Genomic DNA, 72,089 nt, shown 5'->3' on the forward strand with positions numbered 1-72,089 from the left:
GTAACTAGAGTCCTTTCAAAACATATTTTATTTGTTTTTCTTTTGTGTAGCCGATTTATGTTTTTGTCTTCTTCTTATATTAAAAAACATTTCTTTAAAGAAGGTAACTAGAGTCTTTTCAAAAACATATTATATTTGTTTTCTCCATGTAGCCGATTTTATGTTTTTGTCTTTTTCCTACATTCCTTTTTTTTATGTTGTCTTGTATATAGTATAAGGTACAATTATTACATGACAAAATATCTTTTTCATAAAAGGTTATAAGAAGGTACAATTATTGCATGACAAAATATCTTTTTCATAAAAGGTTGTAAGAAGGTACAATTATTGGTTTTCAAAAAGGAGCTTTTTTAAACTATCGTATACTTTGATGATATAGTGTTTATGAATGAGTATGTAATATGCAATATGCAAGTTCCTGAAGGTTCTGTTACATATGACTCTAAAGAAGAAAGAAGTCTTCATCTTGAGGTAGCCGATCTCTTCATTTGAACTTTAGAAATGCATGGCTCATCAAGCTTTTTCTTCAAGGAGTATGATTGCACCATATTTGTACTTGAACAGGAAGTCTCTATCCTTATTGGGTGAGATATCCTTGCATCAAATACTCGTTAGATTTATGGCAAAACATATTCAGTCATAATATAACATTTTTCAAGAGGACATATTATCATATCATATAAAATCAAATGAGACAGTGTATCATATTATGTGACATCAAAACAGAGTTTCTCAACATTTTTGTGTGTAACACCATCACATCATATTTACACACATCACGAGGATATTTAGAAAGATGAAATCGCATTCACAAATATGATATATTCATTTTAAGCATGTTTTCATGATACAATTTAACATGAAAAGCATAATCAAATCGAAAATAACTTCATGCAAGTATGGATACAACTACATCAAACATGGCAATATAATCAATCATTCATACCACAACAATGTCAAACATGTACCTGCAGCAAACACACTTCAATATCCCGCTAACTACAACCATGACTAGCATGATCTCCGAACTACAAAAATAAGAGCAGTTTTATTCTCATACATTCAAATCATACTCAACATGATCTCCAAACTCCAACAAAACAATCATAGATATCTATAACTAAGTGATTGTGTGAGCAGAAAAGTGTTGCATCCAAGAAAGTAAATAACATGTGATGCGCTTGCATCACTTACTCACCATGGGTATTTACCAGATTTGCATGTTTTGCCTTTGCATTTTTCTTATTTCTTTTTGCATGTCATTTTTTAGCCGCATGCGATGCTTAGCATTAAGCTTCATGCAATTAGTTTAGCTACTCATCTACAAAGCATAAATATACAAAATAATACAATACATTTCTACGTTGTGCCCGTGGTGCAAATTCAGTGTACGTACAAACTAACTTTGAGAATCTATCATACAACCTAGTGATCTGACATAATTTGAATTCAAAGTAGGATTTCATTTTTGGATTCCATTTGAAATTCAAATTCGAACTTCATCCAATTTCAATTGAATCTCAAAGTGAATTCAAATTTGAATTTAAATTCAAAATTCATATTCGAATACTATGCCAAATCCGATATTCGGATTCAATTTTGAACTTAAACTTAAATATTAAAATTCAGGTTTGATGTTAACTAAAATTTAAACTTTAAAATCAAATTGGAATTTCAAATTCAAGTTCAAAGTTAAAATTTAATTAGAAATTTAGATTCAAAATAAAATTAAATACTTAAACCTGAAGTTGAATTAAACATGTAAATTAAAATTTGATTTCAAAGTAAAATTTAAAGTGAAAATCAATGATGAATTTTGAATTAGAATGTGAATTCAAAGTTGGATTTTTTAAATTCTAATTGAAATTGAAATTCAAACTTTATCCAATTTCAATTCAATGTCGAAGTTATTTCAAATTTAAATTTAAATTCAAAATTTATATTAAGATAAAATAAAGGCAGGCGTGTCAAGAATCAGGAAAAATAAAATTTTCACTGATCTAACACTAGGTTACAAAGAGCTGATCAAAACACCAAAGACTATTCAATATGAAAAACATAAAACTCTGAGCCTATTTTTTCTGTTAAGCTTTCAATATGAAGCAGATAGAGATGTTTTTTGAAATTCTGCCCAACAGAAGAAACATTCTAGAAAGAATAATGTTTCAAATGGCATAAGTTTTGTCTGAAAATAATGTCAGATCACTAAGATATTGCGCTGTGCCCGTGGTGCGAATGCAGCTCACACAGGGACTTTGTTTTCCCTAGATGCGCACTCATGCAAGCCAGAAGAACAAGGAGATACCCTTTGACGTTGGGCGGTCGTGCAGAGGTGGCAGAGATGTGGATGTCTGGTGTCGACGGTGGAGGTACATGGTGCAGCTTGCTAACAAGTGAAAACCGGGGCTCAGCTAGGTCCACGGGCGACAACAGCTCAAAGATGGCTTCCGGTGAGGGATTTACCTCCGATGATAGATACCCGAACAAGGTAGGAATGCGGGTGGTGATGGGAGACCCAAACGACGACGAAAAGTCATAGCACCGCTTCCAGTCAGCACTTAGATGAAAAGGGGAAAGCTGTGACAGACCAAAGAGGAGAGAAGAAGAAAGAAGGGGAAGAAGAAAAAAGAAGGTGAGGAAGGGATGGGGTCCGCCGGTGGAGGTCGGCAAAGACCCGATTCTGTCTGATCTCTAGTCGAGGAAAGGAAAAGGGGAGGAGAAAATGACTTTGGTGACTGCGTGCAAGGGGGGAGAAAGGAAATAGAGGAGGAGGCGGTGGTGGTCACGGTAGTGGCGCGACTCCGGTTGATTGGGGGGTAATCAGAGAGAGAGAGAGAGAGAGAGAGAGAGAGAGAGAGAGAGAGAGAGAGAGAGAGAGAGAGAGAGAGAGAGAATTTCGCACCCTAGATGGGCATTTTATATCGAAGAGAAGCGACGGATTAACGACAAAAATATTTCATCTCAAACGCCGCCGTAAATTAGCAACAGAGTAGTGATGAAAAAATTCTGTCGCTCATCCGTCACGAAGTTACGACGGAGTTTAAGACAGAATGTTTCTGTCGCTAATTAGCGACATATTTTGAGACAAAAATTTTTCGTTGTTAATTTCGTAACTAATTTCAATTTTAGGGACGACTAGTTTTCTCTAGCTAATCCGTCGCAAATTTGCGATGAGTTATTTTTGTCATAAATTTTCATCGCTAATTAACATTTTTCTTGTAGTGTGTGTAACCATGTTAAATGTAGACGTTTGACCACATTAGGGCACCTTTGTGTGCCAAAAAAGGGTCCCCAAGCATGACAATGCGTGAATCCTCACTATGCAAAAACTCAACAGGGCTAGGGGTGTTACGGGGTAGGTTATGCTCGACCTGACCTAATTTCTCAAACCAATTATACCCAACCCAATCCAATATTCGTGGATGTGTGGGTTTGGGTCAAGTCCAAAATATAGACTTGTAGTGAAAACGGGTCAGCTCTTGGGTATTGTAAATGAAGACCTGAACCTGAACACACCCGACCCAATTATGTACCCATGCCCAAATGGTTCTTCATTAAAATTGAACCTGACCCAATTATGTAACCAAACCCGTTTTGTACCTGAATCAATTATACACCCGAACCCAAACTAACTCATACCCGACTCGACTATATATCTGAATCGACCCGCAGCAGAACCCACTTCATTCCTGATCCATCTGAAAGTTTCTAATTGGTAAATATTATATATTCAATTAAACATATAAAGATGTAGATAAACTTAAAATTAATATTATTGCATTTTAGTAATCTAAACTTTAATTTATTTTTGCATGTACTTCCTATTGCCCTTTTGTTGTTAAAATTGTAATATTGAAATGAATCGTAGAATAATACTGGAGAACTCATTAAATTTGACACATTTTGAATATGATATATTATTATTATTTTTTTCAACTTAAAATGCTTGGTTGGCATGAATATATTCTTTCCATATTCAGATTTTGACATTGTTTATAATGGTTATTAAACTTCAATTTTGTTAGCATATAATTTTCTTAATAAACAGTTGATTCCATTAAATTTTCATATTTTTTTATTGGTGAGTAATTTGGTCTAGAGCACTGATCATGTCAAGACTGAACTGAAATCCCAACCCATTAAGACCTGAACCGTCAACACCAAAACCCATTAACCTATATGGGTCTACATTTTTCAGCCATATGTAGACCCAGACCCAAACCCTATATGAATCAAAACGGGTCTGCTAAAGACTGACCCGATGTACACTTGAACCCTTTAACCCATATGGGTCCACAATTTTTGGTTGTACCCGAAGCCGAATGAGATTGTGTCGGGTTTGGGTCTTACTTTTAAACCAGATTCAGAATTGGGTCTGATCTCCCTTGGGCAGGACAAGCGTGGAAACTCACGAGAATCCGAATGTATAATTGCACCCAAAATATTGAACATTAATAAAAAAGCACTAAAAAACCCTTGGAGTTTACTAAAGTTAAGTTTGCTGATAAATGTGGCATGAAATTATCATTTTACCCTCAACTTAAAAAAGATGAAAAGAGTTTTTAAGGGTTAACTAGTAAATTAACTCTCTTAACTCATCGGAGGTTAGTGATAACTTAGGTTAAATGGATGGAAGTTTGTTTATGATTAACGATGGAAAAATTTATGTATTTAAATTTTTTTCAAAACTTAGATGCATTTTTTTATTAATGCCCAAACATTAGGTGGGTTTTTGAAAATTTTCCCTGAATCCCTCGGATTCGGGTTTGATGTGGGATAACATCCGACCCGTTCACATGCCTAGATCCAGGGGTTCAGTCAGTCATATCTTTTGTTGGCAAAGCAACCATGAAAAGTCAAATTTATTGAGAAGAAGATACGCTCCCCCGTCCCCTCCTAAATCTAAGCGAGGTTATGGCCTATGGGTGATTACGATTTAGGACAACCCTTCACTCACCGCGGGTTGGGTTGGCTGAGCGTTCCTTTCTTTGCTCGCTCCCCTTATCCATAATATCCTTCACTCTCTGCCCACCTCCTGTGAGACTCTCTCTCTCTCTCTCTCTCTCTGGAATGAAGCGATCATGGCGTGCTTTCTACAACAATTCATGCGCCTTCCAGACACCCACTCCATTCAGTTCAGAACATATCACCACCACCACCACCACCATTCACACTGTAAGTGACTGCCACTCTACTTTTGGATGAGGCTTGCTTGGTTTTGCTTTGGGTGTAAGTTCAGGTTGAGGTTGGGTTTAGTTGTTTCAGTTCAGGGTTCATCTCCAGGGAAGCCAAGTCTTGCATTGGTGCTTTTTGTTGCTTTTGATGGGTAATTGGAGGATAGGTTGCTGTTTTTATGCCTAGATGGATGATGGGTTTCCTTTCTTTTATCATGTCCTTTTCTTCTTCTTCATATGGTTCAGAGTTTATAACCCAAATTTTGAATTTCGGCAATTCCTACCCACTGTGGTTTGTTTCTGTTTTTTTTAAAAATTATTTAGGGGCATTTCTTCTTATTTTCCCCCTCTGCTTTTCCATTTGAAAATTGCGGGTTTGGTAGCGGAATTAACACCGCAGGCATTGCGGTCTATTTGCATAAGTGAACCAAAATTGACGGTGTCGCTGCCCTCAAACATCAGTTCTGCATTAAAGGTTTCATGAGTGAAAATTAACTGTGAAAAAGCTATACTTTGATGTTCTTTGAGGCCCAAATATTACATGAATGAACCTAGTGCTGACTGTGTTTAGTTGTCCACGGTCCGCTACCTTAATTTGTGCTAAAGGACTTTGACCACTTTGGTGATTTTAAAAGCAACAAGTTATCCTAGCCAAAATACAAAGCAACAATAGTCATAATGGGATGTTAGACATCCCATTATCATTGGTTCTTTTGTTTAGTCCTTTTCTTTTGTGGCTGTGCAAATGATACAGCAAAAATGTTGAAGCTTAGAGTTGAGCACAGACTAAATGCATTGACCGCAGATACATGTACTCACATCATGTGGGTAAAAGTTGGCAGCCAAGGTAGTCCTTGATTCTCTGTAGATCCAAGGGTAGCTATGCTTAATAATTCATATCAGGGAGGCTATTATTTTTAACTATCCATACATATGGGACGCTCTTAAATTCTTCACAAAAGAAGGGTTATATGATACAGTGATATGCACATATCAATTCAGCTTGAATTATTGCCCATCATGGGTACTATGAAATTGGTCTCAGGCACACCCTTTTTAAAATTTAACGATTTGGAACTTAAAAATGTTCTATAACAGTTGGCATAGGAACTGATGCCACCGGCAACGTGAGTGAATTTCTTCCATAGGTGAGACCTTATAGTGATGCTTTTGTGTGATGAAAATTTTAGGTTCTTTATTCCATAGTGCTTACATATTTGTTGTAGTGTGACATGATGTGAAAGCATCATGTGAATTTCTGAAAACTAACTTGTTCAATTCATACAGCTTGTGGTTACTATTTCAGTTTATGTAAGATTGCTCTTTTAGTAATTGATTAAAAGAAAAGAAAAGATCAGGTTTACTATTTTGAAGTATTAAATTTTCATGTATGGTTTCTTGGATTCTATAATTAAAACCCACCATTTTAAAGCCAGTATAATCCACTGTCTATAGCTCAAAACCGGCACAAGCTTGTGTTTGAGGTGAATGTAACATGGTTTTAGGCATTCAAGTGTTCATACCTTGCAATTGTGAGAAAATGTAAAAGTGATTTCTCCTCCCTCTTTCATTGCATGTAGCAAAGAGTTACTCTTGAATTGGATATATGTTGCCTTTTAGATTGGATGTTCTTTCCCATTTTAAAGACCTTATAAAGATGCTTTTGTGTGATGAAAATTTTATGTTATTTATTCCATAGTTCGTACATATTTGTTGTAGTGTGACATGAGGTGAGAGCATTATGTGAATTTCTAAAAACTAACTTGTTCAATTGATACAGCTTGTGATTACTATTTCAGTTCATGTAAGATTGCTCTTTTAGTAGTTGATTGAAGAAAAAGAAAAGAAGACCAGGTTTACTATTTTGAGGCATTAAATTTTCATGTATGGTTTCTTGGATTCTACCATTAAACCCACCCATTTTAAAGCCAGTATAATCCACTGTCCATAGCACAAAACCATACAAGTATGTGTTTGAGGTGAATGTATGTGAAATGGTTTTAGGCCCTTAAGTGTTCATACTTTGCAATTGTGAGAAAATGTAAAGTGCTTTCCCCCTCCTATTTCATTGCATGGAGCAAAGAGTTACTCTTGAATTGGATGTATGTTGACCAAATAGTTTGTTAAGATGTACATGTATGTATATATATATATATGTATGTATGTATTGTCATACATATATATTTGTTTCATATATATATATATATTCATATATATATGTATATATATTATTTATAATAATGTAATAGGTAAATATCCTCTAGGGGTATTTTTGTCATTTTACTCATGTAATAGGGACTGTTCATTAGGTAATATATATATATATATATACATACATCTTAACATAGTTTTCCTTCCTTTCAAAATAGCCTAATGCTGTAAAACGACAATAAACGTTATAATGTGCTTAATGGCATTTTAATGTTTAAGTAGCATTAGTAATGCTTTGAGGTACTAAACTCTGCTTCAGCTTTTTAAATGCTTTAGCAAATCTGTGATGGCATTTTTCAAACTAAAAAGACCGTTTTGAAGGTATTTCAAGCACGTTAGTGTTTTTTTTCAATGGAGCTTTGGCATACCGTCTGTTCCTCTCTTCTTTCCTTTCCTCTGCCTGTTTGTTCTTTTTGAGACCCTGTATACTAAAGTCTGTTTATTCTCTCTGTCTCTTCATGCATTTATTTTGAAACCCGTGCCACTAAACTGCCACCCTCTCTCTCTCTCTGGAGCTTATGCCATTCCCAGTTTGCATTCTATTTCCTTGTTCATTATCAATTATGGTTCTATTATCCATTTTGTGGGTTTCAATATTTTCTCATTTTTAACATGTTAGTAATAGAGATAGAAATGATTCTTTAGAATTTGTTCCTTTATGCAACTGATACATTTCATCAACAGTTCATCACTGTGTGAAGTGAAAATTATTTCCTCTTTTTCTCGGTTTAGCTACCAGTAAGACTGTTTGACCTAGAATAATTTCTTTGACGTGCACATGTACATTAAAATTCAATTTCCAGAAACAGGTTTGGCTTTTTATTATCCCAACACATGAGTACTAGAAGAATAGTTATTTGACTATAATAAAAGGTTTATTTTATTGAAATGTTCACTTCCAGTGAAAAGTAGAGAGGCTGTCTGTTTCCGAGGACAGTGTGTGTCATCCTCCACAGCGGCTGTGGTTGATGTTGAGAAGCTGCAGATTCCATCTTTGGATGCTCACTCAACTTCATTACAGACCATTGGATCATTGTCATATATTGGAGCTGTTGGTTCTCCGGGGAAGGTTGGTAACATGAGCACCCTTTAGTAAAGACTGTAGGATATTTTTGTTTCTTTACAAACAAATAGGTCTTACCCAAAAGAAAATTGTTTTTGTTTGAAATGAATAAAAAAGTGAACTGAACCTGAAATTGATTGAATAAATTCCCCAAGATTTGTAACTCTCAAACATGAACGTGTGCATCACACTGCTTGGATATTTCTTAAAGAGGCCTTACAGTTGGACAAATTAAAGTTTTTTCTGTTGCTTCGGAAGATCAACAACAACAACAACAACAACTACGCCTTCATCCCAAAACAATTGGGGTTAGCGATATGAACCAAAAAAGAAATTCATTTTGGGTCTTCCACATGAATCCTTTTCCTCCAATCATTTTTATCCAATGCCATGTCCTCGGTGAGTTTCAAAGCATTCATATCCTTTCCTATCATCTCCATCCAAGTCTTCCTAGGCCTACCCTGACCTCTTTTAACTAATATATTTTCCCATTTCTCCAACCTTCTAACTGGAGCATCATTAGGCCTTCGCCGAATATGTCCAAACCACCGTAAACGATTCTCTCGCATCTTATTTTCAATGGGTGCAACACCTACCTTCTTACATATCTCCTCGTTCCGAATCTTATCTTTTATTGTATTTCCACACATCCATCTAAGCATCCGCATCTCAGCTACACTCATTTTTTGAATATGATGTCTCTTGGCAGCCCAACATTCCGTACCATATAGTAAAGCGGGTCTAATAGTCGTCCTATAAAACTTTCCCTTCAACCGCAATGGCATTTTACGATCGCACAGCACTCCAGTTGCACTTTTCCATTTCATCCACCCAACCTTTATCCTATGATTTACATCTCCATCAATTTCTCCATACTTTTGAATGATGGATCCCAAATATTTGAAATAATCATTCACCGGTATTTCTTGCTCACCAAGCTTCACTACACTCCCATCACTACTTCGTTGCTTACTAAACCGACATTCCATATATTCAGTCTTACTCTTACTCAACTTAAAACCTCTAGCTTCCAATGTCTGTCTCCATAATTCTAACTTAGCATTAACCCCAACTCTAGACTCATCAATCAAAACAATATCATCAGCAAACAACATACACCACAGAACATTTTCTTAAATTGATCTCGTAAGCTCATCCATCACTATCGCAAATAGGAAAGGGCTTAAAGCAGATTCTTGATGTAACCCAACCGTTATCGGAAAATTGGTTGTCACTCCTCCACAAGTGCAGACATTGGTTACTACTCCTTCATACATATCTTTAATTATACTAATGTACTTGAGAGAAACACCTTTCTTCATCATTGTCCACCAGAGAACGTCCCTAGGTACTCTATCGTATGCCTTCTCTAAATCAATAAAAACCATATGCAAATCTTTGTTCCTCTCTCTATATCTTTCAATAAGTTGTCTAAGAAGATGTATAGCTTCCATAGTTGATCTTCCAGGCATAAAACCAAATTGATTCTCCGATATCATGACAAATTGATTCGGAAGATCCAGGCTGTTATATTGAAAAGTTGCTTACACACATGCATTTATGACTTTGTAGAGCATGTTTATGCATGTATTTAATTCATATTAGCTTCTGTTTTGCAGATGGATTTTCAGGAAACCTTGACTGCTGAAACATTACTCAGGAGCGAAGAAGCAGTAATAGCAGCAGCTGCTGCTGAGGCTGTTGCTCTTGCTAAAGCTGCTGTGGAGGTTGCCAAAGATGCTGCCTCAATGGTTGGGAAATTTCCGTCTACAAAATCAAGTAAACCTGGACATGTTCTCTCAGACTTTGAAATTCTTAGGATCGAGATGGACAGGCTAACTGAACTGGCACAAGTTGGCAATGCAGATATTCCAGCTTCAGATGAAACAACATCTGAAAGGCAGGAAATGGCCCTGAATTTTTCTGATGATTTGCATAATTCAGACTTACAGGAAAAAATATTGCAAAAGTCCGACACACCTCTAAAGAATATTGCAGTGAGATCAGGACGGCAAACTGAAAGATTGGCTCGGAGAGCTAAGGCAGCAGAAAAGGCTGCTCCTAACATCATTTCTGTGAAGTCTGGGTCTCTGGGAAAGAAAAAGCGCTCTTCTTTACAAGATATTGATTATTCTGATCCACTGCGTTACTTGAGGGCCACTGCAAACTCTGCAAAACTTCTCACTACTACTGAGGAGCTGGAGTTGTCGGAAGGAATACAGGTAAAAGGTTTATTGATTATGTATTCAGAGAAGAGAAAAAGGAACAAATAATTTTTTTTTGTCCAATTATTTGTTGTTTTCTAAGTTCAAGATGTCAAATTGCTTCTCCTCATTCCACACTAAACCAGGATAATGATGATTGTTTATAGCTCAGTGTTGAAAAATAATTAGTCTTCTGGATCGTCCAGAAGACTATCATAAACTTTTGACTGGACATCCATTCTATATCAGTAATTGTCTGACTGTTATTGCCCTTTTTTGCACCACAGGATCTATTAAAATTGGAGAGGCTTAAGGAGGAGCTTGAAGAGCAGTATGGGCAGGAGCCCACGTTTGCTCAGTGGGCTGCTGCAGCTGGGCGTGATCAGAAGACTCTGAGGCATCGCCTAAATTATGGGATATTGTGTAAGGATAAAATGATTAAAAGCAATATACGGCTAGTGATATCAATTGCAAAAAATTATCAAGGAGTTGGGATGAATCTCCAGGATCTAGTTCAGGTACCTTATCATATTCTATCATGAATGGGGTCTTCTTGGAAATCTAGGTTGCAAAAAATGGTGTCATTTCATGCTTTCTATTTTGCAGGAAGGGTGTCGTGGGCTGGTACGTGGTGCAGAAAAATTTGATGCTTCCAAAGGTTTCAAGTTTTCAACCTATGCACACTGGTGGATTAAGCAGGCTGTTCGGAAATCTCTGTCCGTTCAGTCTCGAACTATTCGTTTGCCTGTAAGTCTATCCACTTCCCAGCACTTGTTTACCACCATCAATATTTTTGAAAATAATGTCCTATGTAGTCGAATATCAGATTATCATAGATAGGAACTTTTACAAATTAAATTCTGGTTATCCGTATTAGTATTTTAACCTAGACAAAAATTGATCAGTTTCATGCGTCTGAAAGAACAATGTCCTCAAGGTTCCGTTCTTCCTTATATAATTATATAACAAACCCAGTTTCATGTGTTTTATTAGCTTGTATTAGATTTTAGGTGATGGATTATTTACTCCATGGGAAGCTGTATTGTTCTAAATCAAGTACTTAATTTATTTTTTCTTCCTTTCTTGTGTCTCATTCTTTTTGGTTATGCAGAATTGTTGCTCAGTCATATGTATTGCAACAAAAGGAATCTTTACACTTGTTCTTGTGCATAGTTGGTCTACATTTTCTGCTGGAGTTACAATCAATGTACCTCATTGCTGCTGTACATGAACACTAATTTAGAACCTTGTCTTTATCTTCATTGTTGCCAGGTTTGGCTAGGTACGCGGGTGATCCAATCATCTGCTAATAAGTAGGGTCCTCTAAAGGACTGCTATCATTGCCCCTCATCTTAGCATTGATGATTTCTGCAATATCTACTATATTATCATATGATCAACCTAATCTAACAATTATTTATGAAGTCAATTTCATTTGAGATAACACATGGCCTCTTGGGGATTAAGCAACCTCAATACCTAAAAAATACCTTAGAAAACTATGGTTAGACATATCCAAAATTTCTTCTAGAATATGTTTAATGTTGTCAATACCCTTCTTATCACTTCTCGTGATAATAATATCATCAACATATAATAATAAGATGATTATACCTGGTCATGCATTCTTAACAAAGAGAGTAGTGTCGAAACAACAACAACAACAACAACAACAACAACAACAACAACAACAACAACAACAACGCCTTCATCCCAAAACAATTGGGGTCCTACCAGGCTTTAAGAGAGTAGTGTCGGTATAACAAAAAACAAATCCAACATCAATCATTACAGTACTAAAACGATCCTACCAGGCTTTAAGTGTTTGTTTAAGATCATAAAAGGTTTTCTGAGTTTAAGAACTTTTTCTTTTTCTATATTAAACCTGAACAGAGGATTCATGTAAACTTCTTCATTAAGGTCACCATTAAGAAATGCATTTTTTTTACATCTAATTGATATATGGGCCACTGTTTAATAGAAGCTATGGCAATCAGGGTCTTAACACTAGTCATCCTAGCCACTGGAGCAAAAGTTTCTTCATAATTAATCCCATATTCTTGTGAGTACCCTTTTGCAACCAACTTCGCCTTATATCTTTCTAGAGATTTATCATTCTTAGTTTTCACTTCAAAGTTTAAATACCCATCTTCAACCTAAAGGTAAAGAAGCAACTTCCCATATGTTGGCTGGCTCTACGAAGGGCATCTAACTCTATTGTTGTAGCATTTATCCATTAAGGGTGGTCCTTAGTTTTAGTATAATGTAATGGTTCATAGTAGGCATGGATGGCCATTAAGCAAGCCTTATAGTTTTGGGGGAAAGGATTCATAGGATACAAACCTATTAGGTGGTTTGGAAGTTCGTTGGGATTTTCTAAGATTAGGTTCTTCTATTAGTATTAGATTCTTCTATAGGTTGATCATCTATAGTTTAATCTTGTAAATATTTTTCTAATACACAAGGTTGATCCTCACTTTCATGCCAGGTATAAACACGAAGTTCATGAGAAGTTTTATCATTAAGAAAAGAATCATTATAGGTACACCGTTTGGGACATCATTATTAAGACATTCATCATTATCAAAATTCTCATCATAATCATTCGAGCTAGATATCTCATCACCTCTCTTGGGTAAGAGATCAAATAAAAAAGAGTAGTCTACTTCCTCAGGTTTATCTTTATCAAATCCGTTTTCTTCTTCTAGAAAAGTCACATTTCAGCTATGTAACATGGACTCTTCTAACAAGTGGATGTGGGTGTGACACTTGGAGACAACTTCGTTTGTGTCAGGTGAAGTCAACCACACTGCGGTCCATTTATGTCCAAAAGTAGATTCAGTTAACCCTAACCAAGTTCAGTTTTATATATGTTATATATATAAATACATAAATGCACACATACACGTGTATATATATATATATATATATCCGCACCAGTTGTGGTGTTATTTTTTATTGATAAGGAATAGCAATTGTACATTGTTAAATTGATTTATTGCATGAATTTATGCATGATGAGTTGATGATATGATAATTGTTTTTATTTCATTAGTGTTAACTTAAAGTTGTTAAAAATTATATATATATATATCCTCCCCACACCTCTGCACCCATGTTCTTAAAGTACCACACCGCACCTATGTGACATAGCATTTTAGGAAATATACAATTTATCATTTCTCAAATCATAGCATCTATATCCTTTTTGGTTTTAACCATAATCGATAAATACACATTCAATAGCTTTTGGAGAAAGTTTGTCATTTCCTTGGAAAAGAACAAAAAACTTACATCCAAAATTCTTAATCTTTTGAAACTGGAGGTTATATTGGATAATTTTTTGAAAGGTGAAATATTTTTCAAGGAAGAAGAAGGGTTTCTATTTATTAAATAAACATCAATAAGCGCAACTTTGGCCAAAAAATTCATAGAACCATTTTTTGAAATGAGTAGGATTCTAGTTTCAATAATTTACCTATATTTTCTTTCCACAAGACCATTTTACTATGAGGTTTTTGGGAAGATCTTTGATATAAAATCTAATTTTATTTTAAGTAATTTTGAAATTCATTTGACATGTACTCTCTTCCCGAATTGGGATGAAGCATGATAATGTTGGTTTGAAATTGATTTTGAACAAGCATGTGAAATTCTTTAAAATGTGAAGACATCTGATATAAACCTAATGAAGTAAATCCACACATATCTAGTAAAGTCGTCAATAAAAATAACATAATAAGAATAACGTCCTTTAGATATGATGGGAGCGGGTCCCCACAACTGAGTGCACCAATTAAAATGACTTTTTTGAAATAAAAGTTCTATTTGCAAATGGCGACAATTTCATTTTTCCAATAGTGCAATTCTTGCATGTATTTTTTTTTTCATTGCAATTTTTTTCAAAAATGAAAAAAGATACAACTTTGATGAACTTGGATGTCCAAATCTTTTGTGTCAAGTTATAATATCTTTATCTTGGGCATAATTACCAAAACATTTATATGGTAGAGACAAAAAATTCATGTAATGGAGATCTCCTCTCCTATGGCCTTACCCAATTATCTTCTTTGACTGGAGATCCTGCACAGAGCAATCCTTAGATGAAAGGAGATTTCACATCTATGGTCGAAAATTTATGAAAATAAATTTAAATTCAGTTTGAGAATAATTCTAAATTTAGGAACAAATTTTTTTTGAATCTTTTAACATTATTGCAAATTTCTAATTCCTTCAACTTTTAAAAAGGTTCCATAGGTGGTTGAAACTTGAAAAACAAGAAGAGTAAGAGTTGGTGCATTTTTCAGATAGTAGAGATGCATTAGTTGTCATGTGAAAAGAGACATCTGAGTCAAGTATCAAAGAAGACATACCCGGAGGAGCGGGGTATGAAACTGTGACACTGGTTGTTGATGTTGTTGAGGTGCTTAACATAAAAAAAATGTTGAAGAGCCTTCACCAATTAAGCGATGGATAGATCTTTAAGGTCACCTCTTTTCTTGTTTGCATCATCACTCACTTTGGTGGATTTTTCCAACAGAAGCCACCTTATTTAGCTTTGGGAAATTCAGTTTGATGTGCCCCATTTTGTTGCAAAACGACAAATGACTTTCTTCGATCCTCCATAGTTTGTCCTCCTAAAGTGCGGAGGCTTGTAAGTCTTTATGTTGTTTTTCGATCTTGACACAATGTGCGCCTCGTTTCCCTCTTTAGTTATGCTAAGGAGTGTGATAAATCCCGCTGTTCGGGAGCGTAAAAATTTTTGTCCGCACTGGCGTGGAGCGCAGGTGACACACTTGGATGCACCAGTTCGAGACCGAACTGGCGTAGTTGCTGCAGGGGACGCGCTTCTGAACGCTGCCCCTGGGCACTGGAGGAAACCCCTCATGCACTATGGTTGCAGGGGGACGAGCACGCTAAAGGGGCCTTCGGCAGAGAGGCCTGTGGCGCACGCTGTGGGCAGCGCTCGTTGCTGAGGAGGCTCTCCGTTGAGGACCCTACGGATTGTGCTGAAGGCGCGTGCGATGATGAGGATGACGCCGCGCGGCGTGAGGCCCGTGTGCGAGGTGCGATGCGCGCTGATGGCGTGCATGATGCTGAGGAGGAAGGCGCACGACGGAAGAAAGGCGCGTACGGTTCGAGGGGTGCGATGTGCGCTGAAGGAACGACGAGAGCCTTGTGCGAGGGAGGCTCTCTGCCTGCGCCAGGGAGGTTCTTCGCACGATGTGTGTGCGGAGAGTGATGTCGGTGCAAAAGACGAGCGCGGTCGGGGCCTGTGCAAGAGAGGGGTCCTGTGCACGGTGCACTGCTTGCGCGCGCAAGGACTGTGCTGATGATAGGTTGGAGCGTCGCACAACTGAGGTCTACGCGACATCTTGCGATGTTGCAGGGGAGCTACGGAGGTAGGCAGGCGCACGACGCCGTGGCCTGCTGCTGCCGAAGCTGTAGAAGAAAGATCCGGGGTCGAGATCCACGCGAACATCTGCCGGCTAAGGAAAGATCCACGTCCCTTGGCTACTCACTGCGCGAGTCCACGAAGTCCGGGGTCGAGAGCCACATGACCACCGACCAGCCGAAGGAAGAGCCACGTCCTTCTGCTACTCACAGCGTGAGTCCGGCCCAGGGCTTGCGTCTGCTGGAGCTTGAAGGAATAAGGAAGAGAGGAAGCAAGCACTGAATGCAAACACAATTACAATATTCGATAAAAGAGAATACAACAAAAGGAGGCATATAAGCCTTTACAAAAATGGGCTCCCATGGCTGGGGCGCCCAAATAAAAAAGGGAGAGCCCCCAACGGCTCTCTGAGACAGACTGGACCCCTGCACATCCTGTAGGGGTCAGTACACTGGCGCCCAGGCTTGGGCGCACACTTGCCAAAACTGCGCCCTGCGGCGCGCCTGCTGCAGGGGATGTGCTGACGCCGAAAGCGACCCCTGCAGCACGCCTTCCACACGGGGGTGCTCTGCAAAACCTGCTGCATGGCCACCTGCACACGTAAGCCCTTCCTTCAATGCACGACTTGGAGACCATGCGTGTTGCTGGTGCGGTCCACCTTGTGGGAGCGTATCAAGTGTTTCCTCGTGGCAAATCTTTGCTAAAGCCACATTTAGAGGTGGCGAAGAAGATCAATGAAGAAGAAAAGCCCAGACTTGTTCAAACTCAAAGTGAAGACCATGAAGAAATTGAAAAAAAGTGTTCTCCATCTAAGTTCTATAGTGGGTCTTTCCCACTTGGGCTCAAGGAGTGCAAGCTCATCCCACAAGGGGGAGATAGCACTATAGTAATCCTACACACTCATGCCCCCTTGCTTTGTAGAACGAACCTTCTCTTGTAGAAAATATAGGCATGCAAGGTCCTTTTTGGTATACATCCCCTTCAAGAAAATCCATGCTTCACTTGCCTTCTTTAATTTGGTAAGATTAGCACAATCTTTCTATTCCACATTGTTCATGAACCACGCTAAAATCTTAGCATGTTCATTTTTCCAATCTTTCATCTTGGTTTGATACTCTTTAATTGCCTTCTCTCTTTCCTCTCCATTGATGGCCTTGATTTGATCTCCTTCTGTGTTGGTGAGCTTGAGTTAGGGTTCAGGAGTGGTTCCACTCACATAATCCCATATTTTTTTCCCTTTAAAATGGTTCTCCACTCTCACACACACACACGCACACACACACACACACACACACTATATATATATATATATATATATATATATATATATATATATATATATATATATAAAACCAATAAGTTGACATTAAATCTGTTGGAGATGAGCGCCTTCCTTACCTGCTTCGGTGGCCTGGGAATTAGAAGTCTGTGTCCCTTGAATATTGCTCTTTTAATGAAATGGTGGTGGCTGCTTTTCAAGGAAAGCAAGTTGTGGTTCTTGCTCCTAAGGCATAAATATAGAGTCAAGGGCTTGCCCAACAACTGGATAATTTCCTTTAGCTGGCTTAACGGTTTTAGTATTGGGAGAGGCTGGACTAAAATTTTAGAGGGTTTTTAGGGATAGCATCGACCTCTAGTGCCATGATAGTGGAGGGACTAAGTTTTGGTCAGACATTTGGGTCAACGAACAACTGTTGGTGTTTTGCGACTATCTATTATATTACCAGCTCAAAAGATGCCAATGTGGCTGACATCTTTTTGAGAAATAGAATGTGGGTCCTCACCTGGAGCAGGACTCTTATGTTGATTGAGATATGGAAAGGGGAAGGCCTCTTTGAAAAATTTGGCAGGCTGTTCATTATTAAGGGAAGAGGATGATATATATTCGACATGTGATAGGAAAAGAGTCTTTTTGGTGAGTTCCTGCTGTTGCTCGCTTACTGAACCTATAGCCTTGCCTTTCTCAGAGAAATGGTTATGGGGTGGAGGCTCAAATCTAAGGGAAATTGTTTTCCTGTGGCTGGTCATCTTTGATAAGGCCTCCAGTTCAATTTAAATAAGAGGGTTCTTTTCCTTGGCAAGTCAATGCTGTGGATGTTATTCCAATTCTTTGAGGTTCCAGTAATCAATATATTTGCAATCCATTTTCATATCTTATCCATCCTACTTTGCACTGAGGAGAAGTGGTCGAATTTGAACTTGAATTGTGGAATTTGAACTTGAATTTGCTTGCCTGGGGGTGTCCAATCTTAGACACATGAATGTTTCCTTCAATTTTGTACCTTGACTTTTATGCTAGAGTTGTTTTCTTGCCGATTCTACATTTATTTAATGAAAGTTTTACTTTCCCTTTGAAAGAAGGATCAACGATCTAAAAAGTAGTTAGCCACAAAGTAAAATTCACAAAATCATAAAGTGCTTATTCGGTTTCTTTAGCAGATAAGAAAAAAAAAGAAAAAAAACAGGAGATGAGTTAGGAACTTGAAAAACAGGGATTGGGTTGCGCCATACATATGAAACTGTATACAATAATCATTTGTTTGACAAATCAAATACTCTGATCTACTCCAGTGATGAAGATTAACCATTAAGTAATAAATATCAAAGTCATTAATAGTAGAGATACGGCCCTTTCAATATGGCTAGTATATAAGGGGACAGGATACAGGGATAAAAATGGAGTATCCATGTGCCAGAGTCGGCCACCAATTGTGTCAAATAATATTTGAATGGAGTATCACTCTTGAGTGTCTATGTTGCAAAATGTGCATAATATTTTCTACCTTCATGCAATGCTCTGAGATTTTTTTTTTCAATTCTTTCCATTCTCTTCTTCCTGTTTTGCTTCTTCCTCCTTTTTGCCTCCCTCCTTTTCTTCTTCCATGTCCCTTGTCTTTTTCCTCCTTTCTTTCCTGCTTTTTTTGCTTCCTCCTTCCTTCATCTCTTTCAACCTTTCTTCATTCATTCCTTGTCTGTTCTTTCTTTTTTCTTATTTCTTCCTTTGATCCTTCATGCTTCCTTCTCCCATCCATTCTTTTTTCTTCTTTTTTTCTCCCATCCTTTTTTCTTTTCTTCCTTTTCCCTTTCTTCTTTCCTTCATTTTCTCCAAGTTCTTTTCCTCACCATTAAAGAATGACCAAAGCCCTGATCCCAAGTCGACCTTTCAGGTTTTTTTCTGTTTTTGCTAGAGTACATGTCTGAAAAAACAATCAATAGATACTCCTTTTGAAAAAATCCCCACAATATCCTATCAAGAACTCCATGATAACAATAGTTATTATTATTATTATTTTTTTTTACTTCCACAAATTTCACCATTTGTGGATGATTTCAGAGTATGAATCTATTTTTAATAATTCAATATATCTATTAGTTTAAAAATTTTAAAACACCTTTTTTGAGTTTTTTGATCCAAAAAATTGCAAAAGCACCTAAAGTTTTCAAAAATCTTCCATTTAATTTATGTTTTGAACCAAATAAAAGATATTTTATATTTGGTAGGATTTTTTAAAATTTAGAAAATTATTAGACTTTTTGGTCCATCAAAGAGGGCTTTTAGAAAGTTAAATGTTAAAAATTGATTCTTGTTTTTCTTTTCTTTATAATATTGTTAAATACTATGTCACATGGGTAAAGGTATGGGTACGACACGGCAATTTCAAAAAATGTGGGTACGGGGACATGACTATATATATATATTAAATATCACATAAATTCAAAATAAATGCTATATCTAAAATATGTATTATATACTGAAAATATAAAGTTATAAACTGAAAATATAATTATAAATTATAAATTGAATACAAACTTGTATGTACGGAGCATAAAATGGTGTGTCCAGGTGTCGATCGACATGGGTACGGAGTGTGACATAGTTAAAATATGTGATCTTTTTGTGTTGTCAATATTTTTGAGATATGATGTTATTTACCTTTTAAATAAATTTTTTATTTTAATGTGACCATATCATGGTATTTTTCAAAATATCAGTGATATTTGTGGCAATTGTTTAGTGGCAGAACTGCCTCCTTACAATGCTAACTTTACAGTGATAGTTACATGCTTTTTAGCTAGTATATGCATTATGTAGCAAAAGTTTTGGGAACAATGAGCTTATTATGCTTCTGTTCTTCCTTTAACTGCATGGGTTGTTCATCATGGTAGGCTTTTCCAATTTTTGCTGAAGGTTTCCATTTTCTAAAGGAAACTTGGAAGACTTTAAGGGCACGTTTGGAAGTGGGAAAGATGTTGATACAAAGTGGAAAATCTGTACGGTTTTTCTGACCCTTCCAAACGAGAGAAAATTTCTCTTTGAGAGAGTTTTTCTAAAAAGCCTCCAGGGGGGTGGAGGAATGTTTACAAGCAAATTTTGTGGGCCCTCTCTCCCTCTCTCGTTTTTCTCCTCTGTTTGAGACTCTCCCTTTTAGTATCTCACAATCATCCCCACCATCCCCACCATCCACCACCACCCACCATCTCACCATCACCATCACCACCCACCATCTTGTTAGAAAGTGGGCGAAAATGAATAACAAGAATGCTTAATGCATTCACAAGGTCTAACAATGGACAAATACGAACCCACGATGGGGAATGAAGAAATAGTCCACTAAGGGACAACACAAGAAGCCTTCAAAGAGGCAAAACATAAAAATAAATACTCTTTATTGAATTTGGGCTTAAAAAGCCATGAACTACAAGAGAGGGGGAACCCCTTATATATACAAAAAGGAGAGCAAGTGGAAAGCCATTGGGGGCTCCCACATATGGTCATTGAAGCCCCCAACGGTCATATTTATGACCGTTGGGGGTCCAACGACTACATGTGGGACCCTCAATGCTTTGATAAATGAGATATTACAAAAAGAAAAAAGAAAAATTAAATAAAGAAAAATAACTTATTTAAAGAAAATAGTTGTTTCTAAAACAACTATGTGGAATGACTAAAATACTCCTATCGGGTATTTCACACACACACACACACACACACACACATATATATATATATATATATATATATATATATATATATATATATATATATATGTGAGTACATATATTTTAACACCCCCCTCAAACTTTATGGGGAGATGACCGAAAGTTTGCGAAGTAGGAAAATAAGACGGAGAGCTTTAGTGAAGAAATCCCAGTCTTCAAAGAAAAACTCCATCTTTATGGTATTTCAGAAAATTTGTGCAACTCGAAGTCCTCAAAAAAGCCTTTATTGGTGATCATCCTCAAGTCTCTTCATTGGTTATCTCTATAACGAGGGTATCACATCTTGAAGATCCTGCATAGAAAGAACAAACCAAAGGAAGACTCAAAGTATACAAGAAAAAAAATATTCTAACCCAAGAATTACAACAATAATATATTGAAAAGCAAGAGTGGTTTAGATAAGATAGTAACAAATTTTCAAATCATTAGATAAAAGGCAGCATTCCTTAAGGATGACAGTAAATCATGATTATCTTATTTTAAAGGACATGATTCACTAAGATGAAGTAAACATATTACTTTCTCAAAAAAAGTGTCTATTAAGAGACATTTCAAACAAATCCCATAAAAAGGATATCTAAATGGAAGATCATAATAGGATAATTAAAAACTACTTAAGCATTTCAATACTATGTGAAAAAGTCTTCAAAAAAAATTTATAATGTCTTTAAAGAGACAATGCATGCGAAGTGCACCAACTTCCACAAATCGTTTTGCATAAAAGCCCAATAAATACTCAAAGGAATTTATCAATACTTGGAAGTAAGAAGTGTGTGCACAAAAAAACACGGAGAACACTTACAAGTGCACGAAGACACACAAAATTGAAATTCCACTAGAGGGGGGGTGAATAGTGAAATACGATGCAGATCGATAAAATAAAAAATAAGGCAATAAGGCACAACACAATAAACACAGGATTTATACTGGTTCGGCCGAGTTACTGACCTACACCCAGTCCCCAAGTAAAACACTTGAGCCTTCCACTATAAAATCCGTGTTACGAGATAAATAGTACAACACCCTCTTCCTCAGAGGTCTACTTCTCTCAATAGAGAAGGGAAACACCCTCTTCCTGAGAGGTCTACTTCTCTCAACAGAGAAGGGAAACACTCTCTTCCTCAGAGGTCTACTTCTCTCAACAGATAAGAGAAAACACCCTCTTTCACAGAGGTTTACTTCTCTCAACAGATAAGGGAAACACCCTCTTTCACAGAGGTCTACTTCTCTCAACAGAAAAGGGATACAACAGAAATCAGAAAGTTACAACACTTTCCTATAGAACCTTCAGAATGATATGCAGAGTATGAATGCACGTATGAAGATTCTCAGAATGATCTTTTTCTTTTCTTACACACTCTTGTATTTTTCTGAGAGCTTTTCTTGACTTTTTCTCTTTCTTTTTCTCTTTCTTTTTCGAAGCTCTTTTCTCAGAGTGTCGAGCAGGAATTTTTCTCGTTGAAAGCTTGCTTGTCTTTTCACATTGTTGTGTTTGTATATATATAGTCTTTAGAAAACTAGTCGTTGTCTTTTTGAAATGATTGTCCTTTTGGGATATGAGAAGTCAGGTTATTTCAAAAACAACTTAGTGTGAAAAAGATAAGTGTACTATATTGCTTTTTCAAATAGTCTTCTTTTCATACAAAGTATTTTTGGAGTACACTATTCGTTGGTGTATTTTAAATGAGTTATTTTTTGTATTAGGTCTTTTCTCATAATAAATGTTCTGTAGTATTTTTGAACGTTGAAGTGTAGTTTATCATGTAGTTTTGTCTTTACTCAATTTAATGGTTTGTAGTACATTGAACGTTGAAATATGTTCTATCATGTAATTTTGTCTTTACTCAATTTAATGAATATTAGTATATTAATATTTTTCTTACAAGTCGTCACTTATAATAAATGTATGTAAGTGTGATAAATGTTTGTTGAGTACTTTATTTATAAATGGTCATTTCTTAAAAGCTTTTTGGAATAGCATTTAATGTTTACAGAAGGAATGATGACTTTAAGTAAGTCGACATTCTTGAGTGTGGGTTTTATTTATAAATAAATAGTCATTTCTCAAATGCTTTTTGAGGTGGCATTTAATGCTTAAAGAAATAAATGGTCATTTCTTATTTTAATAAAATAATATTTATTTTCTCAAATCGTCAATTCTAAAATGAATGGTTGTGAAGTACACTAAATGCTTGAGTAATACTTATATTACAAATAGTCATTTTTCAAATAAATGCTTGTGTATTATCTTTTCATAATTTGTCTTTTCTTACATAAATGTTTATGTATTATGAACCAAAATTTCTTACGTAAAAATTTGTGTATTATGAACTAATGCATTTTGTCTTTTCTTACATAAATGCTTATGTATTATGAACCAAAATTTCTTACGTAAATGTTTGTGTATTATGAATTAATTCATTTTGGCTTTTCTTTCATATTTGAAATCATTAGCTTTTATATCTTTTCAAGTTGTCTTTTTCATAAATGCATGTTAGAAGGTACAATTAATGCTTTTGAAATCATGAGCTATTATATCTTGTCAAAATGACTTTTTTATAAATGCTTGTAAGAAAGTACAATTAATGCTTTTGAAATCATGAGCTATTATATCTTGTCAAAATGTCTTTTTCATAAATGCTTGTAGGAAGTACAATGATTTGTTTCAAAAAGGTGTTTTTATAATGCTACAATATACATAATGTATCCTTTTATGAAAGCTTAACTTTTTGTAAATAAATGACTTGTATGATTTCAAAGCATATAGTCTAATATGAAATATGCATGCTTCTGAAGGTTCTGTTACATATGACTCTAAAGAAGAAAAAAATCTTCATCTTGAGGTAGCCGATCTTCTTGGATAATCTTTATGAATGTATGGCCCATCAAACTTTTTCTTCAAATAGTATGATTGCATCAAATAATTGCACTTGATCAAGTTGTCTTCACTCTTCTTAAGTGAAATAACCTTGCATCAAATACTCGTTAAATACATAGCACATCATATCCAGTCATAATATAACATATTCAGTTTCACATATGAAAGCATATCATATTTATCATATCTCATGAAAGCATATCATGTATTTATCATGTATCATATATATGCATCATGAAAGCATATCATATTTATCATGTATCATCAAAACATAGTTTTTCAACAAAAATATGAGATTTGTATTAAAATCAAGTAAAACTCTTTTAGAAACGTTTCATGTATTAGAAATATCTTTAAAAAGACAATGTTCACACAAGAACTAATTGCTCCAAAGGAATGTGTATAAGAGCACACAAAAGAAAGCATGTTTAACACACAAATCAATAATAGGGAGACATTTCATCAACAAAAGATGAGTTGATGATTTCTCACACATCATAGAGAGAAGAAAGTTTATGCCAACAAATGTCATGTGTGAACTTGCAAGAACATGATTTAATTAAGTATAATAAAGACATTCACCCAAGAGTAAAAAATGAATGTTATTTGAATAGAGAACCTTACATATTGAGGAATTTCTCACTCAAATATTTGCAAATACAAAAAGCTCACTAGGTGGCCGAAAGGCGAAAACCATAAACATTTAATATGCAAAGTACCTGAAATCCCTATAGGGTAAACGCCAAAATGTAAAGTTGATTTTCAAATATGCATATCAATGATATGATCCTTTTATCAATAAATATTTTTCTTTGCAAGTAGTAAGGATTAAGGAAAAACTCATTTAGAGGGAAATCCCATATGATATATTTAGATAAAAAACAAATTAAGAATGAAATTTTGTAAATTTTAACAATAGTTCATCCACTACAAGCAACCGCCTCATTAGTTTTTCAAAACCCATAAATCAAGTGTATAAGGTATTAGAACAAGAACATAAATATAATGTCACCAAAGGGCCAAAGACACACACAAAGGTGTGTAAACAACTCTTGTCTACATATAATAATACTTGAAATGAGTGTATCAGTGACTAAAACAAGAGTACAAATGCCAACATAGACTAAAAAATCACACATAAAAATGTGAATAAACAACTCTTGTCTACATATAATGACACTCTAAATCAAGTATGTTCAGCTACTAGAACAAGATTACAAAGCCGTGTGACAATACATCTCTTGTCTACATAAAATGACACTTAGAATGAGTATATCAACGACTAGAATAAGGACACAAAAGCCAACCATGGGTTAACATCACACACAATGGCGTGAAACAACAAGCCTTGTCTACATATAATGATGCTCAAAACAAGTGTGTTCAACTACTAGATCAAGAGAACAAAGCCAACAATGGGCTAACAACACACATGAATGTGTGAACAATATTTCTTGTCTACATATGATAACACTTAGATAAAAGGCATAAGAGGAGAAGACACTTGAGGCAAGAAAGCTTGTAATGAAAAACATTTAACAGGAAGGATATCAATTTATCAATAAATCTTGAAACACTATGGTTTTAAACCTTAGACATCCATCACAGGTATACATAATTAAGAGCATGCATAATAAAATCAATGGCAAAAAACAAACGAGTGACAGACTCATAATCAGAGATCACATAATATATCATTTAAAGTCAATTACAAGTTGATAATCTAAAAGGACATAACTTGAGGTGCACATAACTCACCCCAACAAGCATCTCTTTAAAAACAAGGTCAAAAGGTGATGCATTAAATAACAATCTGTGATGGTCAATATAAATGCCATAAAAAGGCAATAAATACTTAGGGAAATTATTTTCCAAATAGGTGATTTTATAAAGAGGGCCGATCAAATCAAAGATCCAATATTGGTAGATAATCAATCACAACAATATGCCTTATGACAACAATTTTGTATAAATGCGAATCATGCTTAACATGATTAATTCTTCAAAAATGAAGACATTTATACCAAAAAGTCTTATTATCCAACAAACACAACATGAAATATTAAGCAAATAATGCATATGAAGTTTCTATACCATGTAAGAAGAGGAAGTTCACAAAAGATCTCTCTTAATGAACACAATGGTTCATACAACACTCTCAAATACTCAAAAGGTGCACACACAAAAGAGAGAAAATATATCTTATTAAAGTGGGATAGAGCCCACACAAGAAGTTTTTAGAAGAACCTTTCATAACACAATTTTTACCAATCACGAATATTTGAAAGATAATTTATATAGAGGCTATGAAATTATACCAATCATAATACAATCTATTTTGACACATTTTTAGAGAACATTGAGTTATAAAAGGTTTGCCACAATTATTACCTTTTATAACCAATCATAATTTATAAAATGTATTCAAGATATCCAAAAATCAAACTAGAGATGAACAAAAATCTAGGATCATTCTCAAGCATTATCAATCTAAGACTTAGTTTTGTATTATGAAAAAACATCTTAAAGTTATCAATTGTAATGAAATATAAAGAATACTCATTACAAAAGATAACACAAGAGAGTTTAACCGAAGCATAGATAAAAGAAACCATATGAGAGACCAAATGCATACATTCTCATAGAGAGATCAAAAGCACTCATGTAAAAATTTAAAGTCACGTCTCATACAAAAGACATGCTTCCAATCAAGTTTAAGTATATATGCAAGTTTAAGCATGTATATATTCTATGAAATAAGACATCATTATCAAATTTTTAAGATAAGAATATGATTGACGAACCATCTAGAATTAATAATTCATGATTATATATATATATATATATATTAAAAAAGCTTCCAGATTTAAACATGATATATATATATATATTTTATTTCCTTAAAACAAGTTCAACGAAGATTAAAATACTAAAAATTTAAAAAAGAACATACATTTTGTTTTTTATTTTAATCATACATAATATATATATACATATATATGATTATATATATATATACAATGATAAAGAAAAACAAGTGTTTTTCTCATGCGTAATGCATGGGCTAAAAAATGTAAAAAATACATGTCAAGTAACTCTAAGGAGAAGAGAGAGAATACAATACAACAATGTTGCTCAAGTCCTTCTTTCCAACCAAATCCTCTTGTAGCCGATAGAGACGTGATAAAAACACTCTTTTGACAAGTGATGAAGCACACCTAGCCAAGAAGGAAACACTCCTTGCAAGAACGAGGTGATAACACACCTTTGCAAATGAAGCACGAAAATTGAGGCAGAAGCTTTTCAAGATTTAAGAATTCTGTGGCTCTGATACCATGTTAGAAAGTGGACGAAAATGAATAACAAGAATGCTTAATGCATTCACAAGGTCCAACAATGGACAAATACGAACCCACGATGGGGAATGAAGAAATAGTCCACTAAGGGACAACACAAGAAGCCTTCAAAGAGGCAAAACATAAAAATAAATACTCTTTATTGAATTGGGGCTTAAAAAGCCATGAACTACAAGAGAGGGGGAACCCCTTATATATACAAAAAGGAGAGCAAGTGAAAAGCCATTGGGGGCTCCCACATATGGTCGTTGGAGCCCCCAACGGTCATATTTATGACCGTTGGGGGTCCAACGACTACATGTGGGACCCCCAATGCTTTGATAAATGAGATATTACAAAAAGAAAAAGAAAAATTAAATAAAGAAAAATAACTTATTTAAAGAAAATAGTACGATGTGGAATGACTAAAATACCCCTATCGGGTATTTCACATATATATATATTTATAAGTATATATATATATATATATATGTGAGTACATATATTTTAACACATCTTACCATCATTACCACCATCTGACCATCATCACCACCACCGACCATCTCACCATCACCACTACCATCCATCTCTAATTGTTGGAAGACGAGAAAGAGAAGGGAAGGAGGAGGAGAAGACAAGGAGAAAGGAGAGGGGTCATTTTTATTTTATTTTCTCATGCACACAAACAAATGAAAATTTTTCATTTAGAAAAATTCTCATATCAAAACTTCTCATAGGAAAAATTTTCTTTTGCTATGAGAAGTTTTCTTGTAATCTCCTTTCAATGAATGTTTTCATTTATTTTCATTTTTACTTTTTTGTTGTCTTATGATAAAAAGTAAAGGTCATAGTCATTGTTTTATTTTTAATTTAATTCAATTAGTCAAGATTTGAGATCATTTTCTCCTATTAAGAAACTCCTTTTTTATTGCATTATCGAAGCTTAAATGTTCAAACATGTGAAAGTCATTGGAGGTTTGTTAAGATCCTCTCTCTCTCTCCACTCCCATGGTAATAAAATCCTTTCGCTAATATTTTTTTGTCGAAGATAATTTGTTCTTATATTCATAATTTATTTGGAAAAGGTGAATTTCCTAAGAGTTCTCTTTTAAATCAATTATGTTCTATTTTTTATACGAAATGTTTGATCAGTTCTTAAAAAACATCATTTATTCAATTCACAAATCCACTTATAAAATGTTTAAAGGTATCCATCAAAGTAGTATGCTTAATTTCTTCCAGTTTCTTGTGGAGCAGAAATTGCATGCTCGTCACTTGAGGCCATGCTGAAACATCAATGCTTGTGATTGTTAACCTGTGGGATATGGGAATAAAGAACGTGGTTCTGTCAAAGATGTTGAAAAATTTTTAACATTAAAAATTGTTCGAAATTGAGGTCAATTTGATCAAGGTGAAGTTTTAGACAATGAAGAATTGTGATCTTAATCTGGTGGGTATGCTTCTAAACAAATTCTTTTTTTCATTATTGTGCAACAATTGTAACTTCCTGTGTAAAGGAAACTTTATGTTCAATAAATTTTCGTCACTGAGAATATGGCAAGTTTTTATCAAACACTGTTAGAGCTTTCGTTTAGTTATATTTTTGCATCACCAAGCAATTGTCAAAGTCCCCAAGCTTATGACAGCCTATATGACAGCATTCCAAAATACCCATCACCATCACCCGTATGTACCAGTGCCAACACTGGTATACTGCACAATTTGAAACACCCTTGTTGCATAGGGACATTCATGATCACTTACATCACGTCTATGCTTTGTTAAGAAAGTCTGGTTAGTATGACATGATTATATGACCATGGACCTCTGAGATTGAATTACATCAAAAGCCCATTCTCAAGTGTAGATAGCAAGGTCATACAATTGAAGATCTATATAAAAAAATCAACTCCTACAATGAAGTGTTCAAATAATATTATTAACACAACAATTAGCATTAATCGTAATCCCTTAATCGGTGATGGTTTCAATCTCGACTGCCTGCTTCTTACTGGTGTTTCTCTCTATTTGCTTTCCTCGTCATTTCTGCAGTTTGGTTTCTTCTGGGTTCTTTGATTTTATGTTGGCTGCCCCCAAGTCTTAGCATTGAATTATCCAGTGAAACCTTGTATTTGTCGAAGCTGCTCGTGTTCCATTTGCTTCCATCCTTTGTTTTTGCACCTCCCTTCTCTCTCCTTTGCTTTTCCTTTTCCCTATGCATCTGCTGTTGCAATCAACCACTTAAGGTCAATGGCTCCTGCTTTTAATGCCATCTCTCTCTCTCTCTCTCTCTCTCTGTTAAGCCTGCTGTGAAGTGTAAGGATTGGTACTTGAGAGAATGACCCGGCTAGCATATCTTTCCCTGTATGAGGAGAGATGTCCACTTCAAAAGCCTGAAGCAGGACATGGGATGAGTAGATCTTTGTCCATACTTAAAAATTATATTCTCATGTTCCCTGCATTTTGTGCTTTTCTGTGATCCTTGCATTAGATTCTTGGCTTGTGCCTACAAACATCTTTTAGTTTTCTTTTTTTCACAATGTATTATTTGTTTTGATAACATGTTACAGTTTCACATGGTTGAAGCAACTTATCGGGTAAGGGAGGCAAGAAAACAACTGTACAGTGAGAATGGCAGACATCCTGACAATGAAGAAGTTGCTGAGGCAGCAGGGTTGTCAATGAAGAGGCTTACTGCAGTCATGCTAACACCAAAGGCTCCTAGATCCCTGGATCAAAAAATTGGGATTAATCAGAATCTTAAACCTTCGGTCTGGTTTCTAATCTGCTTACAATGAAATCCTTTTTCTTCTTTTGTGGTAGATGTGTAGCCTAAATTATGCCATTTCTTATCAGCTTAGTTCCTTTTTCAGGATGTGATTTCCAATCCAGATGCGGAGACATCAGAGGAATTGTTGATCAAGCAATTTATGAAGCAGGACCTTGAGAAAGTTCTTGACAGCCTTACACCAAGGGAGAAAAAGGTGATAAGATGGAGATTTGGGCTTGAAGATGGGAGAATGAAAACTTTGCAAGAGATTGGAGAGCTGATGGGTGTAAGTAGAGAGAGAATTAGGCAGATCGAGTCGTGCGCATTTAGAAAGTTGAAGAATAAGCGAAGAACCGCGCATCTGAAGCAGTATTTAATTTCTTAGTTATAAATACGCAGAATCTGTGCTGGTGCAATGTAAGCTTAGAGAGCCTTGTTTTTCTACTTTCCTTTTGCCATAACTGCAATTGTATTCCTTTGCTTCACCCTCTCCGCTTTCTGCCTTTGTAATTTATTCATGAAAATTGTTGTATAGAGTCCAGAATTCTTTTTGGCGGTTGACCATTTGAGAATCAATCGTCAAATGATCCCTAATGCTTTTTGAAATATGCGTTATACATATTCTTTTTTCTGAGCATAAATATCCGAACTATCTTCCATCAGATCTTGGCATTATTTTGCTTCTTTAAGAATCGATGTTCATACTCTATCTAGAACGGATAATCTCATAAAGAAAATCTATGGATGCTCTATTTATTCATCTTTTTCTTATGGTGGAAGCTGTGAATCTGCCGATACAGTAATTGCTTAGTCTGGACAGAATCTTGATCTTTCTGTAACAAAGAAAAAGTAACTGGAAAAAACTTTCTTGCATGTGGATATGACGACTCTTGTAGACCAGGGCTTTTTTTTGCTCATCCATGAAGCCAGTTCAAAAGACTACTTCCCAGAAAAGGTGGAGAAAAAGAACAGAGGACCACATCTAAAAAGCCTTAGCGAACACCTTCAAAATTATAGTTATTCATCTTGTGTGCAATGGCTAAGTTGGGCTACTTTGCATGAACTCTATGCAATGCAGCATATGCGATTAATCGGTAGCCGACCATCATCAACAACATGGCGCTGACATCCAAGCCATTGTGTGTGAGCCCAACAGACTTGATTGCAGGAAAGTCTATCACACGGCAAGAAACACCAGGGCGGCATTCATAAGTATCTCCCTCATTGTACTGGACACCAAGCAGGAGCTTGTAGCTGTAGTAACTGAAGCTCAAATACTTCAACCAAATGATGAAGGGAGGTATTCGTTGGATGTAGTATCCGCCTGCTAGCAAGAAGACCAGTGTCGTGACAGAGGCCAAGGTGGTGGCCTGCTTTATCTCCATCAGACATGCACCAAGCGCAAGGCCAAGGCTCTGGGAAACCAGCACATTAAGGAGGACGACAAGCAGGGAGAGAATGAAGGTAGAGGGATCCGGCTTGAGGCCGCCCATCCAGTATGTGATGGTGACGAAGGCTGTTGGAAGTGCAAGCTCCATTGGCAGATCCCCAGCAGTTCTTGCTAGAAAATAAGATGACAGGTGGTACATGCCCGAAGACCGTTCTTTGGTCAGCATGGCGCGTTCTTGCGGGAAGGTGAAGACTGCATTGTACAGTGGGAAGAAGCCCCAGAACACAGAGTAAAAGAAGAGTAGCGAAATCTGCGAAATCAGAATGCAGAGTATTAGAACGTCATTGCAGGACACAAGTAAAGATTGGAATGTGTAATTTTGGCCATTTTGTGCTGGTGAAAACAAATCATACAAGGGCTCTGCTGTAAGAGTATTATTATTACCCTGTCTTGAAGATGGGAGGGGTCTGAATGCCACCACAGGAGACCAGCCAGTGTTGCAACGGAGATCACTTGGAACATCCTAAGATTGGAGAAAGACTCATGCTTTCTCTCTTTCAACCCTCTTCTCAGTAGGACCCTAAACTGCTGCCACCAGCTTGTGCACCACTGGTCCTCTGCCTTTTTTCTTCCATTGCCTGTGGAGAGACCATTAGAGATTTAATTAATCACCACCTTTGCATTGATAAAGTATTTTTTTAGATTAGAGTTTTTAAAGTTATTCTTGTCTGTCATCTTGACCAACACCAGTACAGAGTATGGATGGTCCAGATCTTGTATAGGTGGGGTGGGACCCTTTCTTCTTTGTTGTACTCAATTCGTGCATGGGTCCGACCGTCTGAGAACCGGCGGCAATAGAATGTTATAATGATTATCAATGACAAAGTAATTAACTTCATGAGTGCAAAGCTAATAAGAGACTTTTTTCTTTGTAATGAAAGGGGGTTGGAAATAACACCATTTAAAACCAGGAATCTAACCGTCCATCTCAAAGATGAATGGTAGGTGGGAACCAACATCATATAGGCCACCCCACTTTTGAGAAGCGCGACCATCTCATCATGATACAGCCTAGGTAGGGTCGATACAGATCAACAACCACTGTGCATTCATCTTTGAATCATGCAAAAGGTGCTAATAGGCCTAGATTGATGAATAGAATTGTATGGACCTCTCTCTCTCTCTTCTTGGCCCCTTTTTCTTTTTCTTGTCCAGTATAATAAAGTGCACATAATAACTGATGATGGTGGCAATGAGTTTTGTGGGTGGTGAGTGGGCCAATGCACAGAGGGATCATGCCTGTGCGCACCAACTTCGGGATGGATTATTGGTTATACCATTCACATCATCCTTCATACATGGACGATGGTGATGCATGAGCTTCATGCCTTGGATGATCAGCCCATCATTGTCATATGCTATTACCGTCTGTGGGTCATGCAATATGCGTGCTACCTAATGTCAGCTATATCAAAAGGGAAAAATGATCTCATCCAAGGTGATAAGCATGGTGCTCATGTGACCCCACCGCTCTAGCATTTGTGAATGAATCATATTTCTATGTGGTAATGCAAACTATAGGACGAGTGCCGAGCTCCCGTCCATCTAGCAACAGTCAGTGGCCCCCATCATACAGTGAATGAATGGGGCCCACTAACTCATAAGCACCAGGTTTCTTCAACATGGTTTTCTTAATAATATGGTCCACGCTGATGGATACTAGATCCATTGATCGACCCGGTTTTTGGCAATCCAAACTTGACGTGTGTCCCTCCATCACCCATCCTCTGTGTTTTCTCCTAACATGTCTTTCATCAAAAAATACGAGAGCAGTGCAGCAACTGTTATTATTAAGTAGCCTTGGAGTTTTACGCTGCCAGCACTGACGACCGTAGGTACCAGGTCTTTATGATCGGTGCGGCTCCTTCTGGTTATAAATAAAAAAGTAGTTTTTTGGTTCAATGATTTTTTTTTTAAACTGCAGGATTATTAGTGATTTTTCTTTTAAAAATTGATATTATGTTCAATAATATTGGTATTTTTGTTTAGTGATTTTCAGTGAAACATCACTCTCCCATAAAAGTAGCGTCTGTGTTTGTGATAATCATTCAATTTATTCAACAATTTTTAGTAAAAGACGCCATTGCCATTGAGAGAAAACACAGGACTAGCAGGATGAGGGGACGCTTGTAGCAGTTTGGGTCGCAAAGAAATCGATCCGATTATTGGGCGTCATTTCATGCAGATGAGGATGGTGGTGATTGTTAAGAAAACATTGTGCATTGAGAGAGAGAGAGAGAGAGAGAGAGAGAGAGAGAGAGAGAGAGAGATGGATCCGGTTCATTGTGTAGGAGATCCAACCAACCCGGCCCATTACTGAGAATCATGAGCCTAAACTGCAATCATGCATCGCGTACCCATCCATGCAAAAGGAAAGTGCATTTGCACGTGTGCTCTACCACCCAGGCGCACGTATGAGAGAGAGAGAGAGAGAGAGAGAGAGAGAGAGAGAGAGAAAGGAATGGTGGTTTCACGTACTTCTAGAGGTCTCTCTGGCGGAGGCAGAGCCGTAGCCACCATAGGCATAGGAGCCACAGCTATTGCAGATCTCTGACTTCAACCTCGCAGAGATATGCTTGTTGTACGCCTCCTTCAGTTCCTCCTTCACCGATTTCGGATCATTCCCCTCACCGCATCCCCCCTGCTTAGTATCTCCCCCATCCACTGACTCAACACCTCCCTCTCTTTTCCTCCTTTCCGGCGCTATCCCTGCCATTTTTACCAAGCATGAAATAAAAATACCAGTAACATAGAGAGAAAAGGAAGAAGACAAGAGTCTTTGAGGGCCATTCTTTCATTTGGGTCCCAACCAAACACAACCCCATCATCAACAAGTCCCATCGTCCAATCAAGGACGAAAGAAGAGTGATTCAAATTGAAGTAGTATTGTTGGTTGGTATGGTACTAAAGTGATGCTGCATGCTTACCGTTTGCAAGATCGAGCAGGAAATCAGCAGGGTTCATGGTTACGGAGGTGGTGAAGCCTATGGAGGAGAAGTAGTCGAGTGCAGCGGAGGCCTGGCCGTGGTAAATGGGGCAGCCCTCCGAGAGGAGGATGACCTTGTCGAACATGTGGTAGAGCCTGCTGGAGGGCTGGTGGATGGTGGTCACGATGGTCCGACCCACCCTGGCCAGCCCCTTGACCGTGGTCAGGATCCGCTGAGCCGTGGTCGAGTCCAGCCCCGAGGTGGGCTCGTCCAGCAGCAGCAGGCTCGGGTTCACCAGCATCTCCTGTCCGATGCTCACCCTCCTCTTCTCCCCACCCGAGATCCCCCGCACCAGCGCCCCGCCCACCACGCTGTCCCTGCACTTGGTGAGCCCGAGCTCGGTGAGCACTGACTCCGCGTGCTCCGCCTTTGCGGCCGAGCTCAGCGAGCCCGGCAGCCGCAGCAGGGCCGCGAACACCAGCGTCTCCTTGACGGTCAGGTGCGGGTACAGCACGTCGTTCTGCGCCACGAAGCCGATGCTCCTCTTGATCGAGCCCGTGAAAGGCCGCCCGTTGTACGTGATCTTGCCGGAGAGCTTGCCGGCGAGCCGGCCGCCGAGCGCCGTCAGCAATGTCGTCTTGCCACTGCCCGACGGTCCCAACATGGCCAGGATCTCGCCGGGGAACACCATGCCGCTTATTCCACTCAATATGATCTTCTCCTTTGCGCTCGCACCACCACCACAACCACCCATTCCTAAGCTTGATAGTCCACAGCATGACCTACTTCCTTTTGGTTCTACTTTCACTCTGAAGGCCACTTCTTCAAACTACCAAAAGTGATGCACTCACAGTGAGGATATTTAAAGAAACGAGAACCAAAAGAAGGAAGAAACAAAGAGTAAATTTTTTTCTGATAATCATGGAAAAACCGCCTCGCTCACCGAGTTCATTTACATAACCCCGTGATCCCCTTGCCTACCATACAGTACATTCAGCTTTGGCGTTCAGGCAAGGGAAGTGCACCAGCAGGCTTTCCAACTCATGACATCTTGATGACATTCACGAGTTGCCCTTACCAGATGATCAGAGCCCTTGCGAGCACCCAAAGCAGTAAATTAACGAAAAACAGAACCACTGAAGGACGGCTACCATACCTTGAGAGTTAAAGGGAAGGCGTGGAGGTGCAAGACGGAGGGAGGATCGGCGGCGGGTTTCGGCGGCTCTTTGGCTTCGGTGGAATCATTGATTGTGGGGAGGGGGAGCAGTCTTGGTGCCATCTCCTGGTTTGAGTGCTCGATGGATGGTGCCATCTTTATTATTGTGCTTTAGCCTTCCTTCTTTTTTTGATTGAAAGAGAGAAAGAGAAAGAGAAAGAGAAAGCGAAAGAGGGAGGGGTGTTTGGCTTTTTGGTGAGTGAGATCACAGCGTGGTATTGAATAGAGAAGGTGCCCAATCCATGCCAAGGAGAATGGTGTATGCGGGATGTTTGGAGATGGTGTAGAGAGGAATGGGTCCTTATTTATGTAGAGTGGAGGGGGAGTCTTTAGTGTGAGGGCATGACGTAGTATTTCTCCTTTTGATTATTCTTCCCCTTATGTTATTCTCGTGATTACTATTACGGTCTACAAAGTAAATAAACAAATGCATGTTATGGGGAACAATAGGGCCTATGTAGAGGACGGAGGACTGACTATACGTGGTGAATAATGGTCTTTTTTCACATGATCTTGATACCCATATCGTGGTTCGTGATCTTTGAGCAGCACGCATAAACACACACACGATTTGTGTGAGAGATCTTGTTGATTTCTGTGCCCCTTAAAGTGATCATGCACCAAGACTTATTCAAGACAAGTTCTCATTCTTGGTTGAAGAAAGGGGTGGACTGTCACATGGATACGACTGTGGAAACTGGAAAACGACCATTTTTATTTTAATGTGACTAACATATAATTAGGAGGCACGATACGTGGACCAAAATAGATAATTCATTTTGACATAATGGGCGGACCATTGATTACGCATGGTATCATGGGTTCAAGAACTGGGTCAGACTCAAAATGTATCAGTAAATCGCGCAAGTTTTTTTTTTTTGCTTCCTGCAATGGCTTGGCTCTTCGACCAAGGAGGCATGATGGGTGGAATAATCTCAATTACCGCTTGGTTCTACTGTTTGAGAAGAAGAGCAAGTAGACCACAAATAGCACCTTCTTACCATTTTTGTTGAAGCAAAACATAGTGGAGCATCCAAGTGCAGTTGTTCCGAAGTGGGACGGTGGCGATCCAATGCAAAGGGCGTGTTCATGTTAACTTGCCTAAGGCATCACGTAGTCATTGAGGCCATATATTCTGTAGCATCATTGACGAATATGGGTGATGGAGCATGGCTGCTTGTGTATATGTATTATATCCTTTTTCTTTTCTTTTTTGGACAAAAAGTATGAGTTTTGTATGACAGGCGTGCCAACAGGACAACGAACAAACCCGTATGTCATGTATGAATTAGATTCAGTTCTGCATTGGAGTGACTTGAAAGAGAGGAGACCCAGTGATCGGATCGAGTGACTTTCAAGGTACTCAGTCCAACCAGTCATTGGGGAGAAGGGTGTCGGGTGGGATGTGTGACATCCATAGGGAAGCAGATCCAGTGCTCAGGGCGCCAGAACACCTTAATTAGCAGGTGTTCTGCCCAACTAAGGGAGCCACATAGTGGCTACCCTCTACTAAAAAAGGGGCCCCTGGGTACTGGCCCCCATATTAAAAAGGCCGAACACTTATAAAGTGTTTTGGCCCTGAATACCGAGCCACACCTCCCATTCAATGGGCCGAGTACCTTTACAGAGTATTCGGCGGAGCATTGGATCTCCTCCTGACCTGAAAGTATAGTCACATATATTGGTGATATTTTGAAAATAAAGTGCTAAGATTATCACAAGAAAAGTGATACTTTTATAATATCATGTTTACCAAGATAAAAACCATCGGGGGGATCCGCTTGTCTGGCAGGAACAGTTAGTGCACGTCACCTTGTGTAGGGACGTTGCAAGTTTTAACCCCAAATGGTATGGTTGTATGACTGGTAGGAGTCTGCCTAACACCAGCTTTCTCTGTCAAAAAAAATGTTTACCAAGATAAAAGCATTTTTGTAGATTTTTTTATATTATTCATCATTTTTATTATATATATATATATGCTATATATTAATATATGTACAGGCATTTTTTCAAGATTTTCTTGAGAAAACTAGATTTTGCAAAATATGACTAGATTTTTGGAGAAAAGAACGAGATTGGTGTCTGTGCTTGAAACTCGGCACATGATTTTTCGATTGTGGTGAGCGTAAACCCCAAAGGTGAGGCTACTAACACTTGTCGACAGCTTGTGGTATGGTTGGTTAATTTAAGAGTATCCATAGGCACGCATGAAACAAGTAATTAGCTCCAAGTAAAGTACTCTGGAGAGATTCGGCATCAATAAAGAGGCTTTGAACGGGGGATTAACAAATGAAGGTGAAGGGAAGTGTGGAATCCATCCATATAGGTCGAACCGCACTATAGAGAGAGAGAGAGAGAGAGAGAGAGAGAGAGCATGTGGGGTTGCGTTATCTTTAGCCATAGCCCGTGCGTGTCGGAATCGAATGCATGCTGCTTTCCTCCTTTCCTTTTTCCTCTTTTATTTACTTCTCTCATCCTTTTTCCCTTGAGAGGCAATGCTTGAATATAAAAGGCTAGCTCATAAAGTAGTGCACCATCGTTTTTAGTGTGTGTTTTGTGTAAAGGCAGTCCATTATTTTGCAGTAATATTATTACCCTGCACATGCCTCTGGAATTTGGCAGTTCCAATCACCTGAAACTCAGAGAGAGAGAGAGCTTTTGAAATACATGGGACATGGTCTACCCACTGTGGTTCATTAGATTGATTGAGGAGGATATGATATTGGTGGTCCAAATTGGATCAATAAAAGCGTTCAAGAGAAAATGGTGGCAACAAATTTCACTCTCGAGATACTGAGATATTGATGGGAATTTTCTGATAAGATATTAAAAGATATTAGTCAATCCTAGAATTTTTGAAAGAAAAAGAAAGGAAAAGACTCAAAAGCTCTCTCTCTCTCTCTTAATGCACACACTCTTTTTACTAAATATAGCTCAAATAAGTATCATAACAACCTCACATAATAATGGGAGAAGAGAATCGCAAATCCCAAAAATGATTGTTTCTTAAAATAAAAATCCAAAAAATGATAGAAAAGTTAGGAACATATTTTCTTTATGAACCTCTTCTCACAAAACTTGCAAACCTTCCATGAGATGTTTTTTGATATTGGAAAATCGGTGCCTCGAGCCAAAAGCAAACACCATTCCAAATGTATTCCGAGAATGACCATACTCATGACAAGCTAAAGTACTGTCATATATGCAGGCAACAAGATACCTTATTCTCGAAGCAAACAAAAATTCAGACAGGTCATCTAGCCTCTTTGGACATGACTTTACATCTGGGATGTAAACGGGCAGGACTCGGTTGGGATCTAAGCCTGACCGAATCCAACATAATAGGGCGATGGCTAAACGGATTCGGATTTAGAGTTGGATGGAAAAAGATAATATCAAATTAGGATCTGATTAACTAGTCACATATGTTTTATATAAATTAAATCAAGTCAGATGAATTATTTGCCAGATTCAGACTCAATTTGGATTTAGATTCACCTATGGATGCAAATTACATACCAAATCTGAATCTGATTATTAATCGGATAAAACCAGCGGTACCGGATCCAAGAAATCAGATTTGGATCAGCTGGGTAGCTGACCCAAACTCGACTGTTGTCACCATGGACAAACCATAGCTGTCTCTCTCTATACACCAACTGGGTTCAAGCTATCCAATTTCATGAAAAATTTCTTAAACCACATTGAACCAAGCGCTATGCGTACGGCAGCAAAGTTACCTAAAACTGCCTTTTCCTTTTACAAAAATATGCAGATGCACAGTCACCAGGAGGTTGATCATGTAACGACATATTATATAATACCCACCTCTGTAGTGATTCCAATACGAGAAGCCACCGAGTCATTTTTTAAAGAAGTTGATAAAAATGAAATGGTGAAACATTTGTTGACACACCAGATGGGCTTAAAAATTTAATACATTGCCGTGTGGATCCTTGCTAGATCTTGCTATTCTATTAGTCACTGCAGTACCGAACAATAATGTCGAGCATAGGTTTGGTTGCGAGTTTTTCAAGATAATTGGTTAGGTTGAAAAGATAAAATTGCAGGCTGAAATATGCCTTTTTTCTGAGACACATTGTCTTCCTTAATGAGAGAGAGAATATTGTAAGCCAATTAATAACATACTAGAATATCTTTTCACTATTACTAAAAACTCCTTTTCATTAAAAATAATCACTTTCTTATAATGTATCATTAAAAAACAATATTTAATAATAAGAACATGCTAGTCCTAGTAAATCATTAAATGATTGGAAGTAGATAGGAAACTGTTTAAAAATATTATAAATTACAAAAGCATCATCCAACACAAGGTTATTCATTGTGAAAAAGAAATGGAGTTACCAGCATCTACCACATGCCCCCTCCCCCTTTACACGCACACACACATTTCATGGCAAGGCTCTCTTCTCCCTTTTTCATCGCAGCTTCAACACCCATAAAGCTAAAAATAAGAGAGAGAGAGACATTACCACTCATAAAGCCATGAACTGGACAATATAGAAAACAAAACAAAAATAAAAAAAAATAAAAAGCTAAAGAAAAAAAACTACAGACAAATAACAAAGCCAAGCTCAACCAGGATCTGTTGGATTAGAAGAAACCACCGATGAGTGAACGTTGTTCAGAGGGAATGAGAGGTCTCTTAGATGCATACGTAAAATCACATATACATCAACCAAGATTTTATGAACAAGATTATTAAGGTCGACCGAAATTTGATAGAAAGTAGCATCATTGCGTGCCATTCAAATAAAGCACCAAGTAGTAAGCAACCACGTCTTCCAGATCAGTCTCCACCGCTTGCATCGTCTAATTCCAATAAAGCCCAGAAGCAGATCAATCACAAAAGACTCTTATTTGACAATTACGTCCGGAGATCTCCATGTCCTATTAAATAAGGCCACAAAGATTGGGTAAGACCAAAATAAATAAAAAATAGTTTCTTCTGCAGCTTGACAAAGCACACACCAGCTAGGAAACTGAAAGCCTAACTTCTTTAAATAACTGTGAGTCTGAATCCTATCATGCAAAATTAACCAAGCCAAGACCCAAGATCTTGAAAAAGGGCCCTTAGCGTATAACACACACTCAGGGAATCAATCTGCCCCCAGGGAGAGCAACAATCTATATATTTTTGTGGGTGAGGAACGCACCATTTGGCGCAATCGCCCATTACAACCACTGATCGTAATTTTTTGCATCTTCAATTTGATCTTTGAAGAACGATAAAGCTCTCAGCCACATGCTTCGCAAGTGTGAGATCGCCAACCCCCGGGTTCCATGACGAAAAAAAGATAAATCAGGAGCACCATATTTAGCATGAAGCAAACGAGCGCATGGAGAACCTAGTTGATGGGCCATCTAATATTGCTTGGCCACAAGAGCAATACTTCTCTGTCTTGGAGCAAAAACACCTAAGCCATCCATATGCCTACGTAACACCACCGTTCGCCAACCAACCAAATGGCGCTTACTCTGAAGTTGACACCCAGACCAAAGAAAATCGTCATTAAACAAAAAATTTGCTTCTCTACACTCACAAGCATCACGAACATTGACATGAAGAATTTAGGAATAGAAGAAAGAACATGTCTGATTAAAGTCAGACGGCCAGCGATGAAGAGATAAGACGCCTGCCATGAAAAAAGTTTATTTTTTACTTTTTGAATAGTTGGGGCCCAAGCAGTGAAAGAGAGACACTTCACTTGTAACGACATGCCCAAATGCATCATCGACAACTCAGAGATTGTGCAATTAAAAATCCGTTGATCCGCTGCAAGCATAGAAGACTCAACATTTAACATAGTAAGAGAGCATTTGCTATCATTTAGGGAAATCCCAAAAAGAGAGAGAAAGAACTGGAGAATAAGTTTGAATCTAAGCATCTGCTGCACGTTTGTTAGCCCAAAAATGATCATATCATCAGCATAAATAAGAATATGGTCTGAGAAATCTAGAACATCTAAAGAATCTATCAGGCGCTTCTCCGCAGCACGCTTGAGCAACACCACGAGACCCTCAACAATTACATTGAACATCAAAGGCGAGAGAGGGCAGCCTTGTGGTAATCCACACCCCAACTTGATCTGACCACCTCTAATGTCATTAATCTTAATCATGGCCTAAGCATTAGAGATCAATTCCCTCACCCACCCAAAAAAACAACAACCAATGCCAAAATTGGATAACATTTGAAATAAGGAGGGTCAATGCACAGAATCAAAGGAGAGTTCAAAAATATTTGGTGAGCCACGATCTTCAACCTATTAGCCAACACCTTGACAATCATCCGATAAAGTACACTCATAACAGAAATCAGGCGAAACCTAGAGATATCAGTGGCAACATCATCTTTCAGAATTAAAAAAATAATTGCTAAGTGGGTTTGAATAAGCAATTTGGAGTTGCGATAAAACTCATCAAACATGTTAATAACATCAGGCTTCACACAAGACCAAAAAATTCTAAAGAAATCCACATGAAACCCATCAGAACCTGGAGATTTCCACCCCAAAAAACCTTTGATGGCCCTAAAAATCTCATCTTCAGAGAACTTCATTTGCATAATTTTGGCTTGATCTTGCTGAATCGAACCAACAGAAACAGGACTAATGACACCCTCCGCAGTAAGTGAAACAAAATATAAATCTTTAAAATACTGAGTGACAGCTGAAATAACGTGTTGATTAAAGTACGAAACACTCCCAATGGTGATTGATGGGACGGCATTCTTCCTATGACGATGAGAAGCATATGAGTGAAAAATTTTAGTGTTACCGTCTCCAGTTGCAAGCCATTTCACTTTTGCCCGCTGCTTCCATCTAATTTCATGTTGAGGATCAGTTCACCTTTTTCATGTTGAGGAGCCGTTCACTTTTTTCTCCTCTCTTTTCTAGGTGGAAAGAGGGAGCATTTCAGTGTTCATACTCGCAATAAGTTGTCTTGTATGATTGATAGAATCCAGTTGAGATTTTGTATATTTTGTATTTGACATGTCTTTTACAAGAATGCCTATGGGACACTCATGTATGGCCTAAGTTCTGAGGGACTCAAAGCTTCTATATGGTCAAAATTAAACTTGGCTGGTGTTCTCAAATTAAGGAGTCAAACTCAACATAGAGAGCACTTACACAAGTATACACACCGACCGGGTTGCCCTAGTGGTAGTGGGCTTGGGGAGAAGGTGCTGACCTCTTCGTCTCAGGTTTGACTCTTATCGAGTGTGCATGTGCCTTTCACCGGTGGGCTTGGTAAGAGCTTAAGTGACGATGACCACCTGGAGATTACCTGATGCTTCCGCAGAAAACTTCTTCATTAAAAAACACTTACACAAGTATAACACTTTTATCACCAATGGTGGGCTCTGCAGGAGCAGTTAGTGCACGTCACCTTCTGTTGGAAGGTTGCAAGTTCGATTCTCAATGGTATGGTTGTATAAATGGTAGGGTCTGCCTAAGCCTAATTTTCTCTGTTGAAAAAAAGTATACACTTTTATCATGTGGTTAAAATCCAAAGAAATTTATTGGTAACTAAATTTGAACATGCTGTTAGATGCTACTTTCTTTTTTCATGAAAAGAAAAAAGCAATACTGTCATTGGTAGTTAATGTATGTGTTTAAACATCTTTAAAGTTAATGCAGTTGGGCTCTTGACACGTGTTAGTTCATACTCATATCCAAAGGCAAGTGGCCAACCTTATATGCTCCACCATGACATCAACATGGGATGCATCGATGGGGAAGCATGCTTATGTGGTGGCACCCACCACTATAGCCTCTTTATTTCTTTGCTTCTTTTTAGATTGGAAAAGCTGCAGCTTCTTCAATCATAACCACATGAATAATCCTCATCTTGGTCATGACACCAAGTTATTGCCAATACGACAACAGAGTTCAATTTTAGTTGTGTTTTTTTCTCTTCTTTGCATACTTTCAATGATCATTGTTCTCACATGCATTGCTTAACAAATATTTAAATGCTGCAATTATAATGCCTGGATATTTTTAATCAAATGTGGCTTTAACTGAAAAAATGCAATTTTTTTATATGTTGAATTTCCTGTTGCTGGTCAGCACTGGCATCCAAGAGTTTGTGTCTAAACCACTCATAAACTGTTGAGGTTTTATGAGTAGATACCAATGGCCATGGTGACCATCCATATAATTTCCAAGCATTTAACTGCTCACAAATTGTTGTATGAGATGCTATTAGGCATACTTGGATGCGATTTAAAATATAAAACATTCTAGAATGCAGATTTTCATATTACAATAGCTGCTAAATTGAAGGATTTCTTTATATCTCAAATTATTTTTTGGAAATTCGAAACCTTGGATAAATTAATCATTTATTGTTTTGTGTCATCAATAGATATACACCAGGATGCCGTACATGTTGGTTTCTTTTTTTATTTTTAAAGGAAATGTTATAATGTATTAAATCAGAAAAGGAGCAACAAAGTTATGATGCCATGTTCCTTATTGTAATAGTAGTTTCATTGATCTTCATTTTCTAATAAGCCTTAAGAAAGCAAAAAAATCTATGAAAATTTGGAATTTCCTTTAACACATTTAAATTATTCATGTTCTTCCAAATTTTCATAATTGCCTAAAGATAAGAAAAAATAAAGATAGCCGTTGTGAGAAATTAATTAGAAATGCCTCAAAAGTACTTTAAAATATAACTTGTGGTAGGTTAAAAAATCTTTCTAGGACAAAAAAGAGATCTCATTAATATTCATATTTGGAAATAAAAAAAAGAGAAATTCTCAACCTTTGTAATATATTATTAAAGTCAATGGGAATTTTACAAAGTAAGAGAACACAAAATATTTGTGCCTTTACACATTGGATTACTATGAAGTTACTTTTGAAATTTTGTCATGAAATTATTTTCTATAGAAGTTTTGCCTTTAAAACATATTTATATTGAAAGAATATTGAAAGTTAGATGGGAATTGTTATAGTTGCGAATGTGGTAGATAGATAAACAGTACATGTGCATGTACTATCCTTGTAAAATGGTGCATTCTCGCAAAAACTCACAAATATGTCAAAATTCTTCACATGTCTAAAATCACTGATTTTTGACTTATTTAAGATCATTTTACCCTTCAGAACATTTTTGTTCGCACCTCTTAATGTTCGAACAAATATATTGCTAACCTCATAATATGGTTAAAATCATTGATGAGGTTTGCAACATATTTGGCAAACCTCCTAACATTCACACAAATATGTTGTGATCCGAATATGGTTAAAATCATCGAGGAGATTTACAATATATTTGAGCTAATCTCCTGACTTTGACACAAATATGTTGCAAACCTTCAAATATGATTAAAATCATCGAGTAGGTTCGCAACATATTTGTGCAGACCTCATGGCGTTCACACGAATACTATAAGGATGAGGGTCAATAGCGGCAACTCTTTAATGACAATAAAAAATGTTATCGCTATTGACTTAGAAATAATGATGACTTTAGATATCCTTGTGAATGCCTTGGCTTGCACAAATGTTGTTGTTAAATACATGTCTATATTGATGTTTTGATATATTATCGTTATAGGTATGTTTATAACAACGACATTATATGGCTGTTAAATATGTCGCCGTTATAAACACACCTATAACATCGACTTTAGATATCACCATTATAGGTATGTTTATAACAACATTATATGGCCATCAATTATTATCGTTAAAAGACTTTTGAAGGCAATATTTAATGGGCATAGAATATTGTCGCTATTGATATATAATGGGGACATAAAAAATGTTGTCGTTATAGACTTTCTCTATAACGACCACATGCCTTTCGCTTTTATAGCCTTTCTCTTTCTCTACAATGGTGACATTTCTATCGTCGTTATAGCATAGTATTTTAAAAGGGTTCAATAAATCCTTTTTGTTTTTCTCTTCTTCTCTCTCTGTCTCTCTTTTTCTCTACACTCTCACTGAACCACCATCGACTGCCTTCAGAGTGTTTGCTCCCTCCTCCTTGCTCTGGTGACACTGCGGCTGTCAGAGTGACTGCTCCTTTTTCTCTCTCTATGATCTCCCACCATCGGGCTTCCTTCCTCTCATCTTCCGACTGCAAGTGCAAGGTCTCTCTCTCTCCTTCCTCCAACTTCTCTTCTCTTTTTTCTTCTTCTTCTTCCTTCTCCTTCATCTTCTATTCTCTCTCTCTCTCTTGGGCCTCCCCTCTCATCTTTTTCAAGCCTTCACTGCAACCCTGCCATGGAAGGAGGAAAGAAACATGAGGTGATCTCCGTTCATCTACTCCTCTTCTTCATTGCTTTATGTCTTCTTTTGGGGTGTTGTTTTTCTTTACCTAAGTGTTTTTTAACATGCAATGTTTTGAAGGTTTACATTTTTCCTTTTACTTCGTTTCTTTGTTTTTTCCATCATTTTTCTTGACATCTTCCTTCAGACTCATGGTGTGGATTCCTTTTCTATTGCACGATGTGATTTTTACTTAGTTTTGTAAAGGAAGCAAAGGCATTCTTCTAATGCATCCACGCATGCGCTATTTTTTCTTTATTTTTGGGTTTCATTTCATCCTTTTATTGTATGTGGTTTTTGAGGGCTAGCAGGTTTCAACTCTTCCAATGCATTATGTAGTAGAGCCCTTTAATAATGCTATTGCTTCCTAACCATGTTTAGAGAAATAGCGGGCTGATTATATGGTATTTCTTGTTTTGGTATTTTCTCAAGTGCATAAATAGTTTGTGTAGGTATGAGGCTCTGTTCTACTCTGGATAGGACAAGTTGGTCAGCTTGTTTCAGAGCAAGTTGGAGTTGACTAATGAGGCACCCTGACAGGTTGAATTGGGGTAGATGTCATAGTGGAAAATTGTTGCAATATTTTAAAAATATTGTAAAAAAATATAGTATTTTGTTGTCCATTTTAAATTGTTTAATGCTATGTGTTAATTTTAAAAAGAAAAATATTTGGTACTAATTAAGGTACATAACTATTAAGCTATAAATTATAGGTGCAAGTTGTTAAAAATCCTACTTTCATACCAGAATCACATGATTCAAAACCCATTTTTCTATTGAAGCTACGTAGATCACATTTATAGGGTTACATTTATAAGAGTTATATATATATATATATATATATATATATATATATATATATATATATATATTAAGGTGACTTTTACCCTATAATTTATACCTTGATTACAATCAAATATTTGTTTGTTTTAGATACATCACACTAAAGCAATCAAACTTGAGTGTTGAGGTCTTTAGATTAAGTTGATTTAACTTATCAATGCCATGTAATTTTTGGTTCCTATGATTATAAATCACAATTTTTATAATGTAAAAGGTCTCTGCAATGTAGGTGGTTTTTTGTTCCTTAGGATTATGGTTTTGTTATTTTTCTATGGGTAAGGATCTAGTGTTTTCCCCCTTGCCTTAAGGGTTTTCACATGTTTTTAGTTTTTTTTTTATGTTATGACTCTCTTGTGATACTTAGGTTGGCAACAACATTTTTTTTTCTTCTGTTGGTTGTTTTCCATGTGCTCTTGTTATTGCTTTAGAGTTGTTAGCACACACATCTTGATGTTGTGAGCTACAACCTTTTCTTCTTTCTTATTCTATTTGTGTATTTCTTTTTAAGAGTTTTGTGTGGTGATTTTCTTTCAAAAGATTTTTTGCATGTTTTCTTCTTCGTTTTATGTGCTTTGATTTAATGTTGTTCTTGTATGATAGTGAATATTATTGTATGATTCAATTCCGTATAATGTAGTTTGAGCTAATATTGTTTGCATAAAATTAACAGATGCCGACATATCGTTCACGATGAGGAGGTAAGCATTCTTCCTCCCCATGGATCAGTTTACCACCCGCCAATCAAGGTGAACACCAAGATAAGATCAACTTCAGATCATAGGTGGGTGATACTTCAAGGAAGGAAGAGGAGACCCCCCACACACCATAGGCCACTGCAGCTTCAGAGCGATCCACAGTGCCCTCAGGTAAATATTAATAAAATATTTCTTTAATGCAATTAAAAATTTATTACTGTCATTTCTATTAATATTTATTTCTTATAATAAATTAGCAATTGTAGAATCTTCTCAGTGCAAATATGAGAAGAACAAATGGGTAACCCACCGGAAGCAAATCAAGCAATGAAAGACTTCAGTAACTATCAAGCTTGAGACACAAGGAGTCATGGGCAAGGCTGCCTCCGTATTCTTTAAGTGGCTTTCGTGCATCATCAGAGAGAAGACCAACATCACTCACAAGTTATGGATAAAGGTCCCAGAGGATGAGAAGATGGTATTGCATGAGGTGGTTTATGTAAGTATATTGCTTAACTATATTTTGATAAACATATTAATTTATAAGAAAGTATTACTAATTATATTTTGATAATTTGGTACATGCCAAGTTTGATTTAGATAAGGATATAGCTGAACATCATGCTATAGTGGATAAGCAACTTTAGCTATTATACTCAAGGGTGTGAGAAAATTTGTACAAGCATTACAAGAGGTTTGAAAACCATAACGAAGTAGCAAAACATTCTTGCGAGAGAGTCAATTTTAAAATGTAGAAAGAGATTTGCAACTTTTTCATCGGATACTATTAGACGATAAATATTGGATATATATTCATTAGTAAATAAATATTCAAAAATTTAAATTTTTGTGAACTAATTAATCTTCCTTTGGTTAACAATAGACGTTGAATTTTTTTTTTTTTTGAATAGAGCAAAACAGATGGTCCAATATATCAATGGATCATCTTTGTACAAGGGGCTCATCGATGTTATAGTGATACGTCTTTGCCAAAGTCCTCAGAGAGCGGTCTGGACATGTGAGAGGGGTGACTGCATTTGTCATTTCATCCAAAGGCAAAGCCCGTGTTTCAGAGTTATCTTTTAATTTAGAGGTCACACAGTCGAAGCTCCAATAATTAAGAGAAGAACAAATGATGTACCGAGTTTAACAGGAATGAGAGAGAAGAACGGGAGTGAGAGAGAGAATAACAAAAGTAATTCCAACAATTGGAGTGAGAGAAAGAAGACAAAGAGCATGAGAGAGAAGAAACTAGGAAGCTCAGAGAGTATATACGGACCATCATATATTCTCTCAGACAAAATCCTCCATCCTAGATCTCTCTTATTTTCTCGTAGATAAGTCTGCCGGATGTTTATTTGTTGGATGAACATGTCATAGTTTTTGATGTCATGTTATGTTCTAAGGACACATGTCTATTAATATTTTTCTTTATTGTTTAACCTGTAGTAATTTTTACCATAATGAGATATTGTAGTTAGTGTGAAACTGATTATATATATATATATATATTGAATTGAAGTTGATATTCTTTTGAATATGAAAAAATGTTTTGTTAATGTTATCTTTATATTTTTTCAAATTCTCGTAGAAGTGCAGAAAAGACGAAAGTATTATCGAAACTTCAATCATAATATGATTAAAATATTTATAAGTTATCCGACTGAATTCTCATACTACTATCATCATCATTAACATTGTCATAATTATTTTTTTATAGTTTTTTTAAATTATCAGATTGTACTCATTCTTAAAGTGTGCTTATTGCAAGTTTGTAGAAGATGTAGGGAAGGGGGTTAAAGAGGATGTATGTTTGTTTTTTGATGTGCGTTTATTGCAGGTTTGAAGAGAATATTGGGGAGGGAGTTGAAGAAGATGTATGTTTTTTTTTAAGTATATGTTTATATTTGAATGTATGTTTGAAATTTAATGTTTGAGAGGGTTAGAAAGGATGAATGTTTGAGGAGGTTAGAGAAGTGTATGTTTATATTTGAATGTATGTTTCAGGATATATAAATACTAGTGTATGTTTATATTTGAATTAATGTTTGAAGTATATTTATATTTGAATGGATGCATGCTTGAGAATGTTTAAAGTGTATATTTGAATTATATTTGCCATGTAATGTAAATTTTTTTTAAACTAATATAAAAAATTTAATTTTGTAGGTTTAAGGCCTATAACGACAACATTCTTATGTTGCCCTTATCAGCCTTAACCGTATGTCGCTGTTACAACCTATAACAGTGACTTAATTATCGTCTTTATAGCCTATAACAATGACTTACTCATCGATGATAATGATGAGTTAATTCTCCCCATTACAGGCTATAAAGGTGACAAAGAAATATCGCCATTATAGGGTACACTACTGCTATTGGTGTTCCTAGTTCCAACAAGATTCTTCACCGGTGTTAGGTCACACATTAACAATGACATAAAAATGTCACCATTATTACTCAACTAAAGCCAAAAATTTGCGATCATTTTTTGTCGTTGTTATAAATCTATAACAGCAATAAATAGGGTAATACCGCCGAGAAAATTCATTGCTATTGACCCTCATCCTTATGGTAAAATATATTGTGAACTTTTGAATATGGTTAAAATCACCGAGGAGATTCGTAGCATATTTGTGTGGACCTCCTGACATTCACACAAATATGTTATGAACCTCTGAATATGGTTAAAATCACTAAGGAGATTTATAATATATTTGTGCGGACCTCTTAATGTTAATACAAATATGTTTTGAACCTCTGAATATGGTTAAAATCATCGAGGAGATTTATAACATATTTATGTGGACATCCTCACGTTTGCACAAATATGTTGTGAACCTCTAAATGTGGTTAAAATCACTTAATAGATTCACATAATATCTGTGCAAACCTCCCGACACATTCGCATAAATATGTTGAAAACTTTTAAATATGATTAAAATCAAACTAAGAAAATTCACATGGTATATATGGGATCTTCTGACATTTGTACAAAATATCTTATGAACCTTTGAATTTTATAGTCGCATGATTTCAAACTCGTATAAATACTTGTGTTTTTTTTTGCGACTCTCTTTGCCCCTCAAGAGAACCCTAATTGTGTGTTATTCTCTAGCTCTCTGTAATTCTTAGGTGATTTGTGCGAATGTCAGTGGATCCATACAACATATTTGTGTAAAAGTAAGGAGGTCCGCACAAATATATTCAGAGGTTCAAAATATATTTGTACGAATGTCAGGAGGTTTGCATAAATATGTTGTGAATCTCTTCGGTGATTTTAACCATATTTGGAGGTTCGTAACATATCTATGCAAATGTTAAGAAGTTCACAAAATATTTGTGTGAACTTCGGTAGCACACAAATATGCTGTGAAAGACATGCAGAAAATTTTGGCATATTTGTCAATTTTTGCTTGAACATGCCATTTTTAGAGTATGAAACTGTCATTTTTTGTTAATAATGTGTATGGGTCCAAATCTCATTCTAGGCATGTTAGCATGACTTTTGACATATATACTTGTAACTATGCCACTAATTTGAGCATCTTTCATTGTCAAGATGAGGATTATATCATTATCTCATCTTTGGGAATAACTACGCTGTCCATAACAATTTTGAGCCCCATTGACATTGAAAGGGCCTCATACAAAATATTATTTAACATCTATGGCTTTTAGTAACAAAATGCCACATCTATAGCTGGTGCTTTCATGTTCTAAATGTTTTTTTTAAAAAGTTATCTTATGCTTTTCATAATACCCTTATTTTTTAATTAATACACAATGCACTATAACAATATGTCAAGAATCGTTAGTGATCGATGGACTTTTGCTCTAATTTTTTCCATTTGAATGATATCCCATCTCTTTGGTTCAAAAAGAAAAAAAAGGGTTAGTGATTGATGAAGAAACTTGGTCAACTTAGGGCACCTTTGCAACACCATCTGCCTCATACACACGTAATACTTGAACATGATGATAAATATTGATTTGTTTTATTGAATACCCTATCTCCTGTGAATGTAAATTTGAAGGCTAATTCTTTTTTTTTTTATGTGACGAAAAGATAACCAAATCTAATAATATAACAATGATGTTACTTTCAGTTGCTTGCTGAGTTTGCTTTTATGAGGATAGACATCCTTCTGAAATTGGTTTCGTATCATCATACAGTTCAGATAAGCGTGCTTATAGGTCCAATGGCTACAATTCTTCCTTTCATGTTTTTTAAGATGTGGATGCTAAGGATGAACATAAAGTCATAGTACACGTCAGTTGGAAGAACACACCTCAAGGATGGTCAAAATCAAGGAGTTTGCAAAACCAAGTTGGAAACAAGAATACAACATATTTCCCTGCATTTTTTTGGAGAACACAACATATTTTCATGCTCAAACCAACAATATTTATTTCATAACTAAAGAAAATGGTTCTAGGAATACAATGGATTCCACGATATTCCCAAGAAATCTGTTAATTTTCAGTCAAAATTATTTTCCTTTTTTTTTAAAGAACGCTCAAAATTATTTAAAAAAAGGCTATAGAAAGAGGGACATATTTGCTGGACTTTTAGACCTGCAAGTAAATGAGCACTCTCTCTTATTAGCTCTTGACATGGCAGTAAAGGAAGGGTGCTTGATTAATTGGAAAGGTGAGAATCCTCCAGGCCTCAAATTGTTTTCTCAAATACAATTGGGAAACGTAGGGAGGGGCATTTGTAACATTGAGGTTTCCTTTTCTTATTGAAAAGATTGTGAATAATTAATGTAGTTCATATTATACTAATTTCCAAAGTTCAAGAACCAAATAGAAAGATGATTCGAAAAGTCATAGAAACTAATGTGAACCTATTGAAGAAGCAAATTGAAGAACTAACAAAGGAAAAAAGAAAAAGGGAAAAGGAAAAAACTTAAATAACTCAAAGCATGTCATCCCATTCTCATCGGCTTAAGGTTTTCAAGTTGAAGGAAGTGGAGACTTCGATACTCGGGGTCCACGTCTTTTACTGCAAAGCTTAAGCCAAATGGGAAAATATCCCTAGTAGGCAAGGGGAGGGGAATGTACTTGTGGACTTTTACACTGTAAACACTGACTCAGGTCCACAGTCAATGTGACACCTCTAGGGACATAACAGGACATGCAAACCATAGTGGTGGTTTCTCCAAGCTAAATCATAAGAAAAAAGAAAGGAAAAAGTTGGTATTAACCATGTTAACAACCCGACCTATGTGGTTGATTCTTTCTAGATCACTCCCACTCAGCTAGGCCTAGCAGTAAAATTATGTTGATCAAAACCTGAATGAAGCAGCTTAGAATGAGCCAGGTGGACTGCAATTGGTATCACCAAAAGTGGTCTAGCCTATCTCAAGACATAACACAAGCACATGCAGGATGGGTCAGCAGCCATGGCCAGCACAGCTAGGTTCAAAAAAAGGATGCACTTAAACAAACTGATCCATTTAGGTTGGCTGGCTTATGTAGCCCATGAATCCTGTCTGGAGTCTAGATCAAGTTTGCAAAGTCATGTTTGTCTTGTTCATCTTTACTTGGCAAGCAGAGTTTATCCTGAATTTGTTCATGTAAGACTCGACATAGGATTTGATTTTGAACCAGCACAGACCCATTTAAGTCAGCAGGCTTGTGGGGGGTAAAAGCCCAGGTTGCTGCTAACTCAGTTCAGCTCTTTCAAGCTTTGGCTAGGCCTTGGTTCTAGTGGGTCACGACCCATGACTTGAGCCCGTGTACATGCTTAGGAATGGGGTTGAGCCACATGAGACTGCGCCCATTTGAACCAAGGTCTGGGTTAGCTAGGCCTGATTAATTCTTTGGGCTCCAAGCTGAAGTTCAATGAGGGCTTAGATCTTACATGCAGCCCAGGCTGGTGGGCCTTTCTTAACCAGGGACATGATGACCCACCAGGTACCAACCCAATATCGATCCACTAGCTACAATTTTGACCAGTCAAAGTAAAAGTCAAATAATTGACTGAAAAAGTCATAAGTTCCTATACATTTCAATCATATTAACTTTCGTCATCAAATATTTACCAATTATATAGTCTTATTTTCTCTCTATAAGATTCTAAGAATCTCTGCATACTTGAATATTTCATCTACTTGTTTTGCTGGTTTACTCATGTTTATTACTGATCGATCATTGTGTCTGACGCCAACATTCCATAGAGTATTCCTCAAATGTATAAGAAGCATCTAAATATAAATAATTATGCTTTATAATAAACTCCTATATATCTAGTTTTTTATGTAAATTGCCCATTTTTTGTATTTATAATGATAAAACTATATTTGATTCATCAATATGAAAATTACCCATTTAATAATTTAAACTTCCCATTTTCAGCACTCCCTTATAGTTCAAAAAGATGTTTTCCTAAAATCATTGAAGTCTTGGATTTGATATAAAATATATAAAATATTTCATAACTTTCATGTGGCAACAAACAAATGCCAAGATTTATTGTTAAGCTTACAGTTGGTTCAAATAATATCATTTCCTTGTGGAGAAAATAATTGCTCGACTCAGCAATCTGACTGGAAGAAGAAACCCATAATTTTCTGAGGTCATGTTCAACCAGTTTGAGGATTTTTCTGTGAGAACTCCACTTGTTGGTTTCTGATATTGCACACGTGGCAGAATTAGAACTTGTGTTTTACTTTGAGAGAGAGAGAGAGACAGAGGCCCATTTGCATAAAACAGCAAAAAGCAGAAGAGCCAGAATAATTTTGGCAAAATTAATTCCATTTAGAGATCACACCTATAGCTTGATATTTAAAAAAGGACTTCATGTTTTTTGAAAAGACGTTTCAGAACCTATTTTCCAATGTATCTGTAAAATAAAGAGATCGGTTAGAGTAACTCAGGCTAACTGTGTATAAAATAATTACTAAATTTCATAATAAAACAATCGAAACACACCTCTCAAACCAAAGCTCAAAAACGATATTTTATTATAGATCTCAACCATGAATTTAAGTTTTACCTCTCCAGTTGACAGTTTCAGTGAAAGGTTTGAGTCGTGAAATATCTTTTCGAAAAATATGGAGACTTTTTAGAATATAAAAAAAAATGTGGGTCTCTAACGATTTTTTTCCTAATTCTTTTAAGGATGATGCATATGCGTACGTTGGCTGTGCACCAACAGAGGTAATATTATTATAAACGGCAGAATGCAAATTTGTGGTACATTCTGTTGCAGCTGCACTTTAGTGCCTTTGATTTCAATGGGTGTCCTGCTCATGATTGTTTTGTTTAATGCAATATATCTCTGAAAAGCAATGGATCAGGAAATCAGCGTCCAAGTACAACTCCATCTTTTCCAACGATAAAAGGGCACCAAAAAGTGAGCTGAAACGATCTCAGCCAGCAGGCGCCCATGGTTTGTTTCAATGTGCATTCAATCCAATGGGTCTCGTCCAAACAATTTCAACTTTTTTTTTCTTTTTCTGATTGCTATTCTACCCACTTGTTTGCTTTTAAATTGGAGCAATCCAGAGCAGGGACCGTCAAATTGTATATTCCTGCAACACTGCACAGCCTCATGATGGAGGTGTGTGTGGGCCTCACTCTCACATGTCTCAAGGTCCCCAAGTGAGATGTGCAGGTAGGACTTAATATAACATGTAGTCGGCTATATACAATATGACTAAAACTGCTCTACCAGCTATGGTGAACAACGAGCAGAGCTAGCTTGAGCTTGTCAGTGAAGATATATGAGCCGAGCTTGAATATAATATTAGGCTTGACTTAGATAAGTGAGCCGAGCTTGATCAAGTTGCTGAGCTTGAGTAAGCTCGAAAAGCTCGGTTAGGTAATTTGTAGATATTTGTTTGTCATTCGATACCAAAAGTGTTTTTGCCTTAATGGGCAGGGTGATTGTCTTTTTATCAAAACAGGGTGGTTCGAGTCCCATGGTTACTAAAATTTGTTTTATTTTTAACAATCATCCAATAGTAGAATTCATTTATATATCTTTTTTTGTGTCCTTTAAATCAGAAAAAGTATGGGCTACCCTAGTGGTCATGCTTTATACTTGACTATAACAGAGGTATCCAACTATAAAAGAGTTCAGATACAAACGCCAATGCAAACAAAAACCCATGTATCCAACTATAACAGAGGTAAGATATCGGTAGACAGACAATTAGATGCACGAACACCTTCCATGCTGGAAGGAAAAAACGCTTTCAGCTGTCATGAGACAGTAAAACACAAAACACGCACAGTAATTTTCTGTTTTGTGTGACCTAACAATATATTTTGTACTCGGCCCCAACCAATGGATCTGCTTCGCTAGAAGGGTCTCCAAGCAGGGTGTACCTAATACATTGAGAAGGTGGCAAGCCGTGGGGCCAGTTCATATCACCTGGAATTTACCATTCAGGCAAATGAATGGGTTCTTTATCATAAAAAAAAAGATATATTTTGGCACAGTTAACTACATATTATCAAGTTACAAAGTCTTAGATTCAAGTTATATTTGCTCAATCTGACTCTATAGACGTGTTCAGCATAACCTGATTGTACTGAATCTCATTTTTTTTCATAAAAATAAGTTTTTTAATAATGAAATTTTGTTATAATATTACGAGAGTTGATCTCTAAAGCTCTTGAAATTTTGACTACGTAACACAATCTCATGATTCATAGCCTGTCTTTTTGATAAACAAATGACATCATATTTCTAGAGTTATCAATACTTAATTCTTTGTATTTTTTATAAAGTTTTATTATTTTGTAAAAGAAATTTTGTGGCATCAAAAAGCTCAAAAAATGTAAAAAATATAATGTTCCCAATTAGATAGTATGTACATTCGAGTAGGCAAAAAATATATGAAAAATGATCATACTGTAGGACAAAAATGATGCATTTTCTGAAATGCCCTATAATTTTCGAAATCTGCCTGATGTCCAAGTTTACAAATTCGGCTTTAAAAGGACTTTTTTACCTTTTTCACAAGCGAATTTCTTCAAGATACGCAAACTTTCACCAAAATATGAGAATATGCAAATTTTCTCTCAAATATGTGAATTTTCTCCTAATTAAGTATGTAAAATTTCTCTTAAATATGTTAATTTCCTCTCAAATATGAGAATATGTGATTTTTCTCTCAAATATATGAATTTTTTCTCAAATATGACAATATGCAAAATTTTTCTCAAATATATGATTTTTTTTCCTAAAAATATAAATTTTCTACTAAATACGTGATTTATCCTAAAAACACAACAAAAATTGGACATATAAACACATACCTATGAATGTCCTCATGCATGTGTCCCTTATGCAATTTTATTAAAAGGAAGCTTGCACATTTTGGGGACATTCACAACCATGAGTTGCAAAGGCCCCCAAAATGTGCACCTTTTTCAACTAAATACTTTCACATTTGTGAATGTCATGAATGTCCTCACACATTCACAAATGTCTTCTTGCCTGTGCCTCTTATGCGATTTTAGTAAAAAGAAGTTCACACATTTTGGAGACATTTGCAACTCATAGTTGCGAATGTTGTAATGTATTTGTAAATGTCAGGACATGTTAGGCAAAGGGTCTCCTGCTTGATATTTGCAAAAGTACCACTAAAGGTAAAAAAACCTTTAACACCACTTTAAAAGCTTTGCTAAAGCCTTTAATGATGCCTTTTAGTGCACGTGAGTCCACTGGCATCTCGCTAGATGAGTGGTAGACAACTACCACTCACTCTATATATAAAAAAAAATGATCATACTTTTTAGTTGTGAATGTCCTCTAAATGTACAAACCTCTTTTTACTAAATACTTTTACATTTGCGAGCATCCTCACACATGTGCGAACCTCCATAAATTTTTTTTGCATATTCTTATATTTAGGAGAAAATTTGCATATTTGAGAGAAAATTCACATATTCTCATATTTGGGAGGGAATTCACATATCTAAAGAAAATTCGTTTGTATGGAGGGTAAAAAGGTTCTTTTAAAGCAAAAAATTTACAAATTTGGGCATGAAAAAGATTTCAAAAATTGTAGGGCATTTCAAAAAATGCATCATTTTTGTTGTCAGTACAATCATTTTCTGAAAAATATATGCCTGATGAACAGCCAAGACAGCTTTGCATAAGATGTTTAAATGGATCTCCATTGTGATCCAATACAATTCATCCGAGTTTTGTGCAAGAGAACAGCATGCACCAGGGTATAACACACGTGTGCACTTGCACGCGTTTTCTCTCTCTCTCTCTCTCTCTCTCTCTCTCTCTCTCTCTCTAAACGAAAAAAAGGAAGCCTGTTATGCAAAAATATGTCGTTTATTTTTTAACCCCATCAGTGTCACTCCAAAGCCTATAACAAGCTATACTTATGGGTATCCAAAGACTAGAGTTTTAATATAATAAGATGATGATCATTAAACATACTCCCTACTGGTCTCGAACATAGGCCAAAGTGTATTCCTGTCAGTCATTAATCACTAGCAATATAACATTCATACATCACAATCATTTAGCTATGAACTTAGGTGATGATGGAATAAATTAAGGTCAGCCCAATGCCAGCTAAGCTACTTTGTGGGTTCGAAAGTGTGTGTGTTTGTATATAATATGATGACGATGATTAAACATGCTCGTCTCATACACAGGCCAAAGTGTGTTCCTGTCTGTCATTAATCACTACAGGCCATATGCCATTCATAAATCACAATCATGTAGCTATGAACTTTAGGCGATGTTTCAGTGGGATGCTAGCAGAACTTTCTTTAGTTTATAATAGCCAATTAGCCATAGAAGTGGTACATATATATGATATTTTGAAGGCAAGCAGATCAGGTGATCTACCAAATCAATGCAGCACGGTGACTTGGCATTGTCAACCGTCCATCATGCCAATCAAGTTCAACAAAGGGAAGTCGCTGATGATGACATCACATGTCAATGGTGGGCCCTTCTCTTCGCAATAGACTGTAGAGGTGGACGGTGACAATGCAGTAAGACAGACCGACGATCGATGATTTGGCAAATCACCTGATCTTGCTCTTATTTTCAAGTGTTCATTTCAAGATTTCTAGACATGTAACCCTGCATAGCACACAACTCGTGACTGCCTTACTTTTGTTGGATTAAGAGTTGGCCATTGGGTCTTACAAAGGAATCCAATAACCACAAACGTAGTGAACTCTTGGTGTGCAGTCATAGTAGAGGTGGTTATTAAAAAAGTGGGGTAAGTTATCTACGATCTGTGCTAAACTCCTTACATTTTCTAAGGTGACATCAAGAAGAGTAATCTTAAGAGGCAGGGGTCTCTACTAGAGACATGAGTTTGTAACAACAGTACTTAAAAAACCCTTTTGAAGCAAGCCATCAAATCCTCTTCTTTATCTATCTTGATTGTGTATCTATAGAATCTAGGCCAACTTTAGTTGTGCAGCCACTTAATGATATGGTCAATGGATACTAAGAATCATGATTGTGTATGCGTGCCTGCGAGAGGGTGGTGTATGTTCACCCTGATGATTCACTGAATCTCACGTCTGTGTTCGGGGGTCTGAATGAGCACCACGTATACAAGCACATGGGGCTCGTATTTCCGTGTATGTTGACATCACTTAGCATTGGAGTCTGGTGTAGTTGCAAAGACTTAAGTACCCTTTCTTGCTATTCTTCTCATAAAGCGATGGTTTGAAAAAATGATAAAAATGCTCTTCATTCAAAAACGAAAAAACAAATAGTTCAAAAAAAGGACAAACATGTCTTCCATCTAGAAAGTCAAGGATGATGTTGACTCTTCAAAGTTGAAAAAATGACAAAAATGCCCTTCATTAAAAAAAGAAAAAACAAACAGTTCAAAAAAAAGGACAAACATGTCCTCCATCCAGAAAGTCAAGGATGATGTTGACTCTTTAAAGTTGAAAAATGACAAAAATACCCTTCATTCAAAAAAGAAAAACAAACAGTTCAAAAAAAAGGACAAACATGTCCTCCATCAAGAAAGTCAAGGATGATGTTGACTCTTCAAAGTCTACCCAGCGAAACGAACCTTAATCGTTTCGACTGTAACATTCAACTTGATGAGTTATGGAGCCTGATTCATAGTTTTTGCCCTTACAAGAGGGGGTTTGAGGGCTCCTCCCAGCGTGGGTAACATCATTTAACTTGATGTGTTGTGGAGCCTGATTTAGAGTTTTTGCCCTTACATGGCGGGGGGCTCGGGCGGCAGAGCCCTCCGGACCAAATTTTTTTGGGCCTTCCAACAACAATTTATAGTATTATTAGGCTTTCCTATAGCGATTTGTAGTATTTTCGGGTCTTTTGCAAATACCTATAGCGATTTGTAGTGTCTTCCGCAAATCGCTATAGCGATTTGTAGTGTTATTCAATAAACAAATCGTTGTAAATCGCTACCCGAATTAGGACCAACTTGTCAGGGCCATATCTCTCTAACCGAAGGTTATATTCCAAATCCGTAAAAAATGGTGTTTTCGTTATTGAGTCTAGTTTATTCCTGTAAATTTTCAATGATTTCTATTGTCATTTTATTCCCCATTTTAACTAAAACCAGACCCCTATTATTATGTGTTATTTGATTTGCACAACACCATTCTCGCTTGACATCCACATCTTGATTCTGGCATGCTCCTTGTTGGATTTTCCATTGATTTCTTCCAACCTTGCTTGGAACCAAAACATGTCTTTCTCACCACAATACCCTGTGCATTTTTTGACCACGACACTCGGGACTCGTGCCGGGGGGAGCCCCCAAACCCCCCTCCTATAAGGGCAAAAACTCTAAATGAGGCTCCACAACGAATCAAGATGAACGATGCTACCCACGCTGGGAGGAGCCCCCAAACCCTCCTCCTATAAGGGCAAAAACTCTAAATCAAGCTCCACAACGAATCAAGTTGAACGATGCTATCCACGCTGGGAGGAGCCCCAAAACCCTCCTCCTATAAGGGCAAAAACTTTGAATCAGACACCACAATGAATCAAGTTGAACGATGCTATCCACGCTAAGAGGAGCCCCCAAACCCTCTTCCTATAAGGGCAAAAACTCTAAATCAAGCTCCACAACGAATCAAGTTAAACGATGCTATCCACGCTGGGAGGAGCCCCCAAGCCCTCCTCCTATAAGGGGAAAAACTTTGAATCAGACTCCACAATAATGATGCTATCCACGCTGAGAGGAGCCCCCAAACCCTCCTCCTATAAGGGCAAAAACTCTAAATCAAGTTCCACAATGAATCAAGTTGAACGATGCTATCCACGCAGGGAGGAGCCCCCAAACCCTCCTCCTATAAGGGAAAAAACTTTGAATCAGACTCCACAATGAATCAAGTTGAACGATGCTATCTACGCTGAGAGGAGCCCCCAAACCCTCCTCCTATAAGGGAAAAAACTTTGAATCAGACTCCACAACTCATCAAGTTGAATGATGCTACCCACGCTGGGAGGAGCCTTCAGACCCCCCTTCTGTAAGGGTAAAAACTCTGAATCAGACTCCACAACTCTTCAAGTTGAATGATGCTACCCACGTTGGGAAGAGCCCCCAGACCCCTCTCTTGTAAGGGTAAAAACTTTAAATCAGGATCTACAACTCATTTAGTTGAATGATGCTACCCACGCTAGGAGGAACCCCCAAACCCTCCTCCTGTAAGGGTAAAAACTCTGAATTAGGCTCCACAACAGTCAATGTGCAGGTCAGTCGGTGCTTGATGGAGCAATGTAGGATCTTCTACTGGATGTGCACAGAAGCAGAGAGAGAGAGAGAGAGAGAGAGAGAGAGAGAGAGAGAGAGAGAGAGAGAGTTGATGTTCATGACTTCCTCCAGTAGAGATTTCTTTCTCGGATAATCGTGCAGTGCAGAGACTAGGTCTTAAATAATCATCTTCGGGGCACTTAAGTCTTTACAACCACTCCTTTTCAAGAATCATTATTTTTTTGGCACCAATGGAGAAGAGGGTACTTAAGTCTTTGCAATCGCATCAAACTCCAACGCTAATTAATGCTGACAAACATAGGGATACGAGACGCATATGCTTACATACGTGGTGCTCTTTGAGACCTTCGAACATGAGATGTAGCTAACTCCCCTGTTCGGAGGGGAAACATATAACCTGCTTCCAGTGCCTGCACACACAGCACCAGTTTATCTCTCTTTGATCTCCATGCTTGATGGTGGAGATTACCATGATACCCACAATGTAGCACATAATAGGGCAATAAGTAGTGAATTTGATGTACATGCTTAACTCACATCTTTGCCTATAAGCTACCTTTAAATGAGTTTCTATTGCAACGAACACCTGACTCAAGATTATCAAGAAAGTACACCTTTCACTGTCTAAGCTTGATATAGTACAGATCAGGCCATTTGACACACCACAGATTTTTTTGTCTTTGAAATCATTACCGTCAGTCACTTCAGTCACTACCAATTGTTCAAGAAATGGGCCTATCAAAAGTGCTGGTGTCATGATGATGGTGGTGATTGAAGTGATGAATGGTAGTGGTTTCAAAACACAAAAAATTATATTTTATCAAATCACCTGATTTGTCGCCTATAGACCAAATCATACAAATATTTTGACAAGATTGGACGCTCTTCCTTCAGACCAAAACGATTCAAACATTTTGGTAAAATTGTTAGTAACATCATGATGACACATTTTTTTACTCTTTGTGGGTACTCGTTCATACCTCTTCTAACCATCCTCCAAAAGGTTTTAATAGTTTTGTAGGCGTTTGATGGAGGAGCCACGATATCTGCGATGATGACGAGGCGGAGGCACGCGCACACACCAAAACTATCATCACAGGGACACGAGGTAGACTCGCCTTAGCGATCAGAGTTTGAGCGTGACGTTGCCTGACGTCCCTCATGAAGCAACATCGATGTCTTTGAGTGAACGTGGTGGGTTGCTACATGTGATCATGACATGCTCATGGCTCATCATTGCACCTGCATTTTCTGGATCATGAGCGTAATGATGATGCCTCCAATGATGGTATTGATGGTGATGATGTTGACGATTATCTGGGTTCTGAAAAGAGAAATCAACTCTTTATTTGGCACTGACGATTATCTGGGTTAAATGTAGCTTGAGTTGAGCACAGTAAGAATAACTTTGGTGGTTACTGTGCTCGTCTGTGGGAGTCAAACGTGGAAAATGGACTTGCACAATTTTGGTGGTGGGACCCAGCAAATCTCGTAAGGGATTCTCAGCATCTGGTTGACAGACTCGAGAAGTAATCGTCGAATTATGGTTGACTATACAGGAAGCGCGCTTCTTATATATATTATTCCGAGAAGAGTGCTTGCTCATGTTCTTTTTCTTTTGGGTGAGTGCAGAGCTTCTTATTTCTAAAGCTCTTTAAGCATTTTGGAAATATATGGTTAAAAACTCATCCAATTTTTGGAAAAGATGGAGGGAAAATAGATTGTATCAGAAGACACATCTTGTGCTTCTGAGCTGCTGGAGAATGTGAAGCAGAGAAGGAAAATAGTCAAACAAGAACAAGTGTACGATAGAGTTTCTGATGAAGACATGATTAGGGTTATCAGAGAAGTCTGTGGTGCTCTTGAGCTTGAGGAAACATTGTTTTGTACCTTTGCTCAACAAAAAAAAAAACTTCAATGTACACAAGTGCACAAAAACGTTAGAAGAACGAAAAATAAGTTTTCTAGTTTAAAGAAATGTATTTGTGGAGAGGAACCAGAAGCATTGATACATCAGTTCAGAGGTGTCCACGATTGGTATCAAAATCTCACTAGAATCAAAAGATTCGATTAGATGCCATGCATTTCAGACAGATAGCCTATCTTCTTGTAGATGTCATTGCATATCACTGGAATCCAAAAATCAACACCTTCAAATTCATTGGATTTGAGCTCACTTTGACTCTAGATGACATTGCATGCATAACATGATTAAAGTGTCATGAAATCCTATCAATGCATTAAGGTTTGATAATTTTTAACGTGTTGAGTGATGTTGAAAATAATTGATGATGCACTTGAAGGTGATAGGATCAAGCTATCGAGATTGAGGGAGAGATATGAGATTTAGAGATGTGTGAAAAAGGATGCAACCGTAATTAGGAAATCAGCAATTGAAAGTGGTGTAACAAAAGAAATTGAGTTGAGGGCATTCCTACTCTATTTCTGGAGAAGTTTCATGTTCATTGACAGCGGCGACATAATAATTAATGCATCATATATAAGATTTTTTATTAATTTGGACACGATCGATGACTATGCTTAGGGGGCAATTGGGCTTGCACACTTATATGCAAGCCTCTCCCAATTGAAGACTAAGCATAGAAAAGTTGACTAGGTTGCTAGTGGTGTTGCAAGTATGATAAGCGACCATGATTGAGTTTTCATCTTGTTTATGTCGTCCTTAAACTTTTATTGATCTTCTATGAATAGGTGGTAACCTATGTTGGCAACTCATTGAATTAACAGGTTTGGATATAAGAACACCTTTTCGTTATGAGGCCATGCAAACGTGATGAAATGTATATTTTTACGCATGACAATATGGGTAATGTCAGCTAAGGAGGAGGAGGATGAAGGTACATCCCATCACAAGAAGGTTAAGCAATGAGAATTTTATAGACGTGACATGGCACAATCAAGGAACATAGGACATTGCTTTGGTCTTTTATGTGATCTTATCAGGCCATGAAAACGTGATGAAATTCTATATATAGGTCATGTTGAGACCTTATGAGATGAGAAATATGAGGACTAGAAAGTGGTTGGTCCTGCAAGAGAACTCGCTGAGGACATATGGATGCACAACATGAATGAGGTTGAGTGATAAATGGTGAGTCATGTGGTCCAACAGTTGGAGAAGGGTTAGCTAACACCCAAACTCCCTCCTTGTGCGAGCCAGACATGTACCTATAATGAAAAAGTCCAATTAAAGGAATTTCTCATTACTTTTAAAAAATAAATGAAAAACAATAGCCATGGTGGAGAAGAGATCAAATACAATAAACAAATCAGGTTCACGTCGAGATACAAAGAAATTATTAATCAACAATTTGCACCACAAGAAAAATGTCAATTAGCGACAGATACTAGCGACGACATTTTTCCGTCGCCAATTAGCGACGGCTTAACGAACGTCACTAATCCATCGCGAAGTTTCGTGATATTCACAGATGTAGTGATGGAAATATTTCGACGCTAAGCCGTCGCTACGTTGCGACGACTTAGCGACGGACCATTTTTATCGCAACAACACGTTGCGGTTAGCGATGGATTGGGTGACGGCATTTTTCCGTCGCTACGTAGCGACGCCGTTAGCGACAGACATATTCCGTCGCTAAGGAGTTGTATATATTTACGCCGGCTTAGCGACAAAATTATTCCGTCGCCCAATCTGTCGCTATTTTTTGCGTAAATCTGATCAGAACCCTTTTCCCTCTTTTCCTGTTTCCTCTCTCCCGCCCTCCCTACGCAGTCCGACGCCTTCCTCCACCGCCCGCCGCCTGTCGCCCCGCATTCCGCTCGAGCCGTCGCCCCGCCGACCGACGCATTCCCCGGCCCGGAGACAGGTTCACCCGCCGTTCGTCGTTTCCGGCAGGGGGTTTAACCCCTGCGTTTCCAGCAGGGGTTAAACCCCCTGCCTTTCCGGCATGGGGGGTCGACCCCCTGCCGAAAAGGCAGGGGGTTTAACCCCCTGCCGTGCCAGAAACGCAGGGGTTTAACCCCTGCGTTTCCGGCATGGGGGGTCGACCCCCTACCGGAAAGGCAGGGGGGGTTGACCCCCTGCGTTTCCGGCAGGGGGGTCGACCCCCTGCCTTTACGGCAGGGGGTTTAACCCCCTGCTTGTTCCGACATGGGGTTTAACCCCCTGCCTTTACGGCAGAGGGTCGACCCCCGGCCAGAAATGCAGGTGGTTTAACCCCTGCGTTTCCAGCAGGGGTTAAACCCCCTGCCGTAAAGGCAGGGGGTTTAACCCTCTGCCATGCCGGAAACGCAGGGGTTTAACCCCTGCGTTTCCGGCATGGGGGGTCGACCCCTGCCTTTCCGACAGGGGGTTAACCCCATGCCGTAACAGGCAGAGGGTTAACCCCTTGTGTTTCCGGCAGGGGGTCGACCCCCCCTGCCTTTCCGGCAGGGGGTTAACCCCATGTCGAAACAGGCAGGGGGTTAACCCCTTGCGTTTCCGGCAGGGGGTCGACCCCCCTGCCTTTCCGGCAGGTCAACCCCGGCAGGGGGTCGACCTCGACAAGGGGTCGACCCCCTGCCTTTCCGGCAGGTCGACCCCGACAAGGGGTCGACTCACTGGCAGAAAGGCTGGGGGTCAGTTAACCCCCTATGTTCCGTAAGGGGGTCGACCCTCTACTGGAACAGTAGGGGAGTCGACCCCTTGCCGGAACAACTTCTTTTTTTTTGTGGCGACTTTTTTTTTAAAACTGCATTTTTTATGCAGATTTTTCTACGGAACCAGCTCGTGCTCAACCACCTGTGGTAAGTAGGTGAAAAAAATAATGCAAATTGGGTAAATACCCGTGGTGAGTAAGTGATGCAAGTGTATCACATGTTATTTAATTTATTAGATATAACACTTTATTGTTCACACACTCACTTAGTTGTTGATATTTAGGGTTGCTTTGTTGGAGTTCGGAGATCATGCTGAGCATGATTTTAATGTATGAATATGGAAGTGTTCTTATTTTTGGAGTACGGAGTCCATGCTAAGCATGGTAGTAGTTAGTGAGATATTGAAGTGTGTTTGCTGCAGGTACATGTTTGTCATTTGTTTGATATGAATGATTACGATGTATTGCAATGTTTGATGTAATTGTATCCATGCTTGCATGTAGTTACTTTCAATTTGATTTTGACTTCCATGTAAAATTTTATAACAAAAGCATGCTTCAAATGATTGTATCGTGTCATTAATAGTTTGCACATGAAAATATTAAGTTATCAATGCATGCATCAAAATTCTTGTTATTGTTTGACATAGTATATTGCATGATAAATTTGATATTTTCTTCATCGTAGCATTCTGATTGTTTTCTTTTAAATCGTTAGGATACTATTCGTAACATCATACGACAAAATGACTACAAACCGTGAATGAATGTACCGTAGGATAATGGACAATGAGTTATCGCATGAATATATGGATGGTGTTGACAATTTTATTGAATTTACAACGGCAAGTGTCAGTACAGTGGATCCTACAGGTCAGATTAGGTGTCCCTGCAAGATTTGTAAGAATAATCGATTTGTAAGAATAATCAATTTGTAGAACCTCATAGCATTAGACATCACCTATACAGGAAGGGTTTTGTGAGTGATTATCAGAACTGGATGTTTCATGGAGAAGAATTTAGAAACGATTTTGATGCACGGGTGAATGTGGTGCACGATAATCCATATACGGATTTGATATTTGATGCCGCAGGAACAGAACTGGGTTCTGCTATGAGTTCTAGTGATGTAAGAACTGCCGTAGATGAAGAATCACCAAACGATGCAGCTAGTAGATTTTATGATTTACTTAGAGATGCTGATGAGCCACTTTGGAACGGTTGTGAGAGTCACACTATCTTGCCTGCAGTTCTTCAACTAATGAATTTGAAGTTCGAGTATAATTTGAGTCAATCATGTTTTGACCGTTTGTGCATGATTGTGAAGAGTATGTTGCCCAAAGATGAGAAATTGCCACAAAATTTCTATCGTGCGAAAGTTATGGTCAACGCTCTAGGTATGGGTTACAAAAAGATTGATGCTTGTCCAAATCACTGCATGTTGTATTTCAAGGATCAGGAAAATAACATATCATGCCCGTCATGTGGGCATCCTCGGTTCAAGCCAAAGACAAGAGGCAATGGTAGCACGAGATCAAAGGAAGTTTCATACAAGTCACTCCGCTACTTTCCTATCACTCATAGATTGCAGAGATTGTATATGTCTTCAAGGACAGCTAAATACATGAGATGACATGCAAATAAAGTTCGACACGATGAAAACAAGATCACGCATCCTGTTGACGTTGAAGCTTGGAAGCACTTTGATCGTACTCATCAGAACTTCGCAATAGAAGTACGAAATGTTAGACTCAGTCTATGTACAGATGGATTTAATCCATTTGGGGGTAGATCAACTCCATACTCATGCTGGCTAGTATTTGTAACTCCATACAACCTTCCACCAAGCTTGTGTATGAAACGACCAAATCTTTTCTTGTCTCTGTTGATCCCTGGTCCGACCTCACCTGGCCAAAATCTTGATGTATATTTAAGGCCATTGATCGATGAACTAATAGTACTGTGGGATGACGGTGTTACCACGTATGATGCCCACAAAAAACAAAATTTCAACATGAAGGCCGTTGTTCTATGGACAATCAGTGACTTCCCTGCATATGGTATGCTATCAGGTTGGAGCACACATGGGAGATTGGCTTGTCCGTACTGCATGGAGGATTCTAAAGCTTTTAGATTGAGGCATGGAAGGAAACCTTGCTGGTTTGAGTGCCATCGTCGATTTCTACCCAGCGATCATCCGTTCCGACGACAAAAGAATGCGTTTAAAGCAGGCACAACTGAAACAGAAGGTCCATCCCCAAGATTGTCTGGCATAGAGATTCTAAGAAGATTGCAATACTTTCCAGATGTATTTAACAGATGCCCGCAGTCCTACACCCTTTCGTGGATTTGGGAAGGATCACAATTGGATGAATAAATCTTTTTTTTGGGAACTACCGTATTGGCCGACCTTATTGATACGACATAATTTGGATGTGATGCATGTGGAGAAAAATGTGTTTGATAATGTGTTCAATACAGTAATGAATATTAAAGAAAAAATGAAGGATAATCCGAAGGCCCGTATGGATTTAAAATTAATATGTAAAAGACCAGAATTGAAACTCAAAGAGTATAATGGCAAAGTACTGAAACCAAAGGCAAAGTAGGTGCTCGAACCTGATCAAATAAAACATGTATGTCAATGGTTGAAACAACTGAGATTTCCAGATGGATATGTCTCTAACATTGCTCGGGCTGTGAAGATTGACGATGGACAATTATATGGGTTGAAGAGCCATGATTGTCATATCTTTATGCAACGATTGATACCCCTAGCATTCCATGATATGTTAGACAAACCTATATGGGGGGTATTGTCTGAGTTGAGCGGATTTTTCAGAACATTGTGCTCATCGGAGGTCGTAGTATCAGATATAAAGAATCTCGACGACTCTGTCATCACCACTGTTTGTCTGCTAGAAAAGATATTTTCGCCAGCATTTTTCGATGTTATAGAACATTTGATCATACATCTGCCATATGAACTAAGGGTTGGTGGCTCTGTGCAATATCGATGGATGTATCCATTTGAAAGATATATGTTTTTTTATATTTGTCTCTTTAATGACATATATTTAAAATTTGAAATGTATATTCTTGTCAGATGCATGTTCGACCTAAAAAAAAAGGTTTGTAATAAAGCAAGAGTAGAAGGCTCTATTTGTGAGGCGTACACTTTAGAAGAAATTTCAAATTTCTCATCTATGTACTTCGAACCTCATATTCCAACACGTTACACATGCCCGCCCCGTAACGATGATGGAGAACAAGTAACTGTAGCTGACAAGCTGTCGATATTTCAACCACTTGGGCATGCATTTGGTAGTTGCCGATCAAGGCTATTGACAGATCGAGAGCAAGATGCAACACACATCTATATTTTTTTAATTGCTCAGTGATCGACCCATACATCGAGTAAGTATATGTATATGCAACTCAATTATAAATCCTTTTATGTTCTATATGTGGATACATGACTCGGTAATATAAGTATTTGTGGTTTGCAGATGATTTGATCTGGAGTTGCAAAGCGAAGTTTCACATCTCACTGATGCAAAAGTACAAAAAGAACGTGAAACTAAGTTTGTGGAGTGGTTGAAACAGTTGGTAAAGAAGCTAACATAAACTTTGTACTTATAAACAACACTAAGTTACTTAATTGATCGTGGTCACAATCATTGTTTATGTCTGTGCGTAGGTTCGCCATGGTGATGTTAAAGATCAAGAAATATGTGATTTAGAAAATGGTCCGACCAAAGTTGTGCAATGCTACAACGGGTATATCGTAAATGGTTATCGATTCCATGCAAAAGATTACGGTATAAACAAATCAATGATAAATAGTGGCGTGTGTGTCAAGGGTAGCAGATACAGTGAAAATGAACATGATTACTACGATGTTATAGAGGAAATAATGGAGTTGACTTACTTAGGCATGAATAACAGGGTAACTTTATTCAAGTGTCATTGGTTTGATCCAACTGCAATAAGACTCGACAAAGCTTCGGGCATTGTGGAGGTGAATCATAAATCCAGGTTTGGAACATATGAACCATTCATATTAGCTTTGCAAGCTCAACAAGTTTATTATACTTCATATCCGAGTATAAAAAAGTCAGATAGAAATGTGCGATAAGTGCAAAAAAAACATCTGGCGTAGTAGATGATCCATTACTATGGAAGAACCATGGCCCTATTACTATCAGGAGAGATTACTGGGATAAAATGTGCGATAAGTGGGCGGGAGATACATTTAGAAATCGCTCTGCGAAGGCTGCACAAAATCGATCGAAGATGCCCAAAGCTCATCTACACACAGGTGGATCTAAGACATTTGGGAGCCACCTGAAAAAAATGGTAACTCATCAATATATAATATTAATTTTATAAGTATTGTTGCAAACTTGTGTACTAAATCTTTTGTCATTTAACTTCGTAGGAAGTAGAAAAAGGAGGCAGTGTACCGTATAAGGATGTGTTTGTTGAAACACATAAACGGAAGACCACGGGAGTCTTCGTATCAGAGAAGGCGACAACGACAACAATATGTATTTATTCTATTAATAATCATTGAAATATATATGCAAGTTATCATAATGTTATCATTAATTATTAATGAATACTTTAAACATTATTTTGTAGGAGGCATATGAGCAACAAATGGTAGAGCAATATGGCGATGACGCTACTCAACATCCATCATTTGATCCTACAGCATGGGTGACTGCAGCAGGTGAACCAAAAAAAGGTCGCGTGTTCGGGTTTGGGAGTAATATGAACACTTCACCAGTTATTGCTTCTTCCAGTTACGGCTCTCCGACTTCTTGCGCCGACATAAGCTCCAAGCAGCAGACTATTCTTTCCGGTGATGATGTACGCCAGATCATTACGGAATCACTGAATAACTACTTCCATGACACTGTCGCCCCCTTTCTCCGAAATGAGATCAAGGCCGCTGTTCTGGAAAGGGGATCTTCGATTCCAGGTCCCTCTCAAGTATAATCACATATTCAGTTTTTTGTCTGCCTTAGAACACATATGAGCATAATCGAATCACATATATAACTTTTTGCCTGCCTAAGAACACATATGAGCATGTTATAATCACATATTTAGTTTTTTGATTGCCTTAGAGCACATATGAGCATGCTATAATAACATATAGAGTTTTTTTATTGCCTTAGAGCACATATGAACATGCTATAATCACATATAAAGTTTTTTTGCCTGCCTAAGAACACATATGAGCATGATAGAATCACATATAAAGTTTTTTTGACTGCATTAGAACACATATGAGCATGCTATAATCACATATTCAGTTTTTTGACTGCCTAAGAACACATATGAACATATTATAATCACATATTCAGTTTTTTGACTGCCTTATTACACATATGAGCATGATAGAATCACATATAGAGTTTTTTTATTGCCTTAGAGCACATATGAGCATGCTATAATAACATATAGAGTTTTTTTATTGCCTTAGAGCACATATGAGCATGCTATAATCACATATAAAGTTTTTTTGCCTGCCTAAGAACACATATGAGCATGATAGAATCACATATAAAGTTTTTTTACTGTATTAGAACACATATGAGCATGCTATAATCACATATTCAGTTTTTTGACTGCCTAAGAACACATATGAGCATGTTATAATCACATATTCAGTTTTTTGACTGCCTTAGCACACATATGAGCATGATAGAATCACATATAGAGTTTTTTTATTGCCTTAGAGCACATATGAGCATGCTATAATCACATATAAAGTTTTTTTATTGCCTTAGAGCACATATGAGCATGCTATAATCACATATAAAGTTTTTTTATTGCCTTAGAGCACATATGAGCATGCTATAATAACATATAGACTTTTTTTATTGCCTTAGAGCACATATGAGCATGCTATAATCACATATAAAGTTTTTTTGCCTGCCTTAGAACACATATGAGCATAATCGAATCACATATATAACTTTTTGCCTGCCTTAGAGCACATATGAGCATGATAGAATCACATATAGAGTTTTTTGCCTGCCTTAGAGCACATATGAGCATGCTATAATAACATATAGAGTTTTTTTATTGCCTTAGAGCACATATGAGCATGCTATAATCACATATAAGTTTTTTTGCCTTCCTTAGAGCACATATGAGCATGCTATAATCACATATTCAGTTTTTTGACTGCCTAAGAACACATATGAGCATGATAGAATCACATATAAAGTTTTTTTTACTGCATTAGAACACATATGAGCATGCTATA

General features: G+C 37.3%; 2 protein-coding genes across 3 annotated transcripts; one reads left to right on the top strand and one right to left on the bottom strand.

The window, feature by feature from the left end:
• Positions 1-4,960: 4,960 nt before the first annotated feature.
• Positions 4,961-30,672, top strand: LOC149813432 (RNA polymerase sigma factor sigB-like). Of its 2 annotated transcripts, XM_089991854.1 has the most exons (8): positions 4,966-5,175; positions 8,288-8,454; positions 10,068-10,227; positions 10,315-10,670; positions 10,940-11,170; positions 11,259-11,399; positions 29,832-30,032; positions 30,135-30,672. In XM_089991854.1, the coding sequence occupies exons 1-8, from the start codon at positions 5,082-5,084 to the stop codon at positions 30,414-30,416; spliced, it is 1,632 nt and encodes a 543-aa protein (XP_089847980.1). In that variant the 5' UTR covers positions 4,966-5,081; the 3' UTR covers positions 30,417-30,672. The 2 variants fall into 2 exon arrangements, with proteins under 2 accessions (XP_089847979.1, XP_089847980.1); XM_089991853.1 differs by having other exon boundaries at positions 4,961-5,175; positions 10,068-10,670.
• A 90-nt stretch (positions 30,673-30,762) lies between these two features.
• On the bottom strand, positions 30,763-35,746 carry LOC149813433 (ABC transporter G family member 14-like). The gene is made up of 5 exons (XM_089990706.1): positions 35,565-35,746; positions 34,409-35,237; positions 33,960-34,190; positions 31,866-32,059; positions 30,763-31,731 (listed from the first exon to the last, which is right to left on the bottom strand). The coding sequence occupies exons 1-5, from the start codon at positions 35,718-35,720 to the stop codon at positions 31,081-31,083; spliced, it is 2,061 nt and encodes a 686-aa protein (XP_089846832.1). The 5' UTR covers positions 35,721-35,746; the 3' UTR covers positions 30,763-31,080.
• Between the last annotated feature and the right edge of the window lie 36,343 nt (positions 35,747-72,089).

Source organism: Nuphar pumila, chromosome 16, assembly GCF_984573655.1.
Source record: "Nuphar pumila chromosome 16, dmNupPumi1.hap1.1, whole genome shotgun sequence".
NCBI lineage: Eukaryota > Viridiplantae > Streptophyta > Magnoliopsida > Nymphaeales > Nymphaeaceae > Nuphar > Nuphar pumila.

What these genes read in the sequence shown, in the direction of transcription:
- LOC149813432 (XM_089991853.1), top strand. Translation starts at nt 5,082, where the DNA reads ATGGCGTGCTTTCTACAACAATTCATGCGCCTTCCAGACACCCACTCC. An exon ending in ATCTCCAGGATCTAGTTCAG is followed by an intron (nt 11,171 to 11,258) that starts GTACCTTATCAT and finishes TCTATTTTGCAG; the next exon opens with GAAGGGTGTCGTGGGCTGGT. An exon ending in CTCGAACTATTCGTTTGCCT is followed by an intron (nt 11,400 to 29,831) that starts GTAAGTCTATCC and finishes AACATGTTACAG; the next exon opens with TTTCACATGGTTGAAGCAAC.
- LOC149813433 (XM_089990706.1), bottom strand. Translation starts at nt 35,720, where the DNA reads ATGGCACCATCCATCGAGCACTCAAACCAGGAGATGGCACCAAGACTG. An exon ending in CCTTCCCTTTAACTCTCAAG is followed by an intron (nt 35,238 to 35,564) that starts GTATGGTAGCCG and finishes CACTTTTGGTAG; the next exon opens with TTTGAAGAAGTGGCCTTCAG. An exon ending in CCTCCCATCTTCAAGACAGG is followed by an intron (nt 31,732 to 31,865) that starts GTAATAATAATA and finishes CTGATTTCGCAG; the next exon opens with ATTTCGCTACTCTTCTTTTA.